The 64,582-nt window shown below is 54.3% G+C and overlaps 2 protein-coding genes and 1 pseudogene across 4 annotated transcripts; 2 read left to right on the forward strand and 1 right to left on the reverse strand.

Moving 5' to 3' along the window:
* Positions 1 to 354: 354 nt before the first annotated feature.
* ACOX3 (acyl-CoA oxidase 3, pristanoyl) lies at positions 355 to 50,595 on the reverse strand. 3 transcript variants are annotated; one of them, XR_011257570.1, is made up of 18 exons: positions 50,424 to 50,589; positions 46,665 to 46,824; positions 46,105 to 46,338; positions 44,991 to 45,065; positions 44,403 to 44,492; positions 41,570 to 41,713; positions 31,560 to 31,648; positions 24,917 to 25,013; positions 22,721 to 22,903; positions 20,922 to 21,044; positions 19,244 to 19,364; positions 16,422 to 16,544; positions 16,060 to 16,173; positions 11,703 to 11,818; positions 7,573 to 7,747; positions 6,028 to 6,095; positions 3,571 to 3,988; positions 355 to 1,012 (listed from the first exon to the last, which is right to left on the reverse strand). XR_011257570.1 is itself a non-coding variant. In XM_069593272.1 (18 exons), exons 2-18 carry the CDS (start codon positions 46,806 to 46,808, stop codon positions 893 to 895), a joined length of 2,103 nt encoding a protein of 700 aa, XP_069449373.1. In that variant the 5' UTR covers positions 46,809 to 46,824; positions 50,424 to 50,595; the 3' UTR covers positions 355 to 892. The 3 variants fall into 3 exon arrangements, 1 of the variants encoding a protein (XP_069449373.1); XM_069593272.1 differs by having other exon boundaries at positions 3,571 to 3,657; positions 50,424 to 50,595; XR_011257571.1 differs by lacking the exon at positions 6,028 to 6,095 and having other exon boundaries at positions 3,571 to 3,657.
* On the forward strand, positions 33,313 to 38,223 carry LOC138442211 (small nuclear ribonucleoprotein-associated protein N pseudogene; annotated as a pseudogene).
* LOC138442212 (SNRPN upstream reading frame protein-like) lies at positions 37,045 to 37,260 on the forward strand. The gene has a single exon (XM_069593273.1). The coding sequence runs from the start codon at positions 37,045 to 37,047 to the stop codon at positions 37,258 to 37,260; it is 216 nt and encodes a 71-aa protein (XP_069449374.1).
* Positions 50,596 to 64,582: the final 13,987 nt, after the last annotated feature.

Consider the following 64,582-nt stretch of genomic DNA (forward strand, 5'->3'; position numbering starts at 1 on the left):
GACGAGACAGGGCGGAGAGTCAGAGCCCACCCACCGGCCGACGTCCTGACCTGGGACGAAGGAATCATGGGTGGAGATGGCCATCAGCCTCCTCCATCAGTCCCCGCTGTCCGCAGGGCACTCGGGCCTGAGGGTGGACAGAGTGCAGAAGCGTGGGGCAAAGCCCCCACGGGGCCAGGCAGCCTGGGAGCTCCACTGCCTGTAGAAAGAAACTCATTCAAGTAAAAAAGTGACAACGTAACGTGCATACGACAGGGAGGTCAGGACATAAGGACGACCAGATCTGCAAATCGTTACGCATTTTTTATCCTTTGGAAACACTTCTTTGATGGAAACGTCTAGTTCCACATAAGATAGTAATAAACCTGATTTTATTTTCCTTCAAAATCTTCAACTATGCCATTCGGGTGGTCCACGGTGCAAATTAGTCAAGTTATGATATGATTTAATGACATGAGGAAGTCAAACTGGGGTGAACAAAGAATCGGACTGGCATCGTTCAGGGCTTAGTGAAGCAAAGCCTTGGAAGAAATCTCAGATGAAGGTAAAAGATCACCCAGCCAGAAAAATCCCAAATTACAAGCAGTCAGCTTCATAATCAGCATATGAAAATAGAATTATGCTAAAGCTCTAATTATCCAAAAGTGTTCAGTCTCTCAGGAAGACATGATCCTTTTCACCCAGCAAATGGGGATGACCCAAATCAGTCCTACCCTTTGGACATTACCCATCCTGGTGGGACTTGGGGCGGGGGGCGGGGCCAGGCCAGGATAAGCCGCTCCAGCTGTGGACTCAACAGGACAAGCAGCCAGGTAGAACTGCGGGTCTGGGGCTTCCAGAAGTGAACTTGAGGTCCAGGTGTTCACGGCCTGGCCAGATTTAGCCGGTGCTGCTACAGCTTTGATTTCAAACTTCCTACCACGGGCTTGTGGACCGCGAATTCCGCCCACCACGACGCCCGCTCCAGCACTTTGTTTTCCTGAAGGACGGCAGTCCAGAGGTTTTTATAGAGCTGTAAAAAATACATACATGATACACACAGATGGAATAAGAAAGACTCTGAGCGTCTCAATGCAACTGTGCATAACACAGGAAGCTCCGTCACTCCCTGGAAGCATTTTAAGATGATTTAAATTCAATTTGCATAAGCCCTTTCTTTGTCAGTAGAGGAAACTTGGGAAAATACAACTATCAAGGTCCCTAATGTGCACTCATGATGAAAACATCCTGCTTGGCCTTCTCTTTGGAAATTCCCGCGGATGGTGGATTCTGCAAGTCGGCATCGATCATTTGCTCTGAAATCTGTCCTTTCGCAGCCACGCGGCTAGCGGGTGGTGGCACGGCCAAGAGCAGGCTGACGGCTGGTCCTCTGGGCTCCCAGGCCTGGGCAGGCCCGGTCCCCTCTCTGCCCACCCCGACAGACTGAGCCCCCTAGGCCAGCCAGCCGCCGCCTCTGGGCCCCCAGGCGGGACTGCGCTCATTAGCCATCCTAGAGGAAGGTCATCAGCGGGCAGGCAGTCGCCTGACGCGTCCCTGCTCCCAGCACGGCCAGCGTCCAGGCCGAGGTCCGTCGAGGCAGGAAAGGGGCCAGTCTTACATCTGGCTGACATTGACAGATGTTACTTTCAAGAAGCTGCCCTCTCTCTGCACCTGCTAAACGCGCTCAGTGATTTCGCCCGCATGCTGCTATTCCTGGCTCCCAGGGAAACACAGACAAGGCTCTCTCCCTGCGGGGCATAAATCCGAGGCAGCTCCGCATGACCTGGACATGGCGCTTCCCTTAAAGATGGAGCCTCGGCCTCCGACAGCTGTGTCTGTCTGTCTAAAATGGATTTCCTACCTCGCACAGCACCCGGTGCAGACCTCGGCCCGTAACACTGGGAGAGACACGCACTGTGCTCTGCCGGGCGAGGCCCGGGGTGCTCTGGTCTCAATGTGGAGTCCAGGGCCCCACCTCAGGCCAGGGCAGGATGGCACGGCCTCCCCTACTCCGCAGTCGCCCGCCCGTCTGTGAGTCAGGGCTGCTGCCTGCAGAGGCACCCCGCCGCCCATACGGGGCTAGCGCTGCCAGGAGCCCGCATCCCGGAGGCCAGCTCCCGGCCCGGGGGCCGGTCAGCATGTCCTCCTCATGCTCCTGCTGGGCCCTGGACACACCAGGGACCAGGGTTCATACTCTCCTGCTTTCCCTCCAAGGAGCCCATCTTTGCCGCCTCCAGCTGGGCCAACTCAGGCGAACCTGCCTGTTCCCCCCGGAGGCTGGGTCTCTCCCTGGCAAAGCGGCCGCCTCAGGGGAGGACGCCTGGCCCAGCTAGACAGCCAGAGGACAGCCGGCTGTCCCCAGACGTGTGGTCCCTGCCTTCCTGAGTCGACGGGGGGCTCTTCTGACCTGCCCACCCCAACGCCTGCACTTCCATCCTAACCCTGGGTGTGGCTTGGGCTGGGCAGAGGTCCAGGTATCTGTCCCCTGGATGGACGGCAGTGTCTCCTGAGGACAGAGGGCTCCTGTCCCCTTGGAATGTCCCCTGGGGACAGAGAGAAGGCGCCTGCCCCCCAGCGTTCAGTCTCCTAGGGGAGCAAGATAAGCCTCAGGAGAAACAACACGATAGGCATGGGCCCTCACCACGTGACTTTAACACGGAAATGCCACGTCTCTGTGGAAACACAGGGACAACCACCCATGGGTGGTGCGGAGCCGGGGAGCAGTGAGCAGACCCGTGGGCGTCGTCTCGCACAGGCCTCTCCATGTGGTGGAGGTCACACAGGGCTGCCTGTGGGCTCAGGAAGGGGCACTGTGAGGGTCACACTGCAGAACAAAGTGGGGGACCCCCCTGCCGGGGGAAGAGGGGGGGATGCTTCACCTAAAAGCCGGAGGAGACCTCTTAGAAGAATGGCACTCCACTTAGAATGAAAGTGGGAACGCAGGTGCAAAGGCCCTGGGGTGGGAGTGAGCCCAGTCCAGCAGAGAAACAGGACAGCGGGCTGGAGTCTGGAGGGCGGGAGGGCCGTGTGACGACCCTGGAGGACCGGGCAGAGGTCAGCCCCAGTGGCGGGCGGGAGTGGGCAGGGATCTGGTACCACTTTGGTGTGAGGACTTCAAGGCAGCTTTAGAAGCAATCGTTCTGGGGCACGGGGAGGGCTGGGGGCAAAGGAGGAGCTTGGGCAGCCACCTGGGGGCTGCCCCGGAGGCCCAGGCAGAAGGGCGAGGGGATCAGGACGGCCGAGAGACGATCAGAAGGCCCAGGAGTGGGGCGGGCCCTCAGGAGAGTGTGCAAAGGCCACAGCTTCACACAGGCCCATGCTGACCTCAGCGTCACGGCCTAAGACAGTGGCGGAGCCACCCTGTCTCTCAGGGAAGGGCAGGCTGGGGGATGGCTGACCCGCCCACGACCACCCCAACTTCTCCCAGCTGCTCCCCCCTCCCTGCCGCCCACGTGATGCTGGAGACGGGCCCCCCCGCCCGCCCCCTTGCCCCCTTGCCCCCGAGCCCTGTTGCCATCTCAGCTCTGCCACAACTGCCCCGGGGCCCGGAGCGCCTCCCGCCACCCACGGGAGGAAGGCCGCTCTTCATACCTCGCCGTCTGCTCTGCCAATCGGTGAGTCCAGGATGAAGTCCGGAGGGGCGATGACGTCCACCAGGGCAACAGCATCATCTTTCAGCTGTTAGAAAACAAAGTCCGTACACTTGGCAACGCCCGGCATCTCCGTGGCAACCACCGAGTAACAGAGCCTGCAACCCACGAGCAACGGTAACCCCAGCAGGCGCGAGGCTCCACTCCTCAGGCACCGTCTTTCCGTTGGCCTGGGTTACAGGTTCCCCGAGTGTGCGTCTGAATATTTTCACCATGTTGCTATCCACTCAAGACTTCCAACGTTTTCTTTTTTTTCCAACAAGGTAGGGACTGCTCGTAAAACTGATGATTCTGCGGCTCACTAACTGGCAACTGTCTTCAGAGGTTTGTCTCTGAGCCCTGACTGATCAGGGCAATTACTGTTCCAACAGAGGAAAGTATGTCCAGAAAAAAAAAATGTAAGAGAAAAAGCATTTATAAGCCCCTGGAAAAGCCATCACCCCAATGTGCTTTGGTTTGCGGTAGTTTTATTACTCTCCCGCCCCGTTACACAAATTATTCGACAATATGACAAGTGGAATTTATATGAGTAGACGCCTAAGAATTTTCTTGAAATGCAAAAAAACATTTTTTACTTAAAATAATTGTGAAATGCCATATGCGGTATGCGTGCTTAGTCACCCAGCCGTGCCCGACTCTTTGTGACCCCGTGGACTAACAGCTCGCCAGGCGCCCCTGGCCCATGGAATTCTCCAGACAAGAATCCTACAGTGGGTAGCCATTCCTCTCTCCAAGGGATCTTCCCGACCCAGGGATCGAACGGGCGTCTCCTGCATCACAGGCAGATTCTTTACCGTCTGAGCCAGCAGGGAAGCCGAAAGATAAAACAGAGGACAGCATGCCTGAATGGGGACTGGAACCCTGGACCCTTGGATTAAAAGTCTGGTGCTCCACCGACTGAGCTATCCAGGTCCCGCCCAGTGGGTGAACTGAACAGAAGGCTGGGGCCAGGGCGATTGGAACAAGGCTGATTAAAGCAATCGCAGGGCACAGTCAGGAGAGGAGAGGAGCCCGCCTTCGTGGCTCAGGCGCTGCTCCACAGACCGCACGCCCTCGGCACCAAGGTCCCAGGGGGCGGGGGGCACGAGCCTGCCCCGCTTCAGGGAGAAACAACAGCACAGCAAGGTCCTGCCCGGGATCGGGGGTCGGCCAGCGTTTCACGCAGAGGGCCCATGGGAAAGAGCCCGTCTTTGCAGGCCGTGGGGGCCACTCTCAGCAGAGGTGACCGTAAGACAGCGAGGACACCCCGACAGGGAAGGAGCCGGCACCCCCTGCCCTAGCTGGCCCCGGCCCCACCTCCCGAGGCGGGACCAGGACTCAGATCCATCAGGCAGCTTGGGCCCAGGTACTGCCCCTCCACCTACCCCAGCCGCCAGCTCCACAGTCCAAACATCAAGTTGCACAGCAAAGGAAACGACTGCTGTTATTTTTTATAAAGGCAACTCATCCCCACAAAACACAAGAGGGAAACCCCTCCTGTTTAAGTTGACATGGCCCGAGCAGACAGAGCGACCCCAGAGACACCCTTACCCAGAACCCATGTAGGGAGAGAGAGGCACTTAGAAAGGAGCCTGGGGGGAGAGGGGCTTGATGCCAACAAGGACATCACCTGAGCTGCCTCAGCTCGGAAGCACGGAGAGGAGCCCAGCAGCCTCTCACCCGTAGCTGAGACACTTGGGTAGACATATCTGCCTTGTATACCACAGACAATACCCCAGACAGAGTGCCGGGGGGGCTCTGGTTCATGTCTGATAACCCAAAGCAGAGAAGCACCTCCGACTGCACTGCTTAATACCACAGCCAGGACACACGTGACGGCTGAATTAAAACTAAAGAAAACCCCAAACCCTTGGGCACGCCCGCCGCGGCTCTACCCATGGCAGCCCCAGGCGGCCGGTGCTGACCACACGGCCTCGGAACCTGTCCCTCCCTGTACCAAGCTCCAGTGGACAGAGCACCACCTGACCCCTCTGGGAGACGAGGGCAGAAGGACACAACAAAAAAATAAAAAGAAAATGCCACGAAATGAATTTAAATTGGAGGTAACTTGAAAGGCCGATGTTGCTGTAGAAAGCATCAGCGTGAGCTGGGTGTGCACGGGTCCCTCAGAGTGGTGCCTCCTGACTATCCCGACGTAAGCACATTCTCTGTAGTTTTCTTGGGTGTGCTAATGGTGGCGCTACTTTGGCTCAGTGGACATGAGTTTTGAGTAAACTCTGGGAGTTGATGATGGACAGGGAGGCCGGGCGTGCTGCAGTCCATGGGGTCGCAAAGAGTCGGACTCGACTGAGCTGAATGGTGGCACACACAGCAATGAGTGGGAAGCCAAGGTCACCAGATAGTAACAGCAGTGTGATCACATGTAAGTCGCATACGGACAGAAGGGATCACAACTCACCTGCGCACACAGGGCCAGGATGGCGCTCTCCATCAATTTACCTGCACGCTCACCGGAGAAGTAGCCGCCTGGAAGCACAGGGGGGTGACTCTGGGGTCTGGTACCCTCACCCCCAAGGATCAGTCGCTCAGTTGTGCCCGACTCTTTGGACTGTAGCCCACCAGGCTCCTCTGTCCATGGAGTCTTCCAGCCAAGAACACTGGAGGGGGTTACCATTCCCATCTCCAGGGGATCTTCCCGACCCAGGGATCGAACCCGTGTCTCCTGCCCTGCAGGCACATTCTTCACCACTGAGCCCCTGGGGAAGCCCAAACCCCCAAGCTACCCACGAACAGCACACACGTCACGAAACAGCCCATCCCGTGTGAAGGTGTCTCACTCCCGCTGCCTGGGCCCCGCTGTGACCCCTTTCCAGAAAGGTGAGGCCGGGCCCGGGGTCTGTGTCCTTCTCCCGGCCGGCCGGTTCACTGAGCAGGCGCTGGGGGGCGGGGTGGGGGTGGCGGTCACGGCTGGGAGCTGGGCATGCTGAAGCCCAGGAAGGGCAGCCGCACGGGGCCAGGGTGGAGGAGGAGGCAGGGCCAGCAGGCGGGGGTCCATGGGAGTGGACAAGACCCCAAGCAGAGCACTGGGCGGGGAAGCTGGGCAGGGTGGCAGGGGCCTGCGGCTCAAAGTGGCGTCCGGAGGCACGCGGGGGCGTCTGCAGCCACCAGGTGACGGGCTGGAGACCCGCCCCCTCGGCCTCGCCTCCCACACCCAGGCAGCCCGTGCTGCGCTGTCTCGCAGGCCCAAGGAGGGAGCGCCGAGCCTGCTGCAGAACTGGCTGCTGTCTCCTCTTTGCCACAGAGAACAGAGCCCACTCACTCAGAGCGGGTGGGCTCCTTTCCCCGCACCCCACCGCTCCCACCAGGGAGCCCTTGTATACCTCAACCGGTAAAGAATCCGCCTGCAGTGCAGGGGACCTGGGTTTGATCCCTGGGTTGGGAAGATCCCCTGGAGAAGGAAACGGCTACCCACTCCAGTATTCTGGCCTGGAGAATTCCATGGACTGCAAAGTCTATCGGGTCGCAAAGAGTCGGACACGACTGAGCGACTTAAAAAAAAAAGGGGGGTGGGCAACACCAGCCCCAAGGAGGAAAATGTGGGTTCTCTGCAAGGGGAGGGAAAAACATACCCCTCAGACAGCACAGATACATGCCTGGTGCGTGAGCAGGTACCCAGGACAGCTCTAGTATTAACACGTCATGGGGATGGTTTGGGAAAATGTCTAAAAAATGCTCCTTAGAAGGATAATGAAAACAAAGTTTCAAAAAAACTCAGGTTTATCCTGTTTCCACCCATCTTCCAGGAATCAGCCCTTTCCTCACCTCCTACGGAAAGCCCTCCTGGGTTGCCCGCCATGGCTCAGCCCTATGGGCACCACCCTGGCGCTGCTGTGCCCCTGGCGGTTCCCCTCACCCATGGCCTCTGGGTTCATCAGCTCCGTGACGAGCACTCAATAAGCCGCATAGAAGGAGCCCCCCATGCAGCTCCAGGGCAGGATCTTACCTCGGTAGAGCAGGGCAGTGTGCTGGCTCAGGGACCAGAGGGCGTAGAGGGCACTGAGCCGCTGGAGCACGGCCCGCAGCGGGGGCGGCACGCGGGGCTGGTGCGTGTGCTTGTGGAACCTGCGCGCGACCGTGAGCTCCAGGAACGCCAGAGCCAAGGGCCGGCAGTGGTACACCTGCAAGGGCACGGAGCTCGCGTTCAGGGAGGGCACGGCGCTCGCGTTCGGGGAGGGCACACTGGGGCCTGCGTGCCGGCAGCACCCGGGGCAGTGGGCACAGCCAGCCGGGGCTGGGCAGCACCTCTGGGGAAAGGGCGGCAGGAACACAAGCCCGCCTGCAACAGCTGCTCGGGACCTCGGGCCCAGCGACCCCACTCAGCTCAGCGCTGTCTGGGACCTGGGTGACCCCACAGCTGACACACAGCCGCCACGGGCTCGCCTGGGTCGTCCTGGCACTAGGGACTGGGGCGTCCCCGGGGAGGTGGGCTCCCCGAGGGCACAAGGTCAGTTCTCTTGCACTGAGAACCACACGGAAGGTTTTCCATACGCTCCCTGGACTCACCTGAAAGCAACGTCAGCCTCTCCCGGGGCCTGGCCCCGCCCCCGTCCCCCAAGTTTCTCAAGTAAACAGCCCCTCTCTCCCACTTCCATCACGTCCAGAACTAAGGGAAGGGCTCCACGGAGGGCCAGCCGGGTTGCACTCGCGTGTGAGTCCCGATGCTGGCTCGGTTTGCGGAAGCAGGAAGTCACCACGGGGCTTCTGGCCCCAGCTTTTTCTCTTTTAACCAAGTCAACACATCTGCTCATCGTTAGCTTTGCTCGCCAGCTTTTCTTTCCCTTCTCTCGTTTATCAGTTTACTGCTTTTTTTTTTTAAATTAGAACAATTACACATGCATTTCTCATCTGTTATAATGAGCATGCCTTGCTTTTGAAATTAATCCAGCAAAGGGGTGACCCAGGATGGGGGAGGAAAGAGACTCCTATTCAATGCCTGTATGACTTCGCCCCAGAATTCTTGGTGGCTCAGGCAGTAAAGAATCCGCCTGCAGTGCAGGAGACCTGGGTTCAATCCTTGGGTCGGTAAGATCCCCTGGAGAAGGGAATGGCCACCCACTTCAGTATTCTTGCCTGGAGAACCCCGTGGACAGAGGAGCCTGGTGGGGTCCATGGGGTCGCAAAGGGTCGGACACAACAGAAGCGGCTGAGCACACATGTGCACCAGCCAGAATCCACAGAGCGGGGTCCAGAATACGCTCCGGGGAGGCAGGGGGTTGTGGTCGCCGAGGGGGCAGGGCTCTGAATTAGGCCTCCTCCTCACTTTCAGGGCAAGCACTGGGTCCTCACTTCCGAGGCCAAGGCTCTCCCAGGGTCTGCCTGAGAACCAGGCACCCTCGGGAGGGAATTCAGGGGAGGATGTTCCCCAGGCCAGTCTGCCTGGTCTGATCCGAAGACCCCCCTGCGCCTCTGACACCACCAGGTCACACGGCCTGCGTCCCCGTGTCCTGCCTGCAGAGCCAGCCGGGCCTTCAGGGCAGCTGCCCCCTCGTGCTCAGCGTGTCGTGGGTACCTTTGGAGGGAGAGAGACGCAGAGAGGGGAGCGTGCTCACAGGAGGGGAGCTGACGAAGCTGATAATGGAGGCGGGCGGGGGGTGCTCCCCCCAACCCGGGGCCAGGCACTAACCTAAGAGCCCCCAGGGCATCACCTCAATCCGCCCTGGACCCCGAGGGTGAAACAAGGTCAAGCCATCAGCGACTGGTAGAGACACAGTCGGTGCAGGTAGGCCGGCCCCCGTGTGCGCCCTCAACCTCTCCGAGGGTGGGTGTCCCTGAATTAATCCCCAGCCCCCGGGGTGCTCACGTGCCATGGGCTCCTCTCCACTTGGGGCGACTCTCCCTGCGAGTCCCAGCCCAGGACTGAGTCCAAACTCTGCTCTCCTCTACTCGCACCTTCTCCACCACGCGGATTTTCTAGAGTCAATCACACTGTGCTCATCCTATCTTTCCGAGAAAGCAGCACACGGTCAGCTTCGGCCATGGCATCGGCTGGTGCGGGCCTGGAAAGGCGGCCCCACCTCTGGCGTGGCTGCCCTAAAAACGCAGTGAGCTCTGAGTACCCGGTGGGCCAGCTCAGGGCCCAGCCCCTGGAGTCGAGGGGCCGGCTTCCAATTCCACTTGGCGTTTACGAGCCTTTGTGTACGGGCAAGTGGCTCTCATCTCGGGCCGAGCGTCTTGGTCTGTGAGAGGCAGCAGGAGGGAGCTGGCCCGCGGGCGCTGCCGTGAGGAGCAGCGACAGACCTCAGGGGTCCAGCACCTGCACCGCGCCCCACGAGCTCCTCTCCCCGGCCTCAGTCCCCGGAATCGGACACGCACAGGCTGCTGTGTGTTCCTCCTGGGAGAAGTTCAGAGGAGGCCATCAGCCGCCTGGGGACACGGGCCCTGGGGGTCGCCCTCCACGACCTCCTTGCCCAGGCCAGGAGCATGCTCAGGTGTAGACCGTGTCCACAGCTGACCCCGATGACGGCACCAAGGGCAGGCTGGACGGCTCTCCTGGCTTCTCATCGGGCCACCAAGCTGCTGTCTGAGAATCCCAATGAGCAGCTGTGGAGAAGGTGGTGCGTGGGCAGCACATAGGGGGCCTGGACCATCACAGGGACTGAGGAAGGCGGGGCATGGTGGGCCTGGAGGGTCACGGGGACCCAGGAGATGGTGCATGCGGGGCCTGGAGGGTCACGGGGACCCAGGAGGCAGCATGTGGGGGGCCTGGAGGGTCACAGGGACTCAGGAAGGCGGGGCATGGTGGGCCTGGAGGGTCACGGGGACCCAGGAGATGGTGCATGCGGGGCCTGGAGGGTCACGGGGACCCAGGAGGCAGCATGTGGGGGGCCTGGAGGGTCACAGGGACTCAGGAAGGCGGGGCGTGGAGGGCCTGGAGGGTCACAGGGACCCAGAAAGGCAGCCACACTGGGCCAGGGGCACGCAGGAAGTGTCTGAAGGGAGACACATTAGGACCGAGGTTCCCGGAGCCACAGAGAGTGGACCTGCTCCCCAGACTGGAGGCCCCACTGGCTCGGGGGTTCTTGGCCAGGCCCAGTTTGCCCCCCCAGGGTGCCTGGCACTTTAAGGAGATAGTCTGGGGTTGTCACAACTCAGGGGTGCTGTTGGCATTTTAGTGAGCAGAGGCCTGGTGCTGCTGAGCCCCCCACAGTGCACATACAGGCCCCCCCAAATCACACAGCTCCAACATCCATAGGGGTAAGAGCCTTGTTCCAGCTCCTGTACCCTCTGCTTCCCTTCCAAGTCCTCACACTTAGCGCCCACCCCTGACTTCTCCTGGACGGACTTCCTTGCCATCAGAGATCTGCCCACAGTATTAACAGACCTGGGCCAGCGCCCACGAAGGGTCCTATGAGGTGCCTGCACTGGGGCCGTGGTGGGGGGCACAGAACAGAAACTCTCGGGGGCAGTCCTAGCCTGCACAGCCCAAGCTGCTCCATGACCAGTGTTTCTGCCGCTCCGCGATCATTAAAAGCTCCCAAGAGATGCCGGTAGCTGGACACTGCAGGCCAGGAAGGCCTGCTGCCCACTCCCTGCACGGGTCCCTCTCTCACGATTCCTCACCCCCGATAAACCTCGAGGCCCAGGGAAAACATTCCAACCCAGGTATCAATTTCTGGTGCGCTCTGATTCCCGAGTATATTTGCATTTTAACAAGTTACGAATAAGTGTCAGTCGCTCAGTCGTGTCCGACTCTTGGCAATCCAATGCACTGTAACCCACCAGGACCCTCTGTCCATGGAATTCTCCAGGCCAGAATACTGGAGCAAGTTAGCCTTTCCCTTCTCTGGGGGATCTTCCCGACCCAGGGATCGAACCTGGGTCTCCTGCCTTGCAGGCAGAGTCTTTACCAGCTTAGCCACCAGGGAAGCCTCAGTTACAAACACCAGGCAGAGATGAGCTCTGAGCTGTCCAAGTCTGGGCACCAGCCACATGGTGTAGGGGAAAGGGATGGGATCAGGGCTCGGCTGGCTCGGGAGCATTGCTGGTCCCGACGGCAGAGAGCCAGAGAGGACGCGGCGGTGCAGGAATCAGGAGCAACTCCCGAGAAGAGCAACTGCCGAAACAGACACGTACCTGACAGTCGTTTCTGGCTTCAAAGTCGCTCTTCCCCGAGCGCGTCTCTTGACTGAGCTTCTGGTGACTCTCACGGAGCAGGTAGCAGACCAGCCACTCGTATGCCGCCAGCGGGACTTCAAAGTGAGAAACGGAGAGACGCGTGAGTGCAGGGCGTCTCCCCCTGCCGCAGCCTCAGCCCTCACACTGAGTGAGAGAGACGCGTCCAGTTCACAGACCCGGAATCTGCGCCCACCCGCCTCCCACCCCTCGGTGGTGGTCAGGCTGAGACAGGCGAAGGGGGCGCGCGCTTCCTGGCTCTGCTGTGAGGCCGGCCCTAGTTCTACACGGTTCTAGCAACCAGAGTCCACGAGGTCATGGAGCTCCTTCTGGGCTTGTTGCTGTTCAGTCGCTAAGTTGTGTCTGATTCTTTGTGACCTCATGGCTCCTCCGTCCTCCACTGTCTCCCGGAATTTACTCAAACTCATGTCCATCTAGTCGGTGATGTCATCCAACCATCTCATCCTCTGTCGTCCCCTTCTCTTCCTGCCTTCCATCTTTCCCAGCATCAGGGTCTTTTCAAATGAGTCAGCTCTTCGCATCAGGTGGCCAAAGTATTGGAGCTTCAGCTTCAGCGTCGGTCCTTCCAATGAAAATTCAGGAGTGATCTCCGTCAGGATGGACAGGCTGGATCTCCTTGGTGTGCAAGGGACTCTCAAGAGTCTTCTCCAGCCAGCACCACAGTTTGAAAGCAGCAATTCTTCAACACTCAGCCTTCTTTCTGGTCCTTTGGGGGTAACCACCTCATCCGCGATGAAGATACACAGTCCGGGGATGAAACTCGGACCTGCACGATGTCAGGGCGACTTTCTGGCATGTGGTCGGGGAGTGGAGCCCCGTCCACCTGGCGGGCCAGGCCCTGGGCCTCACCTCAGGCCTCCTGAGACCTCACCCCCTCCTCCGGCTCCTAAGGGGAGAGGAGAGGAAGCTGCTGACGGGGGTGTGGATGGACAGGGACCGGCTGGAAGGGGCTGGAGGGAGACCCCCATCTTCCCAGCCCGGCCCAGCACTGTGCCTGCATCTGTGGGTCCTTCTGTCTTCACATATCACCGGTTCCGAGGGCTTGGGTGACTGAGAGCACCCAGCCTGGCAGGGCTGTTCCTGCCCCCTCCAGTGAGGACCAGGCGACAAGGAGGCACCCAGGCACGTGGAGAGGGAGCAGGGGGTGGGGGTGGGGTCTGAGCTGGCTGCGAGGCTCTGGGTCCACGCTCTCATTCCCTTAGGGGGATGAGACCAGGCAGAGGGCCCAGGCCTGAGGGGCCCGCAGCTGCTCTGGACCCCCAGGACCGACCTGGGGGCGCTGGGCCTGGACTCAAAGGCTGGACGCAGGGGCCCTGGGATTTCCCTCTGTGTGGCACAGCCTGTTCCCTGGGAGGACATCCTGTAGTACCCACTGCAGACCTCCAACCGTTTCGTGCTGCCGTATGGGTTAACAAAGCTCATAGCACAGCTGAGCTTTCCATTAACGAGCACACGCTCCATCTCAGAGGCCCGAGGAGCCGAAGGCTCAGAGGCTGCAAGCAGCCCAACCAGCTCACACAGCATGTGTGTGTGAGCCTAGCAAGGTAGGTTGGGGGGTGCGGAAGCTGACACAGGGCACCCCTCCCAGAGTTCTGCCGGGTATGGTGGCTGGAATGGGGCCCCCAAAGTCATGTCCAAGTCCCGGCCCCCTGAACCTGTGAGTGTGCTCTCACTTGGGCAAAGGGTCTCTGCAGAGAGGGCACTTCCTCCTAATACCTTATGGGGAAATGGAGGCTCAGAGAGGGTGAGCATCCAGCCCAAGGTCACACAGCTGTCTCCAGAACCTGAGCCCAGTTTCTCTGAACACATGATGTGATGCACCCCCACTGCCCTGTGACCCTCGGACCCACACAGCGGTCAGAGCAGCCAGCCAACCGAGTGTCAGTGGCTCAGTGCTGTCTGACTCTTTGCGACCCCACAGACTGTGGCCCGCCAGGCTCCTGTCATGGGGATTCTTCAGGCAAGAATGCTGGAGTGGGTTGCCATTTCCTTCTCCAGGGGCTCTTCCCAACCCAGGGATGGGACCCCAGTCTTCTGAATTGTAGGCAGATTCTTCACTGTCTTAGCCGCCAGGAGAGCCCAGCCAACCCACGGCACTCCAATTATCTGATACTCTTGCGAGTGAGGAGCCAACGAGAGGAAAGAGCTGGATCTCACGTGATCACATGGTGTGCGGGGCCCCAGCGCTCAGGCCCATTTGTTAAACGCATCCTCGGCACACACGCACCCACAGCACATAAATCAGAGGCAGCGGGCGGAGAGCCGCCCTGCCCCTCCCGCTCCAAATAAACCTTCTAATTCCTGAAGGGAAAAAAAAAAATCTCCTGACCTTGCAAACAGGCCTTGCTCAACCCTGGAAAGGTCCTGCGTGTCCCGTCCTGCAGAGCCCCAGGGTCACATGTCACTAGTGGGACTTCTACCAAAGATGCAGCTGAGACGAGGCCTGGCCCCCAGGTCTTGGGTTTAAATGATCGAGCACCCTGAGGATGAAGGGAGGGCCGCGAGCTTTGGGCTCCCTTCTCCCCGTGGAGAACGTCGTCAGGGTTCCTTCCACGCCAAGCCGCCTCTGCCAGATGAGTTTTGCTTGTGCTCTTCCCTCCAGAAGATGTTTTCACTTGGTTGGAACGAGTGAAAATTAGAGCACTCACAGGAAAAACAGATGACGCGGCCCTGGCACCCTTCCTGCCGCTGTGCACAAAGCAGCTTCTGCGTTCACAGCGCCAGCGAGCAGGGCGGGGTGGTTGGGGGGAGTGTGGCAGGCCTGAGCGGGGGTGGGGGGTGGACACGGCAGGCCCCGTGACATGTCCAAGTGCTGGCCGACCACGTGTTTATGCTCTGATTTTACTATGGGGGACGGCTTTGGGGAGGGGGGAAATTCCGGTGGGGTGGATGTTACGAGAATGATGAGGTCATTTCCTGGGCTTCCTGGAGCAACATCTGGGGGCTCCAGAACCATCAGAAAGACCTTTGGGTGTGTCCCAGCATCCTCCCAGCTCTTTAAAAACAGAGATAAAGAAGGTGTACTGTCAGAAAAGCTGTAACAAAGGGTGGTGAGGGAGCCGAAGCAGTGACGAGCAGAAACGCCTCTGCTTGTTGCTGTCGATGAAAATGGAGGACAGACCCGCTGGCAAGTGGGCCCGGCCCGGGTCCGACGCTTGCTCCAGCTGCACACGTGGACTGGGCGGCCGAAGCTCCTCTCCTGGAGACCCGGGCAGCGGCGCAGCTTGGCAGGGCCACACACACACACACACACACATACACACACACACACACCCCACACACACACACACACACACACACACAGCCCACAGCTGGGGATGCTGTGATGGGTCACGTGCCCTTTGGGTACGTGGAGGCGGCTCCTTCATCCAGAGGACTGCAGGAGACACACACACTCTGTAAGCCAGGTGCCCTCCTGCCACGCCAAAGGCTCTTTGCTAACAGTGTTCACGGGAACGTAACGGCGTCTCAACAGCGATTTCTGTGATGAAAACTGCGGCTGGGACAGGGTGGGGTGCCTGCATGTTGCGGGCCGGTCCCGAGCCCTGCGTGGAGCCGAGCGCTGTGCTGGCTGCACCCGCGTGTCCCCACCGCGTCACCAGCCAGCAGAGGCGGTGCGTCCCCATCCGGGGCGGGGCAGGACGATGGGGTTGCGCCCAAAGCCCCACGGCTGGTGCGGGTCCAGGAGTGGGCCCAGCACCTCCATCTCCGGCAGCTGGGCTGCCTGTCCGGCTCCTGGGTGGCCGGCCAGAGGGTCAGCTTCTGGCCATCTATGGAGGGGGGCAGCGTGTGCCTGAGGGTTGGGTGGGGCCACAGAGGCGGGCCCCGAGGTGCTTGGCCACAGGGGTCCCGGGGGGGCAGAGGGACACATGCCCACTGAATCCCACAAAGGGGGCGGTGAAGACTTTGCAAGGCTCCGCTGTGGCGTGAAGCTGCTATTGTGGACACGGGAGTTGACAGAAAGACATGTGGGCCCTTGCGGGAGGAAGGTGCATCCTTCAGACGTCATTAACACGCGGTAGGGAGGGGAGGGGCTGTAACCACCCCTGCTCTTTCTGTGAGGTCTCTCCTTGACCACTCACTGTGAGGCCAGGGGAGGGGGGTGGGTGGGAGCCGGGACTCCAGGGAGGGGAGAGCAAGCTCCCTTCTCTCCATTGCTGGCTTCAGCACCTGAGTCAGCACCGGACGCAGGAAGTATCCACAGACGAATCATCACTGAATGAATGAGGTGGCAAAGCAACAGGCTGCTGCCCGCCAGGCACGGCGCACCTGCAGACAGGGAAGGACGTGCATTTACCTGAGGAGTCCAACAGGTCCTCGGGGCTGGAGCCCTCGAACCTCCTGCCAAGGATGTCTGCATAGCCGTCCAGAAAGTCCACGGTCTTCAGGGGGCTCTCGATGCGGGCACCACCTAGGAGCACAGCCGGTGACTCTAGGGAGAGCCAAGGACCCCCACCCCAGGGCATGTCTGGCAGACGAATCCCGCCCCCCTCCCCCACCGCCACCTGCCCCGCCCATCACTTCAGAAGCTGGTCCAGCCCCATCTGATTGCATGTTTCCTGCCTGCCAACACAGAGTCCGTCCTGACAGAAGAGCCGGCTCAGGGGGCCCTGGGAACCCCCTCACCCCGCAGGGCTGCAGGGGTGCCAGCCACCTCACCTCGGTCCCGGCGAGCCAGCAGGCCAAGCAGGTAGCTGCTGGTCTGCTGCAGCAGGACGTTGTTGTCGCCTTCGTACGTGCAGTTGGGGTCGTTGTCGTCTCTGAGGTCGCCCAGTCGGTTCACTGCAAAGGGGTGTGCTCATCACTGGGGCTGCGGGCAGGAGAGATGCCCCCACCCCCTGCCATCGGGGACCCTGAGGTCAGGTCCCAGGCCCAGCCTGACTGGACGAAGCACTTCCTGCCCTCTCCAGGTCCAGCTCCGTCCCCAGCCAGCGGTGTGCCCCATCCATCCGGCTGCTGCCTCTTCAAGGACACACTGGGAGCACCCGCAAGGTCCCCGGGAAGCCCTGTGCTGCACTCAGGAAGCGTCCACTGCCACCAGCAACCCATCACCACCGCTGCACTCAGGAAGCGTCCACTGCCACCAGCAACCCATCACCACCGCTGCACTCAGGAAGCGTCCACTGCCACCAGCAACCCATCACCACCACGAGTCATGGATCGCCTGACAAAGCTCCCTCCGGGGGGCCACTGACAGAGTGGACTACCTGGGCGGGTGCCCTTCTTCCTCGTACAACCAAAGGCACCCTTCTCTTTACACGAGACGTCTCAAATATCTGAAGACGACGCTTCTTTTTCTCTTGCCTTTCCTACCAGTGAAATAACCCAATTCCTTCGCAGAGTTCATACAGGATTCTTCCCAGACCCTCCCCACCTGGGTCCCTGGCATATTGATAGAATGTTCTCCAGATGTGAGGCTGAGATGGGAGAATGGGTAAGACCCCCAACTTCTCACAGTCACACACTGCTGTGAGCAGCCCGAGAGGGTGTGAGGGAGCTCTGTAGCAGGTGCGAGGCTTGTGGTCACCTGTGACACCCTGATCGTCTTCTGCTGCCTTGCTGCCCCATGCCACAGTCAGAGCACTGGATGCGACTATCTGAGAGCGACCTTAGAGAGACGACCAGAAACTGACACTAAAATCCAGATAAAGGGCTTTACGTTTATCCCTGAGTTTGGCCACACTGGCATCAGCCCAGAAGGAGCTATGTGATGACACTTGACTCAGTCATTTCTGCTGTCTGCGGGCTGCATGATTCAAGCTCCTCATTCTAAACTATTTATAGCGTCTCTATGAGCTGTAACAACAAACAAAAACTACAAAGAACAGTGCACAGAAGACAAAGCGCACGGGCGAGAGACTTCTGTGGCGCCACGGCTGCCCACACGCCAGGGACACGGACAGCGGAGAAGCTGAGCGCCCCCCACCCCGCCTGCCGCCCACCGCACGAGGAGGAGCCAGGCGCTTCCTCACCAAAAGCACACAGCTATCTACAGAGTGTCGCCGAGATGCTCAGACTCAACCAGGGGCTAAAAGGCTCCGGAGGAATAAACCGTCAGGGAAGTTCTCTGCCACAGACTCAACCAGGGGCTAAAAGGCTCTGGAGGAATAAACCGTCAGGGAAGGTCTCTGCCAATTCCACTGCGGTCTCGTCTGAGTCACCAGACTTTACCCATCGGTGACTGAAGATCGGCACATGGGAAGTTAGGCAGGTAAGCTGCAAATAGTAAGGATGACTACAATAATAATGGGCTTTTCTGACGACTCAGACAGTAAAGAACCAGCCTGCCATGCAGGAGACCCGGGTTCGATCCCTGCATTGGGAAAACCCCCTGGAGAAGGGCATGGAAACCCATTCCAGTACTCTTGCCTGGAGAATCCCATGGACAGAGGAGCCTGGCGGGCTGCAGTCCAAGAGCTGGACATGACTGATCGACTAACGCTTTCACTTTCGTAATAATAATAATAGATCAGAGTAACGGGGCACAGGCCCCCTGCCACACGTTGTCTAAACCCTTCAAGTGTGTTCATTCACTCCCTCGCTGCAGAACCCCTGTCGCGCCATGCTATCCTCAGCCCCATCTTAGGGAGAAGAACACCAAGGAGCAGTGTGTGGGGTCAGCTTGCCCTCAGATGCGCAGCCAGCAGTCAGCAGAGAGAGACAGAGGACCCAGGACCTGGGCCTGGCCTGTCGGTCACCTGCTCTGTGTGCCATCCACCAGCTGCTCAGATAGCCACCGCCGCCAACAGAAGTGAACGCTGAGTCTCAGAATGCTTCATCAGAACAAAGCGTGGTGCCAGGGAACTGCCAAGCCATTAACTAGCAAGTTCCAACTCAGATGAATGGATAAGCTCCCTTCCGTTCTGGTTTTCAGTCTCCACGCTGCCTTGTGACCCCCAGGTTTCGGCCAAGGAACATCAGGTGGCAGGGAACCGAGGGATGAGACGAGGGCAGGGCCCGGCCAACCTGCTCTGGAAAGTTCCAGAAGGTAAATGTCTTAGGCTCTGCCGAGATATCTCAGCTCTGCAGGAGCAGGAACACGGCCACAGGAAGTGTGTAAACAAGTGGCCACGGCCGGGTGCCGATAAATCATTATTTACAAAAATATATATCCACAGAAAAAGCCTTTGGCCCATAGGCTGTTGTGTGCTGACCCCTGACCTTGCGATGACCCCTGGTTGGTCATGAGCTGACCCCTGGTTGTGCGCTGACCCCTGGCCATGCATTGACCCCTGGTCGGTTGTGCGCTGACCCCTGGTTGTGAGCTGACCCCTGGTCAATTGTGAGCTCACCCCTGGTTGGTTGTGCACTGACCCCTAATCGTGCGCTGACCCCTGGCCATGCATTGACCCCAGGTCAGTTGTGCGCTGACCCCTGGTCTTGAGTTGACCCCTGGTCGGTCATGCGCTGACCCCTGGTCGGGTATGAGTTTCATGGTAGGGATGAGGACAGAAACCAGCCCACGTGTCTCTGAGACCTACTGGCCAGGTAGCCGTGTCCTCCACATGCCTCTCGGCACTCCTGGATCCCCCGCTGGGCCGTCCACGAGGCCAGGGGCTTGCCGGCCGACGACAAGGCGTGGATCTCGCGTCCCAGCTCTGCCTTGGGAGGGAGAGAAGCCAACAAGATCAGGGGAAGAGAGGCTCCGACCCCAGAGGGCAGGGGACAGTCCAAGCTCAGCCTCAGAGACCTGCGCCCCTTCCAGTCTGACCCCAGGTGGCTGACAACTACAATAGTAGGAACCCAGTTTTAGCTTAAAAAGCAGGATTCATCTACCTGTGGATACTCTGCGGTCTAGTCACACAACCTCCTAGCACTGAAGATAAACCACCGCGGCTGCTCAGTGGGTGAACCCTGGTGGGGAGGCTGATCGCGGAGGGCCATGCATCATGACTCAGAGTGCATGAAGTTCACAGTGCGAGCCTGAGGGACGGCTGTTCAAGCCCTCGTCGTTCACGGGAGACGAGGAGGAAACCCAAGGGAAGGGACTGACACGGCGCTGACTCGCTGCCCCTGGGGAGAGGGCGGGGGGCAGCCCCAGAGGGGTACAAAGCCCTGGCCATTCAGGGCCCCTGTGCAGGCCCCACTCGGGGCCCCTAGCTTTAACACATCTAGTAAACATTCTTTTACTTCAACGTGATCATTAGTAACAACAATTACAAGAAAGACACACCTACACACACACCTGCGGAATAAGGTGCTGGGCTTTGCCAGCATTTTCAGCTTCACAGAAGTGCTACCTTGTAACCCACGCCTGGGTTGAACTACTTTTTCTGAGCTTCAGAAAAAAAAAACAGACCACGGTGACACTTGAAACATTATTAACAGGACAATTCCATTGTCAGCTGGCAAAACTTCAGTGACTCATGTTTGGGGGGGAAAAATGCATTAGCTCCACATTCCTGATGAAATGGTCCTCGGGGTCACATCAGCCTGACTGCGCGGCTGTGCACCCTGCCAGCCCCCCGCCCCTTCACCCTCCGCCTCTCGACGCCTGGGTGTCTATGCTGGATATTCCAAAACGTGCTAATTTGATACAGGCTTTTCAGGGCGTGGTCGGTAAGCCCGCCCTCTGTAGCATTTCTGGTGAGTTTTCAGATGCACTTGCGCTGTGCCTTTTCGCAATGCCCAGGAGGCAGTGTGAAAGCAGAACAAAAATCAACACGGGAGGCATCCATACATGGAAATTAGCAGAAGACCCTTTCTGTGCAAAGGGGCTGATCTCAGCGGGTCTGCACGCTCGCATCTGGCACAAAGCCACGCCTGTCAGCTCACATCCAGTCAGCTGGACACAGACCTTTTGTGGGGTTGTTTACAAAAGGATCAGAACCGTGAAATCCACGGAGGGGGCCGGTAATGTGGATTTTGCAAAAGCATCCTGTTCTCCAGAGAACAACAGCTGAACTCACAGACGGGAACCAGGAGCCGTGTCAGCACGTCCTTGAGAACGGGGGATGCGGACACGTGCCGACTAGGCCCCCATCCCCGCGACGGGCTCCGGGAGGACATGGCGCAGGGGTCAAGTCAGACGAGCTTGCATCATCCCCGCAGATCCACACACCCATGCTGTTTTGAGAGAAAGGCTGAGCCTGCCCTGTTCAAACCCAGTGAGATATAAATGAGGATAAACGCTGCAGAGAAAAAGCAGGGGGCTCTCACCTGCCTGACACTCCGGTCTTTCCCCAGGAGGCCTCGCTGAAGCTCCCCCAGATCCAGGAAGAGTGATTTGGAAAAGTGGTCCAAGGCGTAGGCGGCAGCCAGGTACGGCAATAAGCGCCATTGCTGAAATGGACAAATACCCACCTGAACACCCCACGTCCTCGGCAGGGTGGGGGTGGCCGGAACCCACCCCCACGGTCCCGTTAGTGCACAAGGCCCTGCACCTCTCCCGGATGCTCCCCCCCACCACCACGACAGCTGCCCCCTGATACCCAGCCACCCTGACTGGCCTGCTCAAGGAGAGGCGCCCACGCGCACTGCCCTGCCCCACGCTCGCTGCTGTTGCGGCCACGCGACCCCTCAGCCAGAGTAAATACTGAACTATAATATGATTCTTCGTTATCCTGGCCATGCGATCCCTCAGCCAGAGTAAACACTGAATACAACTGAGACAGCCAGGTCACCATGCCCAAGCGCGGGGCCAACCTGGCAACGCCTTGCCCTTTGTGACCCTAGGAGGAAGACAGCGACTGCCCCCGGGCCAGAAGGCTCCCGGAGGCCGAGGGAGCGTGTCCATTTCACCAGCGTGTGTCTGCTGCTGCGTGAATGGAGGGGGGAGGCTGAGAGGACCCGGAAGACAATCACCACCACCACCGCCAGTGATCCCTGCGTGCGGTCACCGTGCCGCCGCCCTAACGTGGCTCATCCTTGCAACCACCCACAGCAGTGATCACCGCTCCAACGTGCAAAGGAGAAAACCAGAGCACAGAGAGGCTTAGTGCCTGGCCCAGGGGTGCACAGCAAGGGCAGAGTGGACTTCCGGAAGCCCACTCGAGGGGCTTAAGTGGGCTCAGCTGACCGCTGAGGCCAGGCTTCAAGCCCAGGCAGGGGGGCACGCTGTGACCTCACGAGGACCACAGGGTCCAGCAGTGCGGTGGATGCTGCATGCTGGCCAGGCACGAACTAGGCACGAGGCTCTTCCTCGCTTGCTCATTTGGTATTAAACAAGGTTCGTGGTCCTAACTAAGGGGTTAAACAAATTCGATCCAGTTACAATGTCCTGAAACTCTCACTCAAACACGCCTTTGCTTACGCATCACTGGGCCCAAGACCAGGGCTCGGTCCAGCTGCTGCCTCTGGGGCCCCACCTGTGAGCTGGGGACCACCACCAGCCCACCTGGTGCGCAGGGCAGCTGTGCAGTGGGCATGGAAGGGCTGGGGATGCAGAGGCGCTGGTGGGGGCACACTGTGATCCAATGCCACGCCTGCCCCCAGCCCGGCCAGGTGACCAGGCAATGCTCGGCTTGGGGGGGCTCCCCTGCCGTCCGGGGCTGCCTCGACCGTGGAGGGCCTGGAGTGAGGAGTGTCCCCTCTGCTGAAGGATGCCACCATGAACGCCGCTGCACACTCAGCCACTACGTCACGGGATGGAGGGCTGTGTCAGAGCACAGCCTGGATACGCAGGGCCAGAGAGGGGTGAGCATGCGCCCCCGCCTCACCAGAGCGCCTCCTTTAGGCTCCTCATTTCTTTTCAAGTAAAGACCATCCTGGAGACCATCTGTGGCCCCCGAGGCCACGCCCCTCCTGGGCCTGGCGTCACCCTGTAACTCCAGAAGGGGCCCGGTCAGCGCCCCGTGACCCAGCAGCAGAGACCTCAGAGAGGCGGTGTGTTTGCACATGGACGGAAAGCCAGTGAGCTCGTGCCCGCAGGCGCCACAAAGACAGAAAGCCAGTGAGCCCGTGCCCACAGGCGCCACAAGGACAGAAAGCCAGTGAGCCCACGCCCGCAGACGCCCTACCTGCATCGGGTACTCCAGCACCGGGACCTCCTCCTTGTCCATCGGCCCGAACTGACGCCTGGTGGCCGAGAAACGCAGAGCGATGGACACGGCCAGCTTCAGGTTCACGACAGACATGCCCACGATGACCACCCGGCCAGACGACAGGCTGCCCAGGGACTCGCTGAAGCGCTGCCTCACATTCTGCGGGAGGAGAGCAGGTGGCGGTGGACCCAGGACCGCGGGCCACCTCGGGGATGGGCACGGGGTGGAGGGGCGCGCCTGTCCTCGTTCAACACCCCAGGCCCAGCCCCCAGGGTGCCCCAGACACAGGGTTCTGGAGCCAGGAGGGCTGAGCAGCATGGGGGCCGGTGTACCCATCATGGGAAGGTACGGGGGACACCCAGCCCACACGAGGGAAGGGCCCCGGGCAGACACGCCATCTGGGCAGACCCACGAGCTGCCACGTGGAGGCAGGAAGCCCTGCTCTCGACCTCACGAAGGACCAGAGGCGGCTGTGCCGAGAGCGAGGCTGGAGGTGAGGGCAGAGAACACAGCTGGCGCCAACGTCTCATTCATAAAAAGGGCACCCTCCCCCGCCGGGATTCCTGCCTCCCCGTGGAGCCACCATCCCAAGGGCCGTGACGGTCATCGGGACGGTCACCCGTCCTTCTCTGTGATCTTTTGTTGTGGCTGCTGTTCAGCCGCTCAGTCGTGTCCGACTCTCTGCGACCCCATGGACTGCAGCATGGCAGGCCTCCCTGACCATCACCAACTCCCTGAGTTCACTCAGACGCACGTCCATTGAGACAGTGATGCCACCCAACCATCTCATCCTCTGTCGGCCCCTTCTCCTCCTGCCCTCAATCATGCCCAGTATCCTCTGTGGGCCCCTTCTCCTCCTGCCCTCAATCCCTCCCAGCATCAGGCTTTAAAAGCAGGGAACTGCCTGTGTGCATCTGTTTTCAGTCTGTTCTAAGTTTCAAGGTGCTCACCGTGGTCCCCAGTAGCAGCCTGGCTTTCAGGCCCATCGGCGGCGCTTGGGTACATCGGCCTGACAGTCTCACCAAACGACGCAATCACGTGCGCCTCCCTCAGCCCTGCTGCTTCTCCCGCTTCATTTATTTTATTATTCAGGCTTTTCTTCCTACACTGTGTCCACTCTGGTATTTGTGCGGCAGCCTTCCAAGCCCCTGGCCATGAATATTTACTGTGTTCTCGCGCACGAATGACAGCTTAGCTGCACTTAGAGAAAGCAGGCGTACGTTGCTTTCCGGCCGTGGTGAGAAGCGTCTTCTCCCTGACTGCTTTCAGGCAGCGTCGCGTGGGGAAAATCGGAGCCAAAGGGGCTTTGATCCCACGGGAGCCGCTCTGCCTCCTGTCCCGGGGAGGGCTCAGGGTCTTGTCTCTGAGGTTCTGGTATTTCTTGATGGTGAGCCTGGGGTGACAGCCCCTGACCCACTGTGTGAGCCCCCCGGAGTCGAGACAGTCTTCCTTCCGTAATTTAGAGGCCTGTCTCCGCTGTTTCTACAAACCATCTCTGGGCTCTCTCCATCCCTGCCTGACACTTGCTTCACTGATATTCAGCCCTGGATCGACCCCCTCCGCTGGGCTCTCTCGTCTGCCTCCATGCTCCTGGGTTTCATATCAGTTTCCTTTTCTGAATGTCGTCCTCTGTCACCTCCAGCCTCTCTCCTGATCGGAAGGTACTTGTTATGTTCGTTCAAGCCCTGCTCTCAGCTCCAAGCAGCCTACACATGGCACTGGGTCATCCCAGCCGTTGGTTCAGGACCAGGAGGGCTCAGCCACCCTGACCTGGCCAGGCCTGCAAAGGGTCCACCCTCAATGAACTTCCAGGCGAGGTCAATCCCAGACGCCGGAGGACACGGTCACCCTACAGGTGCCCGGCCCAGTGGGCAACCCTTTCCTCTCCCCGCTGTGGGGAACAGCGCTGGTGGGGGTAGCCTCCCCAGCTGTAACCCCAGGGGGCTGGTGAGGACTAGGGGGAGATGTCATGCCTGGGGCCCCAGGGGTGTGGTGGACGCAGGCACCCCCTTCCTTGGTGGAGGCGCCAGGACCTGAGTCTGGAGAGTTTCGCACAGGCCTCCGGCTCCCCTGGCGACTCTCCTCCCCCCATAGTGGGGTGCATGTCCTGCGGACCTGGAGGGGACGGCTTCCTCACCCACAGACACCCCCCAACCCTGGAGGCTCCAGCACCTTGACATGCGTGATGTAGGCGCCCTCAGGGGTGACGTCTCCTGAGCGGTTCAGCAGGTCCTGGCGTGGAATCCTGACCTTGTGGAACATGGCGAACCTGTGCGGGGACATGGCTTCTGGTTAAACAGGGGGGGCGGCCCCGGGGCTCACCTCCCCTTCCCGAAACCTGGTCAAATCAAAGCGGAGGTCAGCTCAGAAGGGGAGATAACCCCCTAGAGACAGGAAAACTCCGAGAGCAAACGCAGGAGAGAAGACAGCGGAGACGGGGCATCTCAGCACACCCTTCCGTCTGTAAGAGTGGCCTTCATTCCGTTTTTATTTTTTGCGGTTGTTGCTGTTGTTTGCTGCACTGCATGGCTTGAGGGATCTTACTTCCTGCACCAGGGGTTGAACCCACCAGGCCTTCAGCAGTGAGAACGCGGAGTCCTAACCACTGCACAGCCTGGCCTGCCCAGAGAAAGCTTAAACAGAAGACGTGGTGCAAGCAGGGGGTTCTGCGTGAAACAAATCGGTCGCCGTCTGTTGGTAATGATGGAGACCGCCGCCCCCCACTGTCCCCCAGGCTCAGGCCTCAGGGCTGCACACAGGCTCCTCCTACGCCGGGAAGGGACGCCCTCAACGTGGCCGGACAAGCCCAGATGAGGTCCTTCAGCAGGAAACGAGGACCTTCTTCCTAAACATGAGGATCTCTGACTCTCACACTTGGACCCCGCACCAGAGTCTCCCACACGGGGCGGCAGAGCCAGCAAACTGGGCTTCAGACCTCACAAGTCAAGCAGGAGCACGAGCCGTCCCACTGGGGCTCCAGACGCAGGGGCCAGCTCCCCTGAGCAGCTGGAGAACACGCCTGCACACACATCCCCAGGGCTCACACGCATGTGTCAGTAATCAAAGGTGTTTTCTATGGTTGTCAGGACGGAAAATCTAACTCGCAGTAGTTCAGGGGACAAGGCTGTACAAAGTACCGGGTGGTGCAGAAACTGCCAAACAAAAACGCCAAACCGTCTATGTCAACAGTTGCTGGAGCACCCTGGGCTTCCCAGGTGGCGCTGCTGCTGCTGCTGCTGCTGCTGAGTCGCTTCAGTCATGTCCGACTCTCTGCGACCTCATAGACAGCAGCCCACCAGGCTCCCCCGTCCCTGGGATTCTCCAGGTAAGAGTACTGGAGTGGGGTGCCATTGCCTTCTCCAAGGCATGAAAGTGGAAAATGAAAGTGAAGTCACTCGGTCGTGTCCGACTCTTAGCAACCCCATAGACGGCAGCCCACCAGGCTCCTCCATCCATGGGATTTTCCAGGTAAAGATACCGGAGTGGGTTGCCATTTCCTTCTCCAGGGGATCTTCCCGACCCCTGGAATCGAACCCAGGTCTTCCGCATTGCAGGCAGATTCTTTACCAGCTGAGCCACAAGGGAAGCCCAATACGGGACTCATAAAAGACACAGGTTTGGTCCCTGGGTCGGGAAGATCCCCTGGAGGAGGGCATGGCTACCCACTTCAGTATTCTTGCCTGGAGAATCCCATGGACAGAGGAGCCTGGCGGGCTGCAGTCCATGGGGTCACAAAGAGTTGGATGGGACTAAAGTGGACGCGACTTAAGGCACACAAGCATAGCGCCTTATTGGATTTCTAAGCATTTTCAGTGCCACGGGGAACCTCTCTTACTGAACCACAGGAAGCAGCTCTGTGAGGGAGAGCAGCGCCCTTCGGAGAAGGGGGATGGCTCCTCGCCCCGAGCCCACCCCCAGCCCCTCCCCAGATCCCCAGGACGTGCAGAGCACCCCACCACCATCCAGAGCCAGCATGTTCCCCTCCACCTCTGACCCAGCGTCCTCACGGTCTGTGCCTCTTCTGATTTCCTCAATAGTCTCCGCCTTGGTCTCTCCAAATCCCACCTCATCACCGCCCCCCCACCCCCCGCCTCGCCGCCGTCCTGCACACTGGGGCAGAGGCCTCTGCAACCTTCAGCTCAGAACGGTCACGCCTGGCACGAGAACTCTGGATCCTGGAGACCAACAGAATTGAAACCCACAGGAGGATGCGGAAAGTCCCCGGACGGGACCACTGCCTGCTCCTCGTGGCTCCCCGCCGTGTTACATCTGCGTGCAACCTTCAAGCCATCCAGGCCCTCTCCAGACTGGCAGGTGGCTCCTCTGAGCACTGCCACCTCCTCTGAGAGGCCTGCCGTGCCCCCCCACCCCTCCCCGTGACGAGCACCGGGCGGTCCCACAGCACCCCGAGACGGTGGTCCCGTCCGGGTCGCTCGCTGTGCCATCCTGCCTCTCAGTGGGAGCTAAGCCATCCTGTTATAATGAGGGGCCACGTGCCGGAACCGAGCAATTAGGGCTGTGGATGAGCCAGCCAGGAGTGAGACTTCGTCCCCCGGGAGCTGGTACAGTCTGCACGGACCCCCAAGTCCGGGGACGGCCGGGGGCTGACACAGCCAATGCCACTGGGGAGGAGTCGAGCCCCAGGGGTGGGGCATCTGGAGGCCCCTCACAGATGCCTCGGAATCGACTAGGATTCTGCACGTCAGGCCCCGAGGCCTCCACCAGCATCCAGGCGAGGGGTCTCCCTCCCGTGTACAAAACACAGGCCGGGTCTGAGCGTCTGAAAGCGCTGGCCTGGAGGCGGCCACGCAGCAGGGGTCTGTGGGGCTCAGACCCCTGCGTTCTGAGAAGGCCTGGTCGCAGGGCCGACGCCCCCCGAGCGGTCCAGCCCATGACTGGAAAGCCGCGGGATGCTCTTCCAAGTCCGCTGCTGTAGACACCGAGCGCCCTTTTTAAGGAGTGGAAACTCTTCCCCCGCCCCTGCCACACGGGGGACGGAACCAGGCTGAACGTATTTATACTTGGAAAAGTAGCCGCTTGGGGTTTAACCGAAATCAGAATTTCACGCATTCTTTTCTGAGTCAGACAGTCAGTGCCCGCCAGCCTGCAGGCCAGAATCCCGGGTCTGTGGAGGACACGGGTGTGTGTATACGCCTGCGTGCATTGTGGGGGCACCGGGTGTGACACGGGGGTGTGAACAGGCAGTGTGTCTGGCTCCCCGCCCTGCACCCCTTCCCTCCTGGGCCCCCCACGTCAGGTCCTAACAATTTCCTTGCTCCTTGAGGCCTCCCACAACCGCCATCCCAGCCTCACCTGGAACCAAAAATACCCAGCAGGTCTCAGCACATACCCGCGCGCTGCCCACCACCAGACGCTTCCTTGAGTGGCCACTGAGCAGGTGTGAGGATGCCTGCCACCCATCTTGAAGGTGAGGCTTAACGGCTCACCCGAGGGCTCCTTACTATCTTGCTTTCAGATTTATTTGACTAAAAGTAACCCACGTAATTTACACCTGCCTCTGATTTCTAGATGGGCTTGCCTCGTGGCTCAGCTGGTAAAGAATTCGCCTGCAATGCGGTAGACCCCGGTTTGATTCCTGGGTTGGGAAGATCCCCTGGTGAAGGGCTAGGCTACCCACTCCAGTATTCTTGGGCTTCCCTGGTGGCTCAGCTGGTGAAGAAGCCGCCTGCATTTGAGTCAGTTGTAATGAGGTGGATGAAACTGGAGCCTATTATACAGAGTGAACTAAGTCAGAAAGAGAAACACCAGTACAGTATATTAACGCAGACATATGGAATTTAGAAAGATGGTAATGATGACCCTACATGCGAGACAGCAAAAGAGACACAGATGTAAAGAACAGACTTTTGGACTCTGTGGGAGAAGGGGAGGGTGGGATGGTTTGAGAGAATAGCATTGAAACATGTATATTACCATATGTGAAATAGATCGCCAGTCCAAGTTCAATGCGTGAAACAGGGCACTCAAAGCCGGTGCACTGGGACGACCCAGAGGGATGGGATGGGGAGGAACGTGGGAGGGGGGTTCGGGCTGGGGGGCACATGTACACCCGTGGCTGATTCATGTCAGTGTGTGGCAAAAACCACAATATTGTAAAGTAATTAGCCTCCAATTAAAATAAATAATTAAAAAAAAAAAGAGTCCACGGGCAATGCGGGAGACCTGGGTTTGATCTCTGGGTTGGAGGATCCCTGGAGAATGGGAAGGCTACCCTCTCCAGTATTCTGGCCTGGAGAATCGCCATGAACTCTATAGTCCATGAGGTTGCAAAGAGTCAGACACGACTGAGCAACTTTCACTTCGCTGATTTCTAGACAGCCTTCCTGCAGACTCACGCACTCCTGTGATCTACCTACAAACTGTTACTGTTTTTTTTTTTAAAAAAAAAACAAGAGGTCTCTGGACAGAAAGTCACTCCATCACAACACTGCCCTGCAAGCACCCGGCAAGTAGGGGAAGCAGGGACTCAGATCCATCCCGGGCGCCCTCTGCTGGGCACATGCCCCGCGGCCAGCAGGGACAGTGGCATGTTCATCGAGGCGGGCCCCTGGCCCCTATCCCAGCCCCAGCCTGGGGCAGGGGGCCTCGGGGCCCCAGGCGCTACAGGACCTTCAAAGACGCAGGGACCCAGTGAGGCTGCTTCAGGTCCCATCTGCCGAGCTTCCCCTCGGAACGGTGCCTCTGGTCTCGGGGAGCCACTCTGGGCCTGGCTTCAGGGTGGTCACCATGCTGCCCCCTGGCGGTTCCCAGGCTGGCACAGCTGAGACTTTTAAGAGCTGCGCTCCTCCCACATGACACATTTACTTGGAGGAGGGCCTTAGTAGTCCAGAGGGAAGGCTTCTGCCTGCAGTGTGGGATGCCAGGGTTCAGTCACAGGTTTGGTCCCTGGGTCGGGAAGATCCCCTGGAGGAGGGCATGGCTACCCACTTCAGTATTCTTGCCTGGAGAATCCCATGGACAGAGGAGCCTGGTGGGCTGCAGTCCATGGGGTCACAAAGAGTCGGACATGACTGAGCAACTACACTTTCACTTTTTTTTTTGCTATGTCGGTGTGACTGTGTCTCTTGGGCGGGGGGCGGGGGGTCGGTGCGAGAAGGCTGTTGAAGACACAGTACTCAGTCTTTAAAACAGGAGATGACTTGGGGGGGTGGTGGGAACCAAGTGCAGAGATTTTCACTGATGTCCCAAAACAAGGTTAAAGGTTCTAACTTGTAAAAACCAAAATGTATGGGGACTGGGAGCCTGTGAGCCCGCCTGATAACATCCACAGACCGCAGTGACCCGGTAGCACTTGTTCACAGCTGGAGGGTCACCTCCCGCCGCCAGGCTGCACGTGGACTCACAGACCAGGCAGACACAGCCACCACACACAAGCTTTCTGGGCCCCATGCTAGGGCACAGATCTAAAAAGGCAACAGGGCCCTCCACCCCCACCGCTCTCGTGGGCCCCGAGATGCCGCCGACTGCCCGGAGGACCAGGGGCCCCATGCACCTGCACCAAGCCGCGATGGACGGAGCTACGCCCCCTCCCCACCAGGTAATTAACAGGTCTTCTCACAGGCCAGCAAGAAGGCGCTCAGAGCTCTTGACGGTAATTAGTTAGGAGGCTTGTGCGTGCACAGGCCTGGTTTTGCTTTTTAACGACGTCCTGCTGTCTTCTCTAGCTAGAGTAAACAGATCGATGGCTCTCCCCTTCTTGGGCACAGGCTGGAGCCTCACCTGTTCCGAGGGTCCGAGCAGAGATTTGAGACTCTCTCCAGGTCACCAGCTCCCCACCTTACGGGGAGGGACGGCAGGAAGGACCCTCAGGGTGCTGGGAGGCCAACCACCTGCTCCAGCTTCTGTCTCGGAGAAGACCCGCCTCGGATTTATATTCAAAACGACCAGAGTCAGCGTAACCAGAGGGTTCCAACTACGGCCGGGCATGCCTCTCTGTTTTCTGGCTCCCTGCGAAGCGGCAGGTACACAGACCTTCCTAAGATGCAGCGTGAGATACAGGACTAAGGAACCTCCCAGCTCTGCTTTCCTACATAGCAAGTATCTTAGGAGAACAGAAGGGATGCAAAGCATCTCAGCCAGAATTGCTGGGAGACAGCAGGTGAGTCCTGCCTGAACGCTCAGGTGAGGGGGCACCGACGGGTGGCACACAGCTGGGAAGACATGCCCAGGCCCCAGGCAGGGCTACGTGAGGCGCCCAGCACGAGGACATCATGGATGAGCAGGCAGGCGAGGGGACAGGCCGGGAAAGCTGCTGAAGGTCAGACCAAGAGGCAGGGGTGGGCCTGGGATCTGAACCCAAATCGTCTCACTCCCAAATCTGTGCCCTGAATGAGCCAGAGAATCCCTCCTGGAGGCTGCAAGGCCCCTCCTGACATGGCTGTCCTGCCCACCTGGCCCCTCCAGCTCCCCAAGCCCGGGTCTCATCTCAGACCACACTGCCCCCACTACCCAGCGCCCAGCTTCACCCACAGAATGGCATGGGTGCAGGCTGGGTGCCTGAGCTCCAGTCCAGGGGAGCACATCGGGGTCTCGGGCTGAGCTGGAGTGGCTACCTGCCAGGGACAAGTTCACTACTCAGCACGCAGGGCCACTTAACAGCTCCTGAGGCTGGGCTTGGAACCAGCGGAACCCGGCCCTTCCCAACACAGTCCCACATGCGGAGGTGCAGCACGTCCTGCAGGGAGCGGGGCGGCACTGAGGGGCCTGGGGGGCTCAGGGGTGGTCGGTGCTGAGCGGGCAGCCTCGAGGAAAGGGCCCAAGAGGAGCAACCATCAAGTTCAAGGGCCAGACTTACCCGTTGTCCAGGCCGTTCTGCCCCAGCTTCTTCCCAATGTCGCCGACCATCACCCCCGGCATGGGAAGAAGGCTCTTTGGGTCCCGAATCTGCACAGACCACACACACACACACACACACACACACACAAAGACAGACAGCAGTGGTGAGGGCCACATGGAAAAGCAGATGAAAATGTCCAAGACCACTCCCCCGCCATGACCGAGCCACAGGGTCCCTGCGTGGAGCTGCCGTTGGTTAAACTGACCTCCTGAAACGTGGCCCTGTTGGGAGGCAGGGTCCTTGCAGATATTGACAGAGGATCTGGAGAGGAGACCACCCTGGTTACCTGCGGGGGCCTGAATCCAATGGCCTGCATTCTCCAAGGGTCAGAGGAGGAGAGGACATGGGGAGAGGGGGCCACGTGCGGACGGAGGTGGACACGGGTTGGAGTCGGCCACAGCGCAGCATCGGGGGGTCAGCAGAAGCTGGCAGAGGCAGTGGGGACCCTCCCTTGCAGCCTCTGGGCAGCATGCAGCCTTTCTGACACCTTGACCTGGCCCCTAGCCTGTGGTACTGTGCTTGATCACCATGGCCCCAGGACACAGGGCAGCGTGTGTCAGGACACCAGGCACTTCCCACTCATGCTTTAGACGCAGGGCTTCCCACTGGGTGTTAAGGGAATGACAAAAGGGCCGTGCACGTGTGTGTGGATTATTTTTGTGAATTTCCGCTGCCCCGAAGGTGAGAGTGAAAGTCACTCGGTGGTGGCCGGCTCTCTGCAACCCCATGGGCTATAAGGTCCATGGAACTCTCCAGGCCAGAATACTGGAGGGGGTAGCTGTTCCCTTCTCCAGGAGATCTTCCCGACCCAGGAATCACAGGTCTCCTACATTTCAGGCAGATTCTTTACCAGCTGAGCCACCAGGGAAGCCCAAGAATCCTGGAGTGGGTAGCCTAGCCCTTCTCCAGTGGACCTTCCCGGCCCAGGAATCAGACCGGGGTCTCCTGCACTGCAGGCGGATTCTTCACCAGCTGAACCAGCAGGGAAGCCCCAGATGAGCTGCCAACAAAGACAGTTACTGAAACACACAGCGATGGCTAGCCAGTCGGTCCTCACTGCGTGCCCTTTCTGCGGACGGGATGCAATGTCCTTCTCAGAGACCCTTAGTGATTCCCAACCGGGCCGACTCCACCACCCTCCCCTCCTGACCAAGGGCCATCAGCCAGCGTTTCTGGTTGGCACAAGTGGGGTTACCACAGACGCTACTGGGTGAAGGCCAGCAACACTGCCCACACCTCACAGGGCACAGGACAGCCCCGAAGCATGGAAGATTAACCTGTTCCCAGTGTCAAAAGCCACCAAGGCTGGGAAAAATCTGCATTAAAGAAGCACTGAATTTGTACTGTTTGGAATTTAGCTGTTTGTATGAACTGCTAGTTTCTGCTTACTTCAGCTGAACAGTTAGTTATCTTCCTTGAACTTTATAATCCTGATAATTAAAATGAAATCGAATGTTAGTAACAAACAATAAGGCTCAGTAAAGATTCAGATAAAAACTCTTAAAAAAATCTTGGGAATTCCCTGGGGGTCCAATGTTGGGACTCTGTGCTTTCGCTGGACAGGGCCTGGGTTATGTCCCTGGTTGGGAAATTAAGGGCCCACAAACAGTGCAGACAGCTAAAAAAAAATAGAAGAAAATTAAAAATACAAAAATTATTTTTAAAACTCTTATAAAGTAGACAATAGTTTTAAAAAGATAGAGACTGAATTTTAAAAATCAGTTTACTGATTTTTAAGGAATCAAACAGAAAACTACTGCTGATGCCAGTTTTCAGTTCATCTACAAATAAATAACAAAGTCCCTACAGACTTCACATTAACCTCCGAAACCAAGGAAAGGACACTCACTAAAGTCAAGAGCAGAATTAGGAAACTGTATCCTCCTCTCAAACATATGTAATTGTATCAATGTACATATATTTAACTTATATGCAGAGTCCATCATGAGAAATGCTGGGCTGGAGGAAGCACAAGCTGGAATCAAGATTGCCGGGAGAAATATCGATAACCTCAGATATGCAAATGACACCACCCTTATGGCAGAAAGTGAAGAAGAACTAAAGAGCCTCTTGAGGAAAGTGAAAAAGGAGAGTGAAAAAGCTGGCTTTAAAGCTCAACATTCAGAAAACGAAGATCGTGGCATCCGGTAGCATCACTTCGTGGCAAATAGATGGGAAACAGTGGAAACAGTAGCTGACTTTATTTTTCTGGGCTCTAAAATCACTGCAGATGGTGACTGCAGCCATGAAATTAAAAGACACTTACTCCTTGGAAGGAAAGTTATGACCAACCTAGACAGCATATTAAAAAGCAGAGACATTACTTTGCCAACAAAGGTCAGTCTAGTCAAGGCTATGGTTTTTCCTGTGGTCATGTATGGATGTGAGAGTTGGACTGCGAAAAAAGAATTGATGCTTTTGAACGGTGGTGTTGGAGAAGACTCTTGAGAGTCCTTTAGACTGCAAGGAGATCCAACCAGTCCTAAAAGAGATCAGTCCTGGGTGTTCATTGGAAGGACTGATGTAGAAGCTGAAACTCCAATACTGTGGCCACCTGATGCAAAGAGCTGACTCATTTGAAAGGACCCTGATGCTGGGAGAGATTGAAGGCAGGAGAAGGGGATGTCAGTGGATGAGATGGCTGGATGGTGTCACTGACTCGATGGATTAAGTTTGAGTGAACTCTGGAGTTGGCGATGGACAGGGAGGCCTGGCATGCTGTGGTTCATGGGACTGCAAAGAGTCGGACACGACTGAGCAACTGAACTGAACTGATGTATATATAACATTTCCCACAATAACTGGAGACTATCAATCTCATAAGATACAACATGCCTACAATAAAGTACACCCTCGGGCACACGCTGCTCCGTAGAAAGTAAGCAGGCCACAAGGAGACGCTGCACAGCACAGGGTTAGAGCCAGTATTTTATAATAACTCGTGAAAGTTGCTCAGCCGTGTCTGACACTTTGCAACCCCATGGACTATACATAAGCCCATGGGATTCTCCAGGCCAGAATACTGGAGTGGGTAGCCTCTCCCTTCTCCAGGGGATCTTCACAACCCAGGGATGGAACCCAGATCTCCCGCATTGCAGGCGGATTCTGTACCAGCTGAGCCACCAGGGAAGTCCAAGAATACTGGGGTGGGTAGCCTATCCCTTCTCCAGCGGATCTTCCCGACCCAAGAATCGAACCCAGGTCTCCTGCATGGCAGGTGGATTCTTTACCAACTGAGCTATCAAGGAAGCCCATGACCTTGAATAACTTTAAATGGAGTATAATCTAGCAAAACATCCAGCCCCACAGTCAGGCACAGGGGAACTCTCTTGGACCACTAACCAAACACCCAACTTGCTGCTTTATGACTTGTTCCAGCACTATATGACTGTTAGCTGGCTCGTGACGATGGATCAAAACCTCTCTCCCTCTTTAAGAAAGGCTTTGGGAAAAACTCAATTCTTCTCCAAAGGTGTCTACTTCTTTAGCAAAGAGTCAAAGTCAAAGACATAGGATGACCTTGAGGAAGACACAGGATGGCCTCCAGGATGAAAGCCTGTGGCAGCGTCTACTGGCCTGGAAGGGGCCTGGTTGCTGGTGCCCACCCGCCGCCCCCAGCAAGGGGCTGGGTTATGCCTGACTCATTTCTTAGCTCCCCTCTCTCTGGACGTTGAGTAATGCTCTCTCCAGTTATCATCTTACCACTAAGGTCTAGTATTTGGAGCCTGATCAGATGACAGCTCTGTGTTACCTTTGCCCTTCCTGGTCCTGCTGCCAAGAGTCAGGATATATTCCAAGCATTGCAAGCATAAACCATTCTTCCGGAGAGAACTCACCTCTGAATCCTTAGCCTGTAGAACAAGCTATTGACAGGGGAAAGCATTTTGCCTTCCAGGCCCTACTTCCTGATTGTGTGGCCTTGGGAGAGTGACTGGACCCCTCCCCATTCCGTTTCCTAGCATGGACAGGAACTAACGTCTGCCTCTGGGTGACCCAACAAGTCAGGGACTTGGTGAAACAGCTCAGGAGGGGCCTGGCACCCAGCAGAGGCTTTACAAGTGGGAACCAGCACTATCATGACGATTTCCTGCACTGCAAGACATACACTTGCTCCCATTTTAATGAATCAGAATATGTCATAAAACTGATGGGTCCATTAAAGAGGCTGCTTTTTTCCCCCTCTCTCTGAAAAAGCTGTTTTCTAACCAACTGTGTATTTTACAATTGATGACATCTTGGACATAAGGTAATAAATCTGTCTCCTGCTACAGAAAAAAAAAAAAAAGAAAAGAAAAACGAGTATTACTACCTAGAGAGTGTAAGTCACTACGATGTATTAAACTAATTCTGTTAAATTTTCAAAAAATTATACTCTTCCACCTATCACCTAATGACATAGAGCGTGTGTGTGTGCGCGCGCGGGGGTGTGTTCAGTCACTCAATCCTGTCCAACTCTGCGCCTGCGTGGGCTGTAGCCCGCCAGGCTCCTCTGTCCATGGGATTCTCTAGACAAGAATACCGGAGTGGGTTGCCACGCCCTCCTCCAGGGGATCTTCCCGACCCAGGGATCCAACCGTGTCTCCTACGTCTCCTACACTGGCAGATGGGTTCTTTACCATCAGCGCCGTTTTTGTGATGACTTGTTCCAGCCTCTCTTTCCCGGTAGACGGTGAACTCCACGAGCACAGGACTCACGCTGCCCTCAGGGCCGCACAGGAGACACGCTAGGTACACAGAGAGCGGGGGCCGGATGGAGGGGCGACAATGCCCACTGAGCGTTTAAAGAGCAACGCATAAGGGAATGCAGAACATCACGCGCAGCTCCACAGTCCAAGAGACGGAAATGCCGGAAGACGCTGCCCTCGGGTCCAGTTTCCAGGTACAAATCTATACTCCAGAAGCAGGGTATGGTGGCCTCAGGTATCAAACAATACACACGGTCTGCCGGGGATCACTGTAAATGGAAAACTAAGAACACGAAGGAATTTCCTGGTAGTTACGACTCTGCACGTTCGCTGCCGAGGGACGGGGTTCAGTCCCCGGTCGGGGAACTGAGACCCCACAATCCAAGTGGTGTGGCCAAAATAAACTAAAAATAAGGGCATTAGCATTGGAGGAAATGGATCAACTGGACGTCATGGAATTCAAACCCTAGTGCACCAAAGATGATACTGAGAAAGTGAAGATAATTACAGAATGAGGAAATACTTGCGCATCATCGATCCGAGAAGGGTGAATGTGCATAAAGAACCCTCGTGACTCAACAACAAAAATATCCGACTTAAAAATGAACCGAGCAACAGGCCGCAGCGGAGTCCAGTCGCAAGGCGCCAGGCAGCTTGCGCGCATGCGCAGCCGGAGTCCGCGGGGTGGCGCCGGGGCAGCCGAGGTCTGCCAGCCGGCGATGCCGGACGGTGTGTTCTCAGGGGCGGCCAGCAGCGCGATGGAGCGGGCCAGGGACCCTTTACACTGGAGACGGACTATAGAACAGCACGTACCAGCGGTGGAAGTCCGAGTCAAAGGTAGAAGGACAGCCTCACTGAGCAACCATGAGTGTCACATGTACCTGGGGCGCTCTCAGCAGCAGCAAGTGCCTGTGCTGGATTTCCAGGCAGAACTGAGACCGGCATTCTTAGCTGAGACACCAAGAGATGGTTAAAGCAGTATTGGAATACCAAGGCTCCATCTACTATTTGAAGCTTCTGCCTCAGCTTGCACTGTTTGTAAGAGAACCTGCGCCATACTTTCATTTGTAGCCTTCCCTTAGGTCTTAAGGATCCTGAAACTTTCCTGTGGACGTTGGATTTGGTGGAAGAGCAATCATGACTGTGGGAAAGAGCAGCAAGACACTGCAGCACGCTGACCACAGGATGAGACGCATCCTGCAAGACGGTCGTATCTTCACTGGCACCTTTAAGGCTTTTGACAAGCACGTGAACTTGATCCTCTGTGACGGTGATGAGCTCAGGAAGGTCAAGCCAAAGAATGCTAAGCAGCCAGAGTGTGAAGAAAAGTAAGTTTTGGGTCTGGTGTTGTTGCGTGGGGAGAACTTGGTTCCCATGACTGTGGAGGGACCACCCCCCACAAAGATACTGGCATTGCTCTGGTACCACTTGCTGGAGCTGCAGGGGGCCCTAGGGTTGGCTGGGCAGCTGGCAGAGGCGTTCCAGCTGGTGTTCCAATTCCCCAGGCTCCTGCTGGATTAGCAGGCCTTGTCTGAAGGGTTGGAGGGCCATCTCAACAGGTAATGACCCCACAGGCAAGAGGCACTGTAGCAGCTGCTGCAGTTGCTGGTACTGCCAGCATTGCTAGAGCTCCAACTCAGTATCCACCAGGACGGGGGACTGCACCTACACCTGCTGGTCGAGCAACCCCACCTCCAGGAATTATGGCTCCTCCACCTGGTATGAGACCACTCATGGGCCCACCAGTTGGGCTTCCTCCGACTCGTGGGACACCAATAGGCATGCCCCCTCCAGGAATGAGACCCCCTTCACCAGGGATAAGAGGTCCACCTGCCCCAGGAATGTGCCCACCAAGACCCTAGGATACTGTTGATCCTTCTTAGTCACTTTTTGTCCTGCAATGCAGCTTGTGAAATGTGTGAAATGTTTGTGAGCTTTTGTCCTCTCTGCTCCATTAATATTAGCTAATAAGTGCATAGAGCAATTAAACTGTAAAAAAAGAAAAGAAAAGAAATGAACCGAGAGACTCAAGGCACATGTGGACAATGATCAGACCACGTGGAAAAGCAGCACTCTGACCTTCGACCCACAGCAGAGCCCAGGGAGCTGCACAGCAAGGCCCAGACAACTGGCCAGGACTCAGTCAATAACTGATGGCCTACTCGTCGTCCTTCTTCCAACACAGAACCAATCGGAGAAGGCCCCACCTGACCCGTCACCCAGGATGCCCCTTCTTCTGGCAGCCGTGCCCAGCTCCCGCTGGGTCCCCAGCCCCCATCAGGCACCCTGAGCCACCCTCTTCTCCACTAGGAAGCTTGCGCAGTCCTCCACCTGCCTCTGAGTCTCTGCCGAGCACAAGTTCAGCCAGTTCTGAGCAAACAGCCTTTGCTTTCACCTTCCCTGCTTGGTTCCAAAGGATTTGAACAGACATTTCTACCAAGAAGATACAGAAATGGCCAATTGGAATGTGAAAATATGGGAGCCAGCATGGGGAATCCCACCCATGGCAAAGGTCATGAGGAAGGGGGCCTGGCAAAAGGCAGAGGCTAAGATCAGGCCTCAGGGGTACCCCTGGATTTTCCTGAGCATCTACCCCCAAAACCAGAGTCTGCCTGCTTTATTACGCTATGCTTTCTACTCTTCTGACATAACAGGGGGCTATCCCCGACCACCTTTCTCTGGAAAGAGTTAACTTAGAGCTCCAACTGATCTCCTGCATATGAAAGGAGTGTCTCAGCTCAAATCCCTCTGATGGCTCTCTAACTTGCCTGACAGGTTCCCCTGGACTTTTACAACTTTTGATTGTTTACAGTCCCCCCCACCCCACCACGAGAGGCACGCAGCTTAAAACATCTTAAAGGTATAGAGCCTTTTCTAAACAGCTAAGAATTATATTGGTGATGGGTTTTCATTGTTGAGTCAATGACTGCTGCCAGGCCTCCATATTCTTTATCTTTTAGGCACCTGGAGGATATTAATCAATGTAATTGGGATATAGAAAAAGGAATATAGTAGTTTTGATGTTAGCAACACTAGACTTTTGAGTTAATGAACTTTCTCTTTGTTATAAATCACCGTACTCCTCTTTCCTTGTTATAAATTGTTGTGTCCTTGCTATATAAGAATGTAACCTTAATTAGTGCTTTCTGAGAGTGGCGCCAGACTTTGGAAAGAACAACACTTTTAAGGCAAATAAGTTTTCTGGTTGACAGACCCTTATCAGAAAAGGGCCATAAAATGCTAATAGGCCTCCTGGCCAGAAGATGATGTAAATCACCTAAGACTTGTGTAAACAGCTAGGTATGCAGAGAGAAAGCCTGGTCTCGATAAGAGTCAGGGCTGCTGACGCTGCAAAACTTTGTATTATCCATTGATCTCTACGTACAACCAAAAGTATAAAAAGCTTTCCCAGACAATAAAGGATGGACCAGTCACTGGAAAGACTGGTTTCCCCCGTGTGGTCTTTTCTCCTTCTTTTCTTTTCTGGCTGAATTCCCATCTGGAGTGCGGAGACTCGCCATGTCTACTTACTTGCCCTGACTTCTAAGACCCATGTGAGAGGGAGCCCAAGGCAGGGCACCCTCCACTATTCAAGCAGGCGCCGGTGGCCTATGTAGGTGGTGCAAGTTTCTTGTCTTGAAACTTGATTAGCTTTCCACGTAAACCAAGTTATTCAGCCTCTTTTCTCCACTAATTTTCCTACTACACTATTCTTTCCTAATCTCTCTTTATATTTCCAAATAAATAAGTTTCTGCCTCGCCGACTCCATCCCGGCTTCGAATTCCCTAGTTCCACCAGGGCTGGACCCCAGCAGTCCACACCATTGGTTATTAAGGAAATGCAAATCAAAACCACAACCAGATACTGCTTCACAACCTCTAGGATGGTTACAGAAAAAAAAAAGTAGATAATAACCTGTGCTGGTGAGGATGTGGAAAAACTAGACCCCTCAGCCCTGCTGGGGGGTTGTGTAAAATGCTGGCAACCAGTATGGGATTCGATAAAAAGTTCAACACAGGGTGACCATAAAACCCTGCAATTCTCCTGGGTACAACCCCCCCCAAAAAGCTGAGGACCCATGTACAGACAGACAGTGCTCATGAATGTTGACGGTAACACCACGCCCAACAGCCAAAAGGTGACACACACCCAACGTCCAGGAAAGGAAGAACGGACACACGAACTGTGGACCAGCTACACAGTGGATCGTTCGGCCTCAGAAAGGAAGGGGGTTCTGGGACAGGCCGCAACGTGGGTGAGCTTCAAACACAGGCGAAGGGGACGAGGCCAGACAGAAAGGGTCACACAGCGCGTGACTCCTTTCATACAGAACGTCCGGCAGAGGCAGAAAGCAGCCGAGCGACTGCCAGGCCTGGGCAGGGGGTGGCAGGGAGGGCGTGCTGCATGGCTGTGGGGCTTCTAAGGAGGAGACGCTTTGAAACTAGGACAGTGGGACAGCATGAACGCGCTCCACGCCACCAACGGTTCCCTCTCTCGTGGCTCGCCGTGCGTGCTGAGTCGCGTCCCCTCGGACTGTACAGCCTGCCGGGCTCCTCTGTCCTTGGAATTTTCCAGCCAAGGATAATGGAGTGGGTTGCCATTTCTTCCCGACCCAGGGATCCAACCTGCGTCTCCTGCGTCGGCAGGCGGATGGATCCCTTACCGCTGCATCACCTGGGAAGCCTTTGTATGTGACACGAATTCTTCTCTCGAGAGAGCCTCCCCAGGGTCAGAGTAGTCTCAGAGAATGAAGATGTCAGAATGGGTTTGGGGATGGCGGGAGCCGGGTTTCGTTCGGTATCCAGTCAACCCAGGCACAAAGGTCCTGGGTGAACTTGGGGGCTCCAGGTCTGTGGACACTGCAGCCGCCCTGGGCAGTGGGGAACGGGCCAGCCAGCTGTCCCAGGCACCCCCAACAGCCAGAGCTCTGTTTGTGACCTGGGAAGGGGCTCCATGAAAACCCCTGAGTCAGACTTCATCTCGGAACTTCTGGAGCCCCTCAGACCGGCTGCCAGAGCCTGGGCGTTGGCATCCAGCAGGATGGAGGCTCTCCCCAAGATGAGCTTGGACTTGGTGTTTCTCAGCGGCAGCACCTCACATATGGGGCTGATCATTCTTCCTGGGGCTGGGGGGTGGGTGTCCTGTGCGCTCCAGGGGGTTGACCTGTATGTACCAGGCGTCTGCACCCTGAAATGCCAGAAGCACCCCTGCCCCCAGCTGTGATAAAAACACCTCTGGAAGTGGCCAGACCTCCCCACCTCAGGGATGAAACCTGCCCCTACCTGCACGACAAAGGGGTGCAGCCCATGGCACTGGCCCCCCGGCGTGTACAGCTGAGCATACACCACTGCATGGGTAGCGGTCTTGCCCATGTTGCCAACCCAGAACTTGGCAGCTTCAAAATCGGGGGAATGGATGACGAATTCCTGCACGAGGGAAAAAAATGGACGTTAGAGACCGATGCACACTGGGGTCTTCAACTCTTTGACACATTCAGTCTCTCCTCTGTTCGAAACCTTGGAGGTATGAGTAAGAACTGATGGAAGGTTATTTCCTGAGTGGCAAGGGGAGCCTCACTGAAAAAAAAAAAAGCACATCCTGAGTCTTATGACTTAAAGAAGAACCTTCCTACGGAAGATGACGACCAACACGGCAAACAGTAAAACACACTAAAGCACTCTGCAAGCTGCCAGCACCCCAGTAGAGTCCACCCGTTCAGCCAGCCTTCCCCAAGCAGACTGGCACCCGTTCAGCCAGCCTTCCCCAAGCAGACTGGCACCCATTCAGCGAGGCTTCCCCAAGCACAGATCGGGGCAGGGGGGTCCCCTCCTCAGCTTCACGCCAACCTAAATCCCCCACCCACTGCCAATTTGCCAAGTTCGGCTCCTACGCCCACCCTGTCTGTCCCCCGACAAGCTCCCCAGGAGTCCAGGAGCACAGGGTGGATGAGCGCAGGGATTAAAGAAGAAACACACAGGAGGGGACCGGTCCCCTGAGGACACGGCCCAGGGCCTGGGGAGGCAGCAAGGGGCAGAGGGTTAAGCAGGGCTGGGGCCTGCCCCCGGGGAGGTCCCACCTGCTTGTGGGTGTCACCCAGACAGCTGGCTCCCTCGAGCGCACACCACTGCTCTCTCCTCCCCATCAACACACTGCATCTCCTTCTTGTCACTCGACAGAAGGGACATCAGGTAGTGACACTCCCAGACGGGATCGGTCACGCTGGTCCCACCCCATCCCTGCCCCACAGCCCCTGGCATAGCCAATTTTTTCGCGCTGGTGATGGGACTGCGTCTCCCCTCCAGCCTAAGAGTCCCACCGGCATGTTAGATGCCAGCTGTCTTTGGCAGCAGTGTTGAGTACACAGTAGCATGCTCAACAAACACCCTGCGGGAGGCTTGGGGCTCCTAACCTCAGCTGACCTCCTAACCTCAGTCCTTCATTTAAGGACTAACATCAAGAGGAAGAGAGTCAGAAACAACAGCCTCGAAGGTGACTGAGTTTCGCCCAGGCCCCGAGGCCACGGAGCTACCACCCTCCCCCTGCAGAGTCAGGAAGGGCCTCCCTGTCCCCCAGCCCAGCACTGAGAGCCCAGGGACACCAGGGAGCTGAGCAAAAAGAAGGGCTGAGAGCCAGAAAGACCCGGGTGCATATAAAGCTATCTTGTGGCTTAAACAACAGTCCCTTGAACTGCAAGGAGATCAAGGCAGTCAACCTTAAGGGAAATCAACCCTGAATACTCATTGGAAGGACTGATGCTGAAGCTGAAGCTGAAGCTCCAATACTTTGGCCACCTGATGGGAAGAGCTGACTCGTTGGAAAAGACCCTGATGCTGGGAAAGACTGAAGGAGGGAGGAGAAGGGGACGACAGAGGACAAGATGGTTGGATGGCATCACTGACTCAACGGACATGAGTTTGAGCAAGCTCCGAGAGTTGGTGATGGACAGGGAGGCCGGGCATGCTGCAGTCTGTGGGGTCACAGAGTCGGACACGACTGAGCCACTGAACATCAAGGATACCAAGAGGCCACACGGCTTGCTCTCAGCCCCTGGGGTGTGGCGGACCCTCGCCTCTGCTGCCAGGCGCCACCAGCAGCCTGCAGGGCGCCCGCTGCGACCTGCGCCCCCACAGCAACCTGCGCCCCCACTGCCCTTGTTCTTCCAGGGGCTTCTCAGGTTCATCCTCTTGAGCCCCCTGCCCACAGTGCCCCCAGCACACACAGCCCACCTGGCCCATGAAGAAACTCACAGGGGGCAGACACACGGGGCAGGGCTTCACCCTGCTGCACGCAACTCGGCCAAACCACACAGACCAGTCGGGGGGAGGGCCGCAGACCCTGGACCCGTGAGGAAGGGGCAGGAGGATGTGACTGTCTGGGAGACATGGGGGTCAAGGAGCGGCAGATGCCACAGGTCCCCCACACGCTCCGCCCTCTCCCCCACGCCCCGCTGCCCTCCACAGCACAGACCAGCCGACACGCCACGCCCCTGTCTGCTCACAGACGGGCCTCCTCTGGAGCACGCGCTCCCTCCCCAAAGACTGCTGGGTCCGACGGACGGGCCTCCTCTAGAGCACCCTCCCCGGGGACTGCCGGGTCCCCATGGCACTAAGAAGCGAGCCTGCACAGAGCAGCCTTCAACGCACAGTGCGGGGAGCGGGGCCAACCACACAGGTGCCACGGAGAGTCCACAGGTGCAGGAGCGGCCCCAGGACCAGAGGGGCTGGGCTGCTGTCCAGAGAGCCTGGGCCCAGACAGGCCGCTAGAGAGGGACGAGGCTCAAGGCGAACCTTCCCTACTGTCTGTCCCATAAAGCACGAGCAGCTGGCACTGCTCACTAATCACGCACCAAACAAACCTGGTCAACAAACAGATTTTATAGAAAGACAGCCTGTGCCCTCGCCACTCTCACGTCCTACCCAAGTCCAAACCACAGCGGGCTTCCAGGTGCGACCAGGGTTCACCGCTCACAACCTTTCTCTCCTAAGCTCTACTGATCACAGTGTGACGGATCTCGGCATGCACTGAGGCAGGAGCCAGGTTTTTTGCTCTAATTATGTGACAACACCATGTTTCACATGCTTGAAGCCAGGAGACAGAAGGGCAGGCATCACCTACCTGGGTGCTGGGGTCGTAGTGAGCGGTCGTGCGTATGGCCTTGGTGTTACTCCCATGACTTACTTCAGTCAGAGCAAAACATCCAAAAATCTAGCATGGAACACAGAATGAGGTCAGGTGAAAAGGTCTTCTCTGCACCTTCCTGGAGGGACCCTGCCACCACGCTTCCTTTACGGCCTAGACCACCGAGCAAAGCCCCGAGTCTCCATTTCCTGCCTGACGCCCAGCGGGCTCACCGAGCCAGCCTGCAGAGTGAGACGCCGACTGCAGCTCCCACCCGGGAGGGCAGCTGGCAGGTGGGCTGCTGGGGGCCTCGCTAAGTCAGCAGAGTGGCTAAGAGCAGCTCTCAGGCGGCAGAAGAAAAGGAAGGCGCTTCATCGATAAGAAAAAGCTCAGTTTCTATCGTGCTGGGAATCCAGCACGCCCCAGTTTGGGAAAGAACAGCATGAACTATTTGGTGAGCAGCCCCAGAACATCATGAAAGGGAGGACCAGCCCCCCACTTGGAGACCCTCTGCGGCAGTGTGCCCCCCACACATCTCCAAGAACGCGTAACAGGACGCGAGGTCACCCATGAGCGCCAGCTAACCTCCAAACTGAAGATCTTTGGAAGATACTTGAAGTGTCGTTCGGAACCAGAGCTGTAAATCGCCGATCCAAAAGTCTGAAAATACAACATCACCATGTAAACAGGTGGAAGCTAAGGCTGCTGCCACCCTGGGACTTTACCCCCACTCCCCACCCCGACACACACACACAAACACACACACACACACACACACCCGGCACCACACCAGCCCCCAGCAAGGGCTTCAGCTTCCAAGACAAAGCAGCACTGGGGTCCACGGCCCAGGGCAGACCCTGGGACTCAGCTGCCTGGCCTTGAGCTCATGGAGTCACGAGACCTGGGTCCTTGTTACAAGCCGTTTACGTGCACTGAACAGGACCAGGAGAGGGTCCGTGAACAGCAAGGAGGTGGCAGTTGGGTGGGGGACGAGAGTGTGGGATGGGCAAGGTAAGCCCACCTTTCCTTCAGACAGCACGTGGATGACACCACCTTCCCAAGTTCATCTCCACCCGCATATCAAAGAGGCAGAAACACAGGCCTCACCTTTGGCCCATTTTCCCTCCTTCCCTTCCTTCCATTTATAAAAATCCCAGAGCTGCTATTTCTGTGGAGTTTTAACTGCACTGCGTTATCCAAGGACTGATCTGTGCAAGTCGGCATAAACAGCTGAGAAAAACTGGGCTTCTCACTACAAGTCACAGGGTCTACCTACATGTTTTCATCTCTGCTTTTGTTTTTTCATAAAATTGCTTCTTCCTCTCTCTCTTTTTCTTTCTTTATTTCGGTGCAGCATGCAAACTCTTAGTTGCAGCTTGTGGGAATCTAGTTTCTGACCTGCCATCAAACTCAGGGCCCCATGAGCTGAGAACGCGGAGTCCTAGCCACTGAACCACCAGGGAAGGCCCTCGTCTCTGTTTCCATTTCCTTTCTCGTTTTCTAGAAATCTCTTTAAATGAACATTTCCCAGGTGCATTAAGTCTCGCAAAGCTCTAGAAGCGGGCAAACGCTGCCAACCAGGAAACCACGAAGGGAACTGCCAAGCGTGTCTCAGGTTCAGTGGACAGAGCACTGCTCAGCCCCGGGGCCCAGCGTGAGAGCGGCCCCCTCTCCTCCTCCCTCTCCCGGGGCAACTCACCAGCACGTGCAGGAAGAACTTGGCGGCCAGGGACCAGTCGTACATGCCCAGGCATTCGATCAGCGCCAGGACCCTCGGCAGGCTGCCCAGCATGTCCCCCACGGGGAGGAAGTCGTACTCGAAGACCCTCTTACAGCGCAGGAAGTTCAGCTCCTGGTACTTCTCCACCGAGAGCCGGCTGCCACGGGGATGGGCGAAGAGGGGGTCGTTCTCCAGAGCCGAGAAGATGGCTTTCTGGAAATGCAGCAGGTGGGGAATAGCGGATTTGGAGGCAAAGTACGGAATTTTTCACTAGGCTCTGACTTACATGGTTTCCTCAAGGCCACGGGCTGCCTCTGGTGGGCAGTCTAACTCAGAAACACAGGGACAGAGATGACAGGCCTTCTCAGGGGAGAGCAGAGGGCACCAGGCTTACGAAGCCCAGCCTGTGTCCATTCATTTCAGGCTCCCAAGAGTTCCCCGAGGACCCCCGCCATCTTTCTGCAGATGAACCAGGAGCCCAGCGGAGCCCCCTCCCCAAGTGCCACCGAGGCGCCCAGCAGCCACCAGCCCAGCCTCACCTTGAAGCGCAGCATGTCTTCGCCCTCCCAGAACAGTGCCAGCTCCTTCCAGGGGAATGAAGCGCGGGCGCGGGCCAAGTGCAGGGGCCCCTGGGGCGGGTCCGGCAGCACGGGGTCATCACTCCTCTCCCCGAGGGGCGCCATCACTCCCGGCCGCCACCTGTACAGACACGCAACCCAAGTGAGTGCGTGTCCTTCTCACGCCATCACCAACAAGGGCAGACGTGCCGCGGGATGTGAAAGACAGACAGACAAGCTCTGATCGCTGTTGGGAGCCAGCGTAAGGAACTCTGCCCATGGCAAAGGTCATGAGGAAGGAAGCTTGGCATACGCAAAGGCGTGATCAAGCCTCAGGAAACCCCCTGTTCCCGAGCATCTCCCCCAAAACCAGAGTACTTTACGGGGAGCTCTCCCCCATAACCATTTCTCTCAGAGGAGTTAACTTGCAGCTCCAGTTAATAAAAATTCCTGGGTGTGACAAGAGTGTTTCAACTTACAACTCTGAAGGTTCTCTGGCCTGCTTGATTAGGCTCGTCCGGCCGCATGTGATTGTTTACAGCCTCCCAACTGTGAGAGGCACGGGATGTTTTAAAACTTGTGTCTTCTGAGTGGGAGGGGAAAGATCCACAGGGCACATGTGAAGACCTGCTTGTGTGTCAGAGGGCTTCCCTGGTGGCTCAGACAAGAAAGAATCCACCTGCAATGCAGGAGACCTGGGTTCGATCCCTGGGCTGGAAAGACCCCCTGGAGAAGGGAATGGATTCGATCCCTGTGTTGGGAAGATCCCCTGGAGGAGGGAACGGCCACCCACTGCAGTGTTCTGGCCTAGAGAACTCCATGGAGAGAGGTGCCCGGCAGGCGATAGTCCAAGGGATCGCAAAGAGTCAGACACGACTGAGCGACTTTTTCACTTTGTGTGAAAGTGACTGTGCCCTCGACAGACAGCAGCTTATTTCATCCCTTAAACTGTGGGCCAAGTACTACTGTCCCTCTCAAAAGACGCAAGAACCCCAATTCAGAGAAGCTCGCTGTCATTTGCAAGCTCCCACCACTGAGAATTGGCACAGGAGGGATCTGAACTCTGCAGAACACAAGCCCTGGGCAAGCTCTTTAGCCACCAGTTTAAGACGCTGAGAGGACTCCCTGGTGGCCCACTGGCTAAGACCCCGTGCTCCTGGTCTGAGGGAGATGGGTTCAGTTCCCAGTCAGGGAGCTAGATCCCACATGCCGCAACTAAGACACACAACCAAAACCAAATTAAAACAAAAAGATGCTGAGAAAGAAGCAGAGACTGACTCCAGAGCAAGCAGAAAGGAAGGAGACAAACGCTTAGAGCAAAAAGTGTGGACTAGAAGGCAGAAAATCGACAAAAACAAAAGTTGATTCGTTGAAAAGACTGACAAAATTGACGAACTTTTAGCTTGATTGACCCAGTTAAAAAAAAAAAAAAAAAGAGGGAAAACACAAAGTACTAAGTTGAGGGACCAAAGAGGGACTATTACTACCAACCTTAAAGAAATAAAAAGGATTCTAAGGGAATACTATGAACTGTATCCCAACAAGCTCGATGACTTCCCTGAAACTGACAAGTTCCCAGAAAGACACAATCTACCAAAACTGACTCATGGAGAAACGGAACATGGGATCAGATCCATAAAGAGGAGACTCAGTTAGGAATCAACACCCACAAAGAAAAGCCAGAGGGCTTCCAGTGTGAATTCTACCAAATATTTAAAGAAAAATTAAAATGTATGCACTCTTACAAAAACAAAAAATAGATGAGGGAACACACCTGTAAAGTGCTCCATTAAGGCAGCATTACATTGAAACCAAACCAAAGATATGTCAAGAAAACTGCAGACTAATATCTCTCGTGAATACGAAAGTAAAAATCCTCAATAAATCTTGCAAAGTGAATCCAGCAACATATCAAAAGATTATATATCACAACCATGTGAGATATATCCCAGGAATGTAGGGTTGGACTCAACATTTGAAAATCAATTCATGCAATACACCATATCAACAAAGCAGATGGACAAAAAATACATGATCATATCAAGAAAATAAATGGACAAAAATGATCATATCAACAGATGAAGAAAAGCATGTGACAGAATCGAACACCCTTTCATGATAAAAACTCAACAAACTGGAAATAGTTTGATAAAACTATTGAACCTGATTAAAAAAAAAGTCTATGAAAACCCTCTATAAAGGACTGAATGCCTTTCCCCTAAAATGAGGAACAAGACAAGGATGTCCACTCGACCACTTCTAGTCAACACTGTACCCCAGGTGCTGCTGCTGCTAAGTCGCTTCAGTCGTGTCCGACTCTGTGTGACCCCATAGACGGCAGCCCACCAGGCTCCCCCGTCCCTGGGATTCTCCAGGCAAGAACACTGGAGGGGGTTGCCATTTCCTTCTCCAATGCATGAAAGTGAAAAGTGAAAGTGAAGTCGTTCAGTCGTGTCCGACTCTTAGCGACCCCATGGACTGTGGCCCACCAGGCTCCTCCGTCCATGGGATTTTCCAGGCAAGAGTGCTGGAGTGGGGTGCCATTGCCTTCTCCGACCAGAGATGCTAGCCAATGCAATTAAGCAAGAAATGATATAAAAGGCATCCAGATTAGAAACCTATCTCTATCTGCAGATGACATTATTTTGTACAGAAATTCCTAAGGAATCCACTAAAAAACTATTAGAATTAATAAATCAGTCTAGCCAGTTTGCAGGGTACAAGATCAGGGAGCAAAACTCAGCTGACTTCTACACACTAATGGTAAACAACTCAAAAATGAAATTAAGAAAACGGTTCTATCTATAACAGCATCAAAAATAATAAAAATACTTGGAAATAAATTCAACAAAAGAAGTGTAAAACTTATACTCAGAAAACTATAAAATATTTTTTATAGGGTTAGTTGATGTATAAACCAAAGCGCCAGCCTGGAAGTCCTCTCTCCCCGCTGTCTCAGAATCCAATTAGTTACCAAGCCCCGCCCTCACTGCACCTCTCTAATACTGAACAAATCCTATCCTTTCTTTTTGAGCCCAAGAAATCTTACAACAACCTCCAGTTATTGAGCAAACACTGAGAGTGGCTGAACAGCTGATTCCCAGGTGCTAGGAACCCCAGCACAGTCAGTACTCTCACCTTCCAGGCGATGAAAGCGAATGTGTGAGCAGATGTGCATGGCCATAACGACCTCGGTCCAAACTCCAGAATCCTAAGCCGTCAGAGGCCACCTGCAGCCGCCGACATCACTGCGCGACGCTACACACAGGCATCTGAAGTCAGACGCCTGGCGCCAGATCCCAACTACAGAGCTTAGGCGCGGGGCGAGCTCGGCAAAGTCACTGCACCTGCCTGGGGTGGTGACAGCACGGGCAAGCCTGATCCTGCACGGCCAGTAGGCTGTTACCACTCACCGGGACACCCAGAGCAGTTCCAGGCACGGAACGGAACGTCTAGACCATTTGGGGCGGTGGGGGGGCATCTATACCATTTGGGGGGGGGGCAATAGTCGCTTTCAGATAATTTCAGAAGGGGCCCTAACATGCAGACCCGACCATGCTCCCGCCGCTAGGTGACCGCTGTCCGCTGACCTCAGGGGACAAGTGTCTGAACTCCTCAACACATCTCGCGGGTTTACCCGCCCGGCCGCCGGCCCTCGCAGCCTCTGCGCCCAGCAGTTCCGCAAAAGACGCGATTGCCCCCCACCCAACCCCAACCTTTGCACGCGCCGCCCCCGCGTACCCTCTGGGCAAAGGCGGACTGGACCTTCAGATGTCGCCGGACCCTACAATCGCGGACACCGCAGGGCCCAGCGAACACACCACAGGCTCCCAACTCTGGTCCGGTGGAGATCCACCCAGATCCCAGAAGCAGAGGAGGGCGCGCGCGTGCGCGCGCAGCCGCAGACAAGCCTTGCGGGCCGCCCCCGGGCCTGACGTCATCGCGGCCCCCGCGGCACCCTGTCACCCAGGAAACGCAGGACGCCTGGGCGAGCCCATGCTGCTGGAAAGTGAAACTGAAAGTCGCTCAGTCCTTTCTGACTCTGCAACCAGGCCAGAATTCTCCAGGCCAGAATACTGGAGTGGGTAGCCTTTCCCTTCTCCAGGGGATTTTCCCAACCCAGGGATGGAACCCAGCTCTCCCGCATTGCAGGAGGATTCTTTAACAGCTGAGCCAGCAGGGAATCCCAAGAATACTGGAGGAGTGGGTAGCCTTTCCCTTCTCCAGGAATTCTCTGGAATTCCGCAGGCCAGAATACTGGAGTGGGTCAGTCAGTCAGTTCAGTCGCTCAGTCCTGTCTCACTCTTTGTGACCCCATGGACTGCAGCACACCAGGCCTCCATGTCCATCACCAACTCCTGGAGTTTACTCAAGCTCATGTCCATTGAGTCGGTGATGCCATTCAGCTATCTCATCCTCTGTCATCCCCTTCTCCTCTGCCCCCAATCCCTCCCAGCATCAGGGTCTTTTCAAATGAGTCCACTCTTCCCATCAGGTGGCCAAAGTATTGGAGTTTCAGCTTCAGTATCAGTCCTTCCAATGAACTCCTTGCAGTCCAAGGGACTCTCAAGAGTCTTCTCCAACACCACAGTTCAAAAGCATCGATTCTTTGGCATTCGGCTTTGTTTACAGTCCAACTCTCACATCCATGCATAACCACTGGGAAAACCATAGCCTTGACTAGACAGACCTTTGTTGACAAAGTAATGTCTCTGCTTTTGAATATGCTATCTAGGTTGGTCATAACTTTCCTTCCAAGGAGTAAGCATCTTTTAATTTCATGGCTGCAATCAACATTGCAGTGATTTTGGAGCCCCCATTCCCAAATAAAGTCTGCCACTGTTTCCACTGTTTCCCCATCTATTTGCCATGAAGTGATGGGACCAGATGCCATGATCTTCGTTTTCTGAATGTTGAGCTTTAAGCCAACTTTTTCACTCTCCTCTTTCACTTTCATCAAGAGGCTCTTTAAGTCTTCTTCACTTTCTGCCATAAGGGTGGTGTCATCTGCATATCTGAGATTATTGATATTTCTCCCAGCAATCTTGATTCCAGCTTGTGCTTCATCCAGCCTAGCGTTTCTCATGATGTACTCTGCATATAAGTTAAATAAGCAGGGTGACAATATACAGCCTTGACATACTCCTTTTCCTATTTGGAACCAGTCGTTTCTTCCATGTCCAGTTCTAACTGTTGCTTCTTGACCTGCATCCGGGTTTCTCAAGAGGCAGGTCAGATGGTCTGGTATTTCCATCTCTTTCAGAATTTTCCACAGTTTTTTGTGATCCACACAGTCAAAGGCTTTGGCATAGTCAATAAAGCATAAATAGATGTTTTTCTGGAACTCTCTTGCTTTTTCCATGATCCAGCGGATGTTGGCAATTTGATCTCTGGTTCCTCTGCTTTTTCTAAATCCAGCTTGAACATCTGGAAGTTCACAGTTCATGTCCTGTCGAAGGCTGGCTTGGAGAATTTTGAGCATTACTTTACTAGCGTGTGAGATGAGTGCAATTGTGCAGTAGTTTGAGCATTCTTTGGCATTGCCTTTCTTTGGGATTGGAATGAAAACTGACCTTTTCCAGTCCTGTGGCCACTGCTGAGTTTTCCAAATTTGCTGGCATATAGAGTACAGCACTTTCACAGCATCATCTTTTAGGATTTGATATACCTCAAGTGGAATATCCATCACCTCCACTAGCTTTGTTCGTAGTGATGCTTTCTAAGGCCCACTTGACTTCACATTCCAGGATGTCTGGCTCTAGATGAGTGATCACACCATTGTGATCATTTAGGTCATGAAGATCTTTTTTGTACAGTTCTTCCGTGTATTCTCGCCACCTCTTGTTAATATCTTCTGCTTCTGTTAGGTCCATACCGCTTCTGTCCTTTATTGAGCCTGCCTTTGCATGAAATGTTCCCTTGGTATCTCTAATTTTCTTGAAGAGATCTCTAGTCTTTCCCATTCTGTTGTTTTCCTCTATTTCTTTGCATTGGCCACTGAGGAAGGCTTTCTTATCTCTCCTTGCTCTTCTTTGGAACTCTGCATTCAGATGCGTATATCTTTCCTTTTCTCCTTTGCTTTTCGCTTCTCTTCACAGCTCAGACAGTCATTTTGCTTTTTGCATTCCTTTTTCTTGGGGATCGTCTTGATCCCTGTCTCCCGTACATTGTCATGAACCTCCATCCATTGTTCATCAGACACTCTGTCTATCAGGTCTAGTCCCTTAAATCTATTTCTCACTTCCACTGTATAATCATAAGGGATTTGATTTAGGTCATACCTGAATGGTCTAGTGGTTTTCCCTACTTTCTCCAATTTAAGTCTGAATTTGGCAAAAAGGAGTTCATGACTAATACCCACTGGTGGAGTGGGTACCCTCTCCTATCTCCAGGGGATCTTCCCAACCCAGGGATTGAACCCAGCTCTCCCGCATTGCAGGCAGATTCTTTACCAGCTGAGCCACAAGGGAAGCCCAAGCATACTGGACTGGGTAGCCTTTCCCTTCTCCAGGGAATCTTCCCAACCCAGGGATGCAGTCCATCTCTCCCACGTTGCAGGCTTTACCAGCTGAGCCACAAGGGAAGCCCCAAATCGGAGCCTTCCTGGGACCCTCTGCAGTGGATCTTCCTGCATCAGAATCCCTGGGATCCTGTCCCCTTCCTGATTTACGACACTGTTTGACCTGCATTTGGCAGGGAATGTGCTTTGGATGTCTCTTGGTGGGACTCAGTGGACTTGGAGACTTTTCTGGGTGGTGGTGAGGTAGGGAGAGAGGATGGTCTCACACAATTCTTGGGGTTGTTTTGAAGGGGCCTGGTGAGGGAGAGATGCAATACTGACATGGAGGAGCTACTTGGGGGAAGAGAGAGGGGCTTCTGTTTTGTCCAGGTTTTGTTAGCTGCTTCCTGGTAAAGCTGCCAGGGAACTGTGTGATCAGTGGAGCAGAGTGCGAGCTCTTCTGGTAGCTCAGCTGACCATAGTCTGCCAGGCCTCTGCGAGGGCTCTGGTGTCAGTCCCCCACCCTGGTTCCTTCTGACCTCTGTCCCCCTCCACCCCGTTGGGCACACCTGTCCCCTGCTCCTTTTTGAGTCCTTGCTTTGTTGGCTGTTGTTGGTTCCTGCCGCTATTTGGACACGTTAACCCTGAAGTCTCCTCGCAAACTCTGGCCGCTTGTCCCTCTGCATCCCCTTGCTGCTTTGCCTCCCATCCACTTCCCTCACTGGCTCAGGATCCACAAAAGGGTTGCAGGGAAGGAGTTACCAAGTCACTGGGTTGGGATGGACCATAATGACTTGGTACCAAGTATGGTCCTGTTACAGCTTCCCTGGTGGCTCAGACGGTGAAGAATCTGCCTGCCATGTGGGAGATCTGGGCTTATTCCCTGTGTCCAGACCGTCCCTGGAGGAGGGCACGGCAACCCACTCCAGTATTCTTGCTTGTAGAGTTCCATGGACAGAGGAGACTGGCGGACTATATAGTGTGTGGGGTTGCAGAGTGGGACCCAGCTGAGCGACCTGCGCGCACACTCACCTGCATTAGGCCCCTGGCATCTGCCTCCAATGCGGGAGACCCGGGTTCAGTCCCTGGGTCGGGAAGATCTCCTGGAGAAGGCAATGGCAACCCACTTCAATATTCTTGCCTGGAAAATCCAATGGACGGAGGAGCCTGGTGGGCTACAGTCCATGGGGTCACACAGAGTAGGACACGACTGAGCAACTTCACTTTCTTTCTTTCACTTTCACCTACATGGACCTGTCACGAGAGCCGGGACCACAGGCAGCAACCTCCTTCCCCAGAGTAAAACTACATCGAGTAGTGGGTGGCTGAGAATGGAGATGGGGAGGAGTTAGGCACTGCAGCAAGGCTTTGTATGTGATGCACATACAAAGGCCTGAAGCTTTGATCTTCTTGGCAAATGTTACAGGCATGAGTCAATGAAGAAAAATTAAAAAAAATTTTTTTCTTTCTTTGGCTGCTTCAGGTCTTAGTTGTATCATGTGGGATATTTCACGGGGGCCCATGGACTCCCTAGTGGTGGCACGAGGCCTCTGGAGCACTCAGACTCAGTATTTGCAGCACTACTGTGAAGTCAAGTGGGCCTTAGAAAGCATCACTACGAACAAAGCTAGTGGAGGTGATGGGATTCCAGTGGAGCTATTTCAAATCCTGAAAGATGATGCTGTGAAAGTGCTGTACTCTATATGCCAGCAAACTTGGAAAACTCAGCAGTGGCCACAGGACTGGAAAAGGTCAGTTTTCATTCCTATCCCAAAGAAAGGCAATGCCAAAGAATGCTCAAACTACCGCACAATTGCACTCATCTCACACGCTAGTAAAGTAATGCTCAAAATTCTTCAAGCCAGCCTTCAACAGTACGTGAACTGTGAACTTCCAGATGTTTTAGAAAAGGCAGAGGAACCAGAGATCAAATTGCCAACATCCACTGGATCATGGAAAAAGCAAGAGAGTTCCAGAAAAACATCTATTTATGCTTTATTGACTATGCCAAAGCCTTTGACTGTGTGGATCACAAAAAACTGTGGAAAATTCTGAAAGAGATGGAAATACCAGACCATCTGACCTGCCTCTTGAGAAACCTGGATGCAGGTCAGGAAGCAACAGTTAGAACTGGACATGGAACAACAGACTGGTTCCAAATAGGGAAAGGAGTACATCAAGGCTGTATATTGTCACCCTGCTTATTTAACTTATATGCAGAGTACATCATATGAAATGCTGGGCTGGATGAAGCTCAAGCTGGAATCAAGATTGCTGGGAGAAATATCAATAACCTCAGATATGCAGATGACACCACCCTTATGGCAGAAAGTGAAGAAGACTTAAAGAGCCTCTTGATGAAAGTGAAAGAGGAGAGTGAAAAAGTTGGCTTAGAGCTTAACATTCAGAACACTAAGATTATAGCATCTGGTCCCGTCACTGCATGGGAAATAGATGGGGAAACAGTGGAAACAGTGGCAGACTTTATTTTTTGGGGGGGGGGGTGCTCCAAAATCACTGCAGATGGTGACTCCAGCCATGGAATTAAAAGATGCTTACTCCTTGGAAGGAAAGTTATGACCAACGTAGATAGCATGTGGAAAAGTAGAGACATTACTTTTCTAACAAAGGTCCATCCAGTCAAGGCTATGGTTTTCCCAGTGGTTATGTATGGATGTGAGAGTTGGACTGTGAAGAAAGCTGAATGCCGAAGAATCGATGCTTTTGAACTGTGGTGTTGGAGAACACTCTTGGGAGTCCCTTGAACTGCAAGGAGATCCAACCAGTCCATCCTTAAGGAGATCAATCCTGCTTGTTCATTGGAAGGGACTGATGCTAAAGCTGAAACTCCAATACTTTGGCCACCTCATTCGAAGAGCTGACTCATTTGAAAAGACCCTAATGCTGGGAGGGATTGGGGGCAGAAGGAGAAGGGCACTTCAGAGGATGAAATGGCTGGATGGCATCACTGACTCGATGGACGTGAGTTTGACTGAACTCCAGGAACTGGTGATGGATAGGGAGTCCTGGCGTGCTGTGATTCATGGGGTTGCAAAGAGTCGGACACAACTGAGCAACTGAACTGAACTGAACTGCTGTGAGGCATGTGAGATCCTAGTTCCCTAACCAGCAATCAAACCGCCATACCCCACGTTGCAAAGAGGATTCTTAACCACTGGACCACTAGGGAAGTCTCAAGAAAACATTTTTTTTTAAACTGTAATCCCAAGATGTTCGATCCAAAGTGTTTAAATACTGAAGGAAGCTTGGCATCAGGGGAGTGTCTGGCTGAGGATCTGGAAAATAACAGGGAGGTGGGCTGATGAACAGGCCTGAAGACCATGTTCAGCTGGATGATGGGAGGAGACATTTAATCTGAGTTTTCAACTGGGAAAAGATAGAGGGTGAGCATTCTGGGCAGAGGGAACAGGGTAGGGGTGAGGGGAATGGCCTTCCAAATTCTAAGAGTGAGAAACACCCTGTGCAGGGGCTGAAGGGCTGAGGGAAGGAAAATGAGGTTGGGAGAGGGGCAGGAGCCAGGCTGAATGGGACTTCGGGGGCAGGGGCCCAGATGCAGGCTATCTGTATCCCTAATCAACGTGTGGGTTTCTGGCAAGGAACTGGTATGATCTTGTGCAAGGATAACAGCCCATATAGAACGGAAAAATGTCCACCTCCCCTCTAAACGTTCAGCTCAGTTCAGTCGCTCAGTTGTGTCCGACTCTTTGTGACCCCATGGACTGCAGCACACAAGGCCTCCCTGTCCAACACCAACTCCCAGAGTTTACTCAAGCTCATGTCCATTGAGTCGCTGATGCCATCCAACTGTCTCACCCTCTGTCGTCCCCTTCTCCTCCCACCTCTAAACATTGACCTCTGGACTTATGACCTCTTGTTACTGAATTCAGCTGCAGCTGCTTGCCACCTGAAGGCCAACGTTCAAGAGGCGAGTGTTTATATAAAGGAAAAATTGCTTTATTTAGGGGTCCAGCAACCAGAGAAGAAGGTAGACTTATGTTCAAAGGCCAACTCCTCATGGCCAATCAGTGCATAAGAACTTTTAAAGGGGAGCTTTAGGGCTCTATAGGCAGGGGGTAGGAGCTACATGCAGAAACCACACAGTCAGCTCTGAGAGTCATCTTTTTTTTTTTAACTTTTAATTGTAGGATAATTACAATATTGTGTTGGTTTCTGCCATACATCAACATGGATCAGCTCTGACAGTCATCTCGCTTGAAAATAGTCATGTCATTGTCTGATCAGGCTTCCCTCATGGCGCAGCTGGTAAAGAATCCGCCTGCAATGTGGGAGACCTGGGTTTGATCCCTGGGTCAAGATCCCCTGGAGAAAGGAAAGGCTACCCACTCCAGTATTCTGGCCTGAATGTAGGGAATATGCTATCCACAGGCCTGTACTATGGTCTGGAATGTTTTGACAAGAATGATCATTGTACAGCTTGTCTGACTGGAAAATGCCCTGTGGAGCTGGAATGGTAGCTGCCAGGGGCAGACATAGTATTTCAGGACACAGAAGTTGGTGAGGAAGACGTAGCGGCTACACCTTCATTTACTGATACTCAGTTGGTACAGTGTGAAAGGCCACAGGCTTGTAAGTGCTGAGATTTTTTCCTTCTGAAAAGGATACCAAATTGCTATGATTTATTCAGTAATCCTGGATAAATACTTTGGTATCATGTAGGAACTTGGATGACCCTTTCACTTTTATTCAGTACTGTTATTTTTTAGAGACCATGTACATTTCAGATCATCAGCAGTAATGTAGCACATAGGTGAGTTTCTGTTTTAGAGAGGATTGCCAGGTATTATACTCTCACAGGTTCTTAGGAAATTTTGTGGAATGTTTAAGAGTTACTGAAATTCATTTATGGAATATTTTCATGGAGAAGGAAATGGCAACCCACTCCAGTGTTCTTGCCTGGAGAATCCCAGGGACGGGGGAGCCTGGTGGGCTGCCGTCTATGGGGTCGCACGGAGTCAGACACGACTGAAGTGACTTAGCTTAGCTCTGAAAAATAAGAATGACTTTCTTATCACCCCCAGGCGAAGGGCTGGAAGCACTAAAAAGGACATTGTGGAAAAACACCTTGAAAACCAGCTGTTGAAGTACTGATGTGACTGATGGAAGACCAGTAAGCAGAGCCTTGAGGGAGCTGCTGAGAAAGGCCGTCACTAGCTGAAGGGCTAAACACACTCATGAATGGCCTGAAGGTTTGACATTGAGGACTGTGCATTGTATATCTTTACCCCTGATCCGAGATTGTGAGAAACAGTTGTCTCTAGAGCACGTACGAGGAAGTAGATGTTAGCAATAAAAGGCATGCAAGGATTAGGATCTGGGCTTTTGCCTGTGAATAGCATCAGCCCCCTGATCCCCACTTTATTTCTGAGTCTTAGTTTTGTTAATTCTTCTGCAGCACCACTCCCTCGGGTTGGGTCGTTGTTGGGCTGGTCCCGACGTTTGGTGCCCTACCAGGGGCCTGAGGTCACTAGTAGCTTCTGAGGCTTTTTTGACAGTGCCAGGGGACGTGGGGAATTCCAGCCGAGAGATGGGAGGACAGTGAAAGTGCTTGGTGAGTACACCCCCGTGGGTTTGTCACTCAGGGACACAGGGGGCAGTCTCCTTCTAAAGGAGATTGTGCTTCTAAAAGCTTTACTACATAGCTCTGAAGTGAAAGCGAAAGAAGAGAATTTCCGGGAGCTATTTCAGGCAGTTCATAAGCACTGCCACTGGTTGGATCCAGAAAAAGGGACGTTGGGTCTTAGTGAGTGGAAAGAAGTGATGCGCTGTTTGCATGGAGCCTATCCTGGGGAACCCTTTCCTGTAAGTGTGTGGTCTCTGCATAACCTTATTTATACCACTCTGACCCCTTTACAGTCTGAACAGTCTGGCTCTTCTGATTCAGAATCTGATACTCCTGCTCCTACACCTCAGGAGTCGCCTGTCCGGCCGCCTCATATTTATGAAAATCTGGATAAAGGGAAATATAACCATGTGGAAGGGGAGAGAGAGGCTCAGCTTCTGAGTCCTAAGTCCCATGTTAACTGAGGTGCTGAGCAACATCCTGAAGCTTTCCCTTTATCTCCAGTCTCGAAGCCTTCAGCTCCTTGGCTGGGGCCCCATGGTTCAGGAGTCCCCTCCACTGGATCGCGATACACCATGGGATGATGGGGTGTTTAGAGCCGCAGTCACAATACCAAAGACATCTGTGCCTGCTCCCTCATCTGTTCAGCAAGCTGTATGAGCAGTAAGGTGAGAAGGTGACCTTGATGCTTTGGTTTTGCCTGTTATCATGACTGAGGTGCCCCCCAGTGCTCTACCTCCACAAGGTGGGGTACAATTTGAGCACACTCCTCTCTCTTTTAAAACTGTTAAGGAGGTTAAACAGGCATGCACACAACATGGAACTGCATCTCCTTACACCACAGGTCTTATTCAGGGGCTGGCTCAGGCTGAACGGCTCATTCCATGTGATTGGAAATGATTGCTGGAACTTGCCTATCCGCTTTGGAATTTTTACAGTCCCGAACTTGGTGGCAAGATGAAGCCTCTCAACAGGCTCAAGGAACTGCAGCTGCTGATCCTCCTCTTAATACTACTGTGGAGCAATTAATGGGGTCAGGGGCATATCAAGGGATTCAGAGACAACTACAATTCGATGATCAACTTTTAAGTCAAATTAGATTTGTTTGTCTTAGGGCATGAGAAAAGGTTAGCCCCACCCCCCCCGCCCCCCGCCCCCCCCCCCCCCCGCCCCGGACAGTCTCATCCTTCTCTTGTTAATGTAAAACCATTCAATGGAGAACCTTGTACTGATTTTATCGCCCGATTAAAGCAAAATCTGGTGAGAACTGTTGCTTAAATTGAAATAAGGGATATGTTATTACTGATACTTGCCTATGACAATGCAAATTCAGAATGTCAAAACGTTTTACAGCCTCTTAAAGCACAAGGAATAGTCTTGCCTGGAAAATCTCATGGACGGAGGAGCCTGGTGGGCTGCACTCCATGGGGTCTCGAAGAATCGGACACGACTGAGTGACTTCCCTTTCACTTTTCACTTTCATGCATTGGAGAAGGAAATGGTAACCCACTCCAGTGTTCTTGCCTGGAGAATCCCAGGGATGGGGGAGCCTGGTGGGCTGCCGTCTATGGGGTCGCAGAGAGTCAGACACGACTGAAGCGACTTAGCAGCAGAAGCAGCAGCAAAGTACAAGGAAAGCCTCTAGAGGATTTTATTAAGGCTTGGCATGATATTGGATCGGAACCCTATAAGATGCAATTGTTGACTCAAGCCATTATGGGCTTGAAACAACAAGCGAATCAACAGGTTAAATATTTTAGTTGTGGTAATAGAGGACATGCGCAGAAAAATTGCAAGACTAATAAAAATACGCCTAATAAGCCTGCTCCCACAAATGAAAAGACACCTGGGTTATGCCCTTGCTGTGATAAAGGCCGTCACTGGGCTAATCAGTGTAGATCTGCATTTCATGAAAAAGGATCCCCTTCGTTGGGAAACTGGAAGAAGGGCCCCGCTCAGGGCCTGTCAAACACTATGAGCTCTCAACAAACCTGGAACGCTGTTCCTTTTGTGTACCCAGCCAGCGAACAGCAACCTCATCCAGCCCTTCCAAACCGTACACCCGCTTACCAACCTCTTTTCTGCAACATCCGGGAGCGCAGCCCTAGATATCCTCGCCATGGATGATTTACTTCCTGTGCCAACGATGAGAATTTATAAAATCCCTACTACAATTACAGGTCCAGTACCTAAAGGAAGTGTGGGTGTTATTAGGGTGCAGTAGTTTACAAGTAAGGGAGTCCAAGTCCTAACAGGGGTGACAGATGAAGATTGTAAGGGCGAGATTTCTGTTATGATGAAAACAGAGCGTCCTTATCAGATAATAAAAGGAGATCATATAGCTCCAATGTTATTATTACCTATGTCACTACTAGGAAGTCTCGTATTTAAAGAACTGGAGGATTTGGAAGCACAGGAAAACGGGTATACTGGCAAACTTTTGTATCTGATTCTAGACCCACATTATCTGTATGTACCAATAATAAGCAATTTTCAGGACTTGTAGATACTGGAGCTGATGTTTCTATAATATCTGAAGAGCACTGGCCAATTTCTTGGCCTTTAACAGATGTTCTTATTGTGTTAACTGGAATTGGAACTATGCAAAATATTCAAAAAGGTACTAATATTTTGACCTGTTCAGATCCCGAACAACAACGTGCAACTTTACAAACTTTAAGTGCAGATATCCCTATTACTTTATGTGGACTAGATCTATTGATACAATGGGGAGCTTATGTAACAATTCTTACTATATCTCCTCAAGCTAAACAATCATGGAAAATATGGGATATAATCCAGTTCAAAATACATAGGCTTTTTAGTGGGGGCCCCTGCCGAACAACAAAAAACAGCACTTAAACTGACATGGAAATCTGATGAGCCTATTTGGACAGAGCAGTGGCCCCTATCACATGAAAACTTACAGGCTCTTGAACAGTTAGCAGAGGAACAATTCTCTCTTAATCATATTGCCTCAACTACCAGTCTTGGAATTCTCCTTTCTTTGTTATTAAGAAGAAATCTGGGAAATGGAGAATGTTAACTGATTTAAGAAAAATTAATGCTATAAATCAAACCTATGGTTGCTTTACAACCAGGCATTTCATCACCCTCTGCTGCTGCTGCTGCTGCTAAGTCACTTCAGTCGTGTCCGACTCTGTGCGACCCCATAGACGGCAGCCCACCAGGCTCCCCTGTCCCTGGGATTCTCCAGGCAAGAACACTGGAGTGGGTTGCCGTTTCCTTCTCCAATGCATGAAAGTGAAAAGTGAAAGGGACGTTGCTCAGTCGTGTCCGACTCTTTGCAACCCCACGGACTATAGCCTTCCAGGCTCCTCCATCCCTGGGATTTCCTAGGCAAGAGTACTGGAGTGGGGTGCCATTGCCTTCTCCGCTGTCACCCTCTGTGATACTACAAAATTGGAAAATAAAAATCATTGATCTTAAAGACTGTTCCTATTCCTCTACAAGAATCTGATGCCATCTGTTTTGCCTTTACTGTATTGTCAATTAATAATGAAAAAAACAGTGTCTCGATATTACCGGAAGGTATTGCCACAAGGAATGCTTAACAGTCCTAGGTTATGTCAATTATACATCTCCAAATCACTTGAATTTATTAGAAAGCAATTCCCTCATGTTTATATTATCTACTATATGGATGATATTCTTTTAGTGTCTCCTGCTGAGGAACTTCAACGTATCTTCTTAAATACAGAGATTAAATTAAAAGAATATGGGTTATATATTGCTGTTGATAAATTACAAGAGCAGGAACCATAGACCTATTTAGGATATATATTGCAAAGAAATATTATCAAACCACAAAAAACACAAATTCGAACTGATTCCTTGAAAACTTGAAATGATTCTCAGAAATTATTAGGAGATATAAATTGGTTACGACCATCTTTGGGAATTCCCAATCATTCCTTAACACACCTATTTCAAATCCTACAAGAAGACTGATTTAAATAACCCCCAGGTACTGAGAGAACGGGCTAAACAGGAGTTGGATTTTGTAAATCAAGCTATTGAGCAAAGACACCTTAAACAAGTAGATCTGACTGCGGCAGTTTCTTTACTTATTCCTCCTGCTTTAGATTCCCCTACAGGAATATTATGGCAACCACAGGGTATTCTTGAATGGGGATTTTTATCCCACACTCCTAAGAAAATAATGACTACTTACATAATGCTTATTTCCTTTCTTGTTTCAAAAATGAGATTCAGATGTGCACAACTTTCTGGTTATGATCCATAAGAAATTGTGCTTCCTTTCACTAATGATCAACTCCGTAGATTGTCTGTTACCAGTTACTGGTATGGATTGGCAAATTGCCATTGGTGATTTCATAGGTGAGGTTCATAACCATTTTCCAAAGTCACCTTTGATTACTATTGCTGCTAAACACAAATGAATAATTCCTGTTACCACGAAAACAATTCCTCTTGTTAATGCTCCAGTGTATTTTACTGATGCAAATAAAACTCTCAAAGCTGGTTATAATGGACCCACAACAAAGGTTTGGCAATCTATCCTAACCTTTGTTCAGCAAGCTGAATTAGAGGCTATTGCTACCGTATTATAGGATATTTCTACAGCATTAAATATATCAGATTCTTAATATGCTGTACAGACAACACAAATTATTGAAACCATATCTCTACCAAAGGCTTCTTCTAAATCATCTATTATTACAATATTATCTCAATTACAAAATATAGTAAGACTTCGTTCTGACCCTTTTTACATTACACATATCAGGCCTCATTCTAATTTGCCCAGACCATTGGCAAAGGGCAATGATTCCATCGACTCTTTGTTAATTGCTTTTCTCACTCCTTATGAGTTTCGTCAACTCACACATATAAATACACGTGGCTTGATGAATAAATTTTGATTATCCAGACAGGAAGCCTGAGACATTGTTTCTGCCTGCCCTACATGTATTCTTACTCACCACATTGCTACTACTACAGGGGTTAACCCCAGAGGCCTTTATCCCAACAGTATTTGACAGACTGATGTTACCCATGTCCCTTCTTTTGGATGTTTGGGAGCTATTCATATTTTTGTGGATACTTATTCGGGCATGATTTATTCGTCTGCTCCTTCTGGAGAAACATCTGCTCATGTTATCTCACATTTTTTGCAAGCCTTTTCTCATACGGGCCCACCAAAACATGTTAAAGCTGATAATGGGCCTGCATATGTGAGTCATGGTTCTGCAAAATTCTTATCTGATTGGAATATTTCTCATTCTAGAGGTATTCCGTGTAATTCTCAAGGCCAGGCTATTATGGGATGCACACATTGAACTCTAAACAATATGTTATTTAAACAGAAAGAGGGAGAAAAGTATGGCATATTGATGACACCAAAAGAGAATTAGCCCAAGCTTAATTTACTTTAACTTTCTTGGATTTACGATTGGACCATACAACGCCAGCAGCAACACTGCATTTTCAGAACACCTTTCTTAGTGAAAACTACACTCCTGGTCAATTAATTGCAGATAATACTCCGTTGTGGTGGGAAAATGCTACGAACAATTGGCGTGAGGGCCTTAGACTTAAGAAAGGATGAGGTTATACGCTTGTCGTTTCAGATGATGGACAACACCACTGGGTACCAGGAAGCCCGGTCAAAGAAAGGAAAGAAGAAGACACGGTTCGACATCAACCTTCCCGGAGAGCCGCCAGTGACGGGGCAGCAAGGCTGACGAGCAGCAACGGCCACTTGAGGCCAATGGAAGAAATTGACCGTTGACGGGGGAAACGTGGCCAGAGAGC

Source organism: Ovis canadensis, chromosome 6 (genome assembly GCF_042477335.2).
Source record: "Ovis canadensis isolate MfBH-ARS-UI-01 breed Bighorn chromosome 6, ARS-UI_OviCan_v2, whole genome shotgun sequence".
Classification (NCBI taxonomy): Eukaryota; Metazoa; Chordata; class Mammalia; order Artiodactyla; family Bovidae; genus Ovis; species Ovis canadensis.

Coding starts and splice junctions, on each gene's coding strand:
- LOC138442212 (XM_069593273.1), top strand. CDS start 37,045: ATGGAGCGGGCCAGGGACCCTTTACACTGGAGACGGACTATAGAACAG.
- ACOX3 (XM_069593272.1), bottom strand. CDS start 46,808: ATGGCGCCCCTCGGGGAGAGGAGTGATGACCCCGTGCTGCCGGACCCG. Junction 25,014..31,559: donor CAGAACGGCCTGGACAACGG/GTAAGTCTGGCC, acceptor GTCCCCGCACAG/GTTCGCCATGTTCCACAAGG. Junction 3,658..6,027: donor TCCTGGCCCTGTGTGCGCAG/GTGAGTTGTGAT, acceptor GTTTTCTAACAG/CTGAAAGATGATGCTGTTGC.